Below are 72,089 nucleotides of genomic sequence, written 5' to 3' on the forward strand. Positions count from 1 at the left end.
GTTGCCTGATGGGAGGGGGAGGGAGTGGGAGGGATCGGGAGCTTGGGCTTATCAGTCACAATGTAGAATAGATTTACAAGGAGATCCCGCTGAATAGCATTGAGAACTATGTCTAGATACTCATGTTGCAACAGAAGAAATGGTGGGGGAAAAACTGTAATTGTAATGTATACATGTAAGGATAACCTGACCCCCTTGCTGTACAGTGGGAAAATAAAATTAAAAAAAAAAAAAAAAAAAAAAACCTACAAAATAGATGCGTACATAGTAACAGGGTGCAAACAGGTATAAATGCACTAATATCAATCTTAGGAATAGTCCTACAGGAGGAAAGAATGAGAGAGGAATATAGGAGAACAAGAGATTTTACTGTGTGTGAAGTATTTTGAAAAAAGGAAAGAAAGATTGAAGGAAAGAGGAGAAAGGGAAAGAGAAAGAAAAGAAAGAATTAAAAAAGAAATTGTGATAAAAATGTTAAGATCTGTTAAAACTAGAAAGTTGAGAGTTAAGTTTTATTTGAGATGAAATTAGAATTTAAGCCTGGGAGACCTGAGGAGGTGAGGGGGGAAGCTAGGATGTATGAGTTTTTTCTACAATGGGGAGTTAGTAGGAAACAAAAGATTTACAGATAGCCAGGTTTACAGAAAACCATTTCTATGGGAGGATTTGGGCTTACTGGAATCACTCCTTTGATATGCTTCCCTGAGTTCCCTCAGGGCTCATTGGCCCACCCCGGGAGTGGCTGTTCTCACAGGTGACCATAATGTCTTTTGTTTTGCCCACTAACTACAGCCCAGGAGGCATTATTTCAGAGCTATTGGGTAGCTCTAAAATACTGCCTCAAAGAGGAAAGGGGTACTATCAAGATCTAAGTCATAAAGGAGAAGGGGGAGGTACATGCAGCCATGCACACATTTTACAGAAGTTTTCTCCTGGTCTCATGAAGGTTACTACTAGTCACAAACATGTCATCACTGATGGATTTTAGTGTTTTTCTAAATATGAGAAGATGCAAGAATTGGGCTTATAAAATCTTCTCCTGAAAATATCCAACTATCTGAAGGCGCGTTCTTCCGGTTTTCCCAGAGCAGAGTATGTCACTCCTGGTCTCCACCCTGAGCTCCATTCGGGGTGCTGAAGGTTGGCAGTTGCAATGGCTCATGTTCTACTCCATGTAGAGGCTGATGGCAAGTGCCAAACTTTAGTTCACAATACACGCTTGCACGCACACACTCGTACATTGTCCTATTATATGTATGTATTCAGACAAATGTCAAATATATATGTATATTATCTTATACACATGTATGCCATTCTCTTATTTTATAACTTTACTATATATGTGAAATACTTTATTGCAAAAAAACAATGGAGATGAAAAACCAGAGACAACATGTGTAGACAGTATCTCACACCTGGGACCCAGCGTGACCAGAGATGATAAGGGAGACCAGAGATGATAAGGGAGACACAGCATTAAAGGAGCAAGACGAATGTGTCAAAAAGGAGGGGATTCATGCTCTGTAGATAATCAGTTTCTGGGAAAATATCTACCCCTCTGGTCATGACGAAACTGACACACTAACAGCCTGAACCTAGCCAGAACACAGACTCGGACTTGAACCTGCGTGTAGGCACTCGAACCCAGTCTAAACACAGACTGGGACTTAAACCCATGGTTTTAAATTAGAATCACTCATCTGGTGTCTGGACTCACTGAGGTTCAGGTTCTTCATGCCTCTGCGCAGAAGGAACTCCGAAAGAGACAAAGTGATAGGCAAGAAACAGATTTATTAAGATAGGACACTGGTGACAGATGCAAGCAGGCAGGGAAGGAGGCTCTGCCTTGAGGATTAGGTGGGCTACAGTTTTATCATCCAAGGGGAGTGGGGGTCCGAAAATACCGCCCCTTTCTGGGAGTAGTAGTGAAAGGATGAAAATGCAACCTGACTCTCCCAGAACCCAGGAAGTTAATAAGAAGCTCTAAATGCCCTCGAATTCCAGACCCTGTTCCCTATAGGTAAAAGATCATACTTTTTGCTGTTTTAGGGCTTGCTTTCTGCTCTGTACAAAACTTTGTGGAAGGGGAAAAACAGGCCCCTGAGTATGTGCCTCTATGCTTGAAACTTCTTGAAACTGCTCCTAACTGCTTGTTTGGCTTCTGTAAACCTGCTTGCATAAGATAAAAAGAGGAGAAGTCAATTGCCTAACGGACCCCAGTAAGATCGGGCGTGCCACAAAATGTTGAAAATCCTGATAAATATATCTTGGTGACAATATGTCTCCCCCACCCAGAGACAGGCACAAACATGTAACTCCAGAACAACTTAAAATTAATTGGTCCACAAAGCGCGGGCTCTCGAAGTTTTGAATTGACTGGTTTGCGATATTTTAAAAATGATTAGTTTGTAAAAGCGCGGGCTTTGTTGTGAACCCCATAAAAGCTGTCCCGACTCCACACTCGGGGCCGCAGTCCTCTACCCCTGCGTGGCGTACGACTGTGGGCCCCAGCGCGCTCGGAATAAAAATCCTCTTGCTGTTTGCATCAAGACCGCTTCTCGTGAGTGATTTGGGGTGTCGCCTCTTCCGAGTCAGGACGAGAGGGATTTTAACTCGACTGGCCTTTCAGTTTGGTGCATTGGCCGGGAAACCCGCGACTACCCCTCACACCCGAGAACCGACTTGGAGGTAAAGGGATCCCCTTTGGAACGTGTGAGTGTGTGTGTCGGCTGGCGTCTCTGTTCTGAGTGTCTGTTTCGGTGATGCGCGCTTTCGGTTTGCAGCTGTCCTCTCAGACCGTAAGGACTGGGGGACTGTGATCAGCAGACGTGCTAGGAGGATCACAGGCTGCCACCCTGGGGGACGCCCCGGGAGGTGGGGAGAGCCAGGGACGCCTGGTGGTCTCCTTCTGTCGGTCAGAGGACCGAGTTCTGTTGTTGAAGCGAAAGCTTCCCCCTCCGCGGCCGTCCGACTCTTTTGCCTGCTTGTGGAAGACGCGGACGGGTCGCGTGTGTCTGGATCTGTTGGTTTCTGTTTTGTGTGTCTTTGTCTTGTGCGTCCTTGTCTACAGTTTTAATATGGGACAGACGGTGACGACCCCTCTTAGTTTGACTCTCGACCATTGGACTGAAGTTAAATCCAGGGCTCATAATTTGTCAGTTCAGGTTAAGAAGGGACCTTGGCAGACTTTCTGTGTCTCTGAATGGCCGACATTCGATGTTGGATGGCCATCAGAGGGGACCTTTAATTCTGAGATTATCCTGGCTGTTAAAGCAATTATTTTTCAGACTGGACCCGGCTCTCATCCCGATCAGGAGCCCTATATCCTTACGTGGCAAGATTTGGCAGAGGATCCTCCGCCATGGGTTAAACCTTGGCTGAATAAGCCAAGAAAGCCAGGTCCCCGAATTCTGGCTCTTGGAGAGAAAAACAAACACTCGGCTGAAAAAGTCAAGCCCTCTCCTCATATCTACCCCGAGATTGAGGAGCCGCCGGCTTGGCCGGAACCCCAATCTGTTCCCCCACCCCCTTATCCGGCACAGGGTGCTGCGAGGGGACCCTCTGCCCCTCCTGGAGCTCCGGCGGTGGAGGGACCTGCTGCAGGGACTCGGAGCCGGAGGGGCGCCACCCCGGAGCGGACAGACGAGATCGCGACATTACCGCTGCGCACGTACGGCCCTCCCATACCGGGGGGCCAATTGCAGCCCCTCCAGTATTGGCCCTTTTCTTCTGCAGATCTCTATAATTGGAAAACTAACCATCCCCCTTTCTCGGAGGATCCCCAACGCCTCACGGGGTTGGTGGAGTCCCTTATGTTCTCTCACCAGCCTACTTGGGATGATTGTCAACAGCTGCTGCAGACACTCTTCACAACCGAGGAGCGAGAGAGAATTCTGTTAGAGGCTAGAAAAAATGTTCCTGGGGCCGACGGGCGACCCACGCAGTTGCAAAATGAGATTGACATGGGATTTCCCTTGACTCGCCCCGGTTGGGACTACAACACGGCTGAAGGTAGGGAGAGCTTGAAAATCTATCGCCAGGCTCTGGTGGCGGGTCTCCGGGGCGCCTCAAGACGGCCCACTAACTTGGCTAAGGTAAGAGAGGTGATGCAGGGACCGAATGAACCTCCCTCAGTTTTTCTTGAGAGGCTCATGGAAGCCTTCAGGCGGTTCACCCCTTTTGATCCTACCTCGGAGGCTCAGAAAGCCTCAGTGGCTCTGGCCTTCATAGGACAGTCAGCCCTGGATATCAGAAAGAAGCTTCAGAGACTGGAAGGGTTACAGGAGGCTGAGTTACGTGATCTAGTGAAGGAGGCAGAGAAAGTGTATTACAAAAGGGAGACAGAAGAAGAAAGGGAACAAAGAAAAGAGAGAGAAAGAGAGGAAAGGGAGGAAAGACGTAATAAACGGCAAGAGAAGAATTTGACTAAGATCTTGGCTGCAGTGGTTGAAGGGAAAAGCAATAGGGAAAGAGAGAGAGATTTTAGGAAAATTAGGTCAGGCCCTAGACAGTCAGGGAACCTGGGCAATAGGACCCCACTCGACAAGGACCAATGTGCATATTGTAAAGAAAAAGGACACTGGGCAAGGGACTGCCCCAAGAAGGGAAACAAAGGACTGAAGGTCTTAGCTCTGGAAGAAGATAAAGACTAGGGAAGACGGGGTTCGGACCCCCTCCCCGAGCCCAGGGTAACTTTAAAGGTGGAGGGGCAACCAGTTGAGTTTCTGGTTGATACCGGAGCGAAACATTCAGTGCTACTACAGCCATTAGGAAAACTAAAAGATAAAAAATCCTGGGTGATGGGTGCCACAGGGCAACAACAATATCCATGGACTACCCGAAGAACAGTTGACTTGGGAGTGGGACGGGTAACCCACTCGTTCTGGTCATACCTGAGTGCCCAGCACCCCTCTTAGGTAGAGACTTACTGACCAAGATGGGAGCACAAATTTCTTTTGAACAAGGGAAACCAGAAGTGTCTGCAAATAACAAACCTATCACTGTGTTGACCCTCCAATTAGATGACGAATATCGACTATATTCTCCCTAGTAAAGCCTGATCAAAATATACAATTCTGGTTGGAACAGTTTCCCCAAGCCTGGGCAGAAACCGCAGGGATGGGTTTGGCAAAGCAAGTTCCCCCACAGGTTATTCAACTGAAAGCCAGTGCTGCACCAGTGTCAGTCAGACAGTACCCCTTGAGTAAAGAAGCTCGAGAAGGAATTCGGCCGCATGTTCAAAGATTAATCCAACAGGGCATCCTAGTTCCTGTCCAATCTCCCTGGAATACTCCCCTGCTACCGGTTAGAAAGCCTGGGACTAATGACTATCGACCAGTACAGGACTTGAGAGAGGTCAATAAACGGGTGCAGGATATACACCCAACAGTCCCGAACCCTTATAACCTCTTGTGTGCTCTCCCACCCCAACGGAGCTGGTATACAGTATTGGACTTAAAGGATGCCTTCTTCTGCCTGAGACTACATCCCACTAGCCAACCACTTTTTGCCTTCGAATGGAGAGATCCAGGTGCGGGAAGAACCGGGCAGCTCACTTGGACTCGACTGCCCCAAGGGTTCAAAAACTCCCCGACCATCTTTGACGAAGCCCTACACAGAGACCTGGCCAACTTCAGGATCCAACACCCCCAGGTGACCCTCCTCCAGTACGTGGATGACCTGCTTCTGGCGGGAGCCACCAAACAGGACTGCTTAGAAGGTACGAAGGCACTACTGCTGGAATTGTCTGACCTAGGCTACAGAGCCTCCGCTAAGAAGGCCCAGATTTGCAGGAGAGAGGTAACATACTTGGGGTACAGTTTGCGGGGCGGGCAGCGATGGCTGACGGAGGCACGGAAGAGAACTGTAGTCCAGATACCGGCCCCAACCACAGCCAAACAAGTGAGAGAGTTTTGGGGACAGCTGGATTTTGCAGACTGTGGATCCCGGGGTTTGCGACCTTAGCAGCCCCACTCTACCCACTAACCAAAGAAAAAGGGGAATTCTCCTGGGCTCCTGAGCACCAGAAGGCATTTGATGCTATCAAAAATGCCCTGCTGAGCGCACCTGCTCTGGCCCTCCCTGACGTGACTAAACCCTTTACCCTTTATGTGGATGAGCGTAAGGGAGTAGCCCGGGGAGTTTTAACCCAAACTCTAGGACCATGGAGGAGACCTGTTGCCTACCTGTCAAAGAAGCTCGATCCTGTAGCCAGTGGTTGGCCCGTATGCCTGAAGGCTATCGCAGCTGTGGCCATACTGGTCAAGGACGCTGACAAATTGACTTTGGGACAGAATATAACTGTAATAGCCCCCCATGCGTTGGAGAACATCGTTCGGCAGCCCCCAGACCGATGGATGACCAACGCCCGCATGACCCACTATCAAAGCCTGCTTCTCACAGAGAGGGTCACGTTCGCTCCACCAGCCGCTCTCAACCCTGCCACTCTTCTGCCTGAAGAGACTGATGAACCAGTGACTCATGATTGCCATCAACTATTGATTGAGGAGACTGGGGTCCGCAAGGACCTTACAGACATACCGCTGACTGGAGAAGTGTTAACCTGGTTCACTGACGGAAGCAGCTATGTGGTGGAAGGTAAGAGGATGGCTGGGGCGGCGGTGGTGGACGGGACCCGCACGATCTGGGCCAGCAGCCTGCCGGAAGGAACTTCAGCACAAAAGGCTGAGCTCATGGCCCTCACGCAAGCTTTGCGGCTGGCCGAAGGGAAATCCATAAACATTTATACAGACAGCAGGTATGCCTTTGCGACTGCACACGTACACGGGGCCATCTATAAGCAAAGGGGGTTGCTTACCTCAGCAGGGAGGGAAATAAAGAACAAAGAGGAAATTCTAAGCCTATTAGAAGCCTTACATTTGCCAAAAAGGCTAGCTATTATACACTGTCCTGGACATCAGAAAGCCAAAGATCCCATATCCAGAGGGAACCAGATGGCTGACCGGGTTGCCAAGCAGGCAGCCCAGGGTGTTAACCTTCTGCCTATGATAGAAACACCCAAAGCCCCAGAACCCGGATGACAGTACACCCTAGAAGACTGGCAAGAAATAAAAAAGATAGACCAGTTCTCTGAAACTCCGGAGGGGACCTGCTATACCTCAGATGGGAAGGAAATCCTGCCCTTTGTGCTTTTTAGGGTGAGGAACACCCCTGGACAGTTTGGGCTGACCCCCTATGAATTGCTCTACGGGGGACCCCCCCCGTTGGCAGAAATTGCCTTTGCACATAGTGCTGATGTGCTGCTTTCCCAGCCTTTGTTCTCTAGGCTCAAGGCGCTCGAGTGGGTGAGGCAGCGAGCGTGGAAGCAGCTCCGGGAGGCCTACTCAGGAGGAGACTTGCAAGTTCCACATCGCTTCCAAGTTGGAGATTCAGTCTATGTTAGACGCCACCGTGCAGGAAACCTCGAGACTCGGTGGAAGGGACCTTATCTCGTACTTTTGACCACACCAACGGCTGTGAAAGTCGAAGGAATCCCCACCTGGATCCATGCATCCCACGTTAAGCCGGCGCCACCTCCCGATTCGGGGTGGAAAGCCGAAAAGACTGAAAATCCCCTTAAGCTTCGCCTCCATCGCGTGGTTCCTTACTCTGTCAATAACTCCTCAAGTTAATGGTAAACGCCTTGTGGACAGCCCGAACTCCCATAAACCCTTATCTCTCACCTGGTTACTTACTGACTCCGGTACAGGTATTAATATTAACAGCACTCAAGGGGAGGCTCCCTTGGGGACCTGGTGGCCTGAATTATATGTCTGCCTTCGATCAGTAATCCCTGGTCTCAATGACCAGGCCACACCCCCCGATGTACTCCGTGCTTACGGGTTTTACGTTTGCCCAGGACCCCCAAATAATGAAGAATATTGTGGAAATCCTCAGGATTTCTTTTGCAAGCAATGGAGCTGCGTAACTTCTAATGATGGGAATTGGAAATGGCCAGTCTCTCAGCAAGACAGAGTAAGTTACTCTTTTGTTAACAATCCTACCAGTTATAATCAATTTAATTATGGCCATGGGAGATGGAAAGATTGGCAACAGCGGGTACAAAAAGATGTACGAAATAAGCAAATAAGCTGTCATTCGTTAGACCTAGATTACTTAAAAATAAGTTTCACTGAAAAAGGAAAACAAGAAAATATTCAAAAGTGGGTAAATGGTATGTCTTGGGGAATAGTGTACTATGGAGGCTCTGGGAGAAAGAAAGGATCTGTTCTGACTATTCGCCTCAGAATAGAAACTCAGATGGAACCTCCGGTTGCTATAGGACCAAATAAGGGTTTGGCCGAACAAGGACCTCCAATCCAAGAACAGAGGCCATCTCCTAACCCCTCTGATTACAATACAACCTCTGGATCAGTCCCACTGAGCCTAACATCACTATTAAAACAGGGGCGAAACTTTTTAACCTCATCCAGGGAGCTTTTCAAGCTCTTAACTCCACGACTCCAGAGGCTACCTCTTCTTGTTGGCTTTGCTTAGCTTCGGGCCCACCTTACTATGAGGGAATGGCTAGAGGAGGGAAATTCAATGTGACAAAGGAACATAGAGACCAATGTACATGGGGATCCCAAAATAAGCTTACCCTTACTGAGGTTTCTGGAAAAGGCACCTGCATAGGGATGGTTCCCCCATCCCACCAACACCTTTGTAACCACACTGAAGCCTTTAATCGAACCTCTGAGAGTCAGTATCTGGTACCTGGTTATGACAGGTGGTGGGCATGTAATACTGGATTAACCCCTTGTGTTTCCACCTTGGTTTTCAACCAAACTAAAGACTTTTGCGTTATGGTCCAAATTGTCCCCCGGGTGTACTACTATCCCGAAAAAGCAGTCCTTGATGAATATGACTATAGATATAATCGGCCAAAAGAGAGCCCATATCCCTGACACTAGCTGTAATGCTCGGATTGGGAGTGGCTGCAGGCGTGGGAACAGGAACGGCTGCCCTAATCACAGGACCGCAACAGCTGGAGAAAGGACTTAGTAACCTACATCGAATTGTAACGGAAGATCTCCAAGCCCTAGAAAAATCTGTCAGTAACCTGGAGGAATCCCTAACCTCCTTATCTGAAGTGGTTCTACAGAACAGAAGGGGGTTAGATCTGTTATTTCTAAAAGAAGGAGGGTTATGTGTAGCCTTAAAAGAGGAATGCTGCTTTTATGTGGATCATTCAGGAGCTATCAGGGACTCCATGAGCAAGCTCAGAGAAAGGTTAGAAAAACGTCACAAAGAAAAGAGGCTGGCCAAGGATGGTTTGAGGGATGGTTCAACAAGTCCCCATGGGTGACCACCCTGCTTTCTGCTCTAACAGGACCCCTAGTAATACTGCTCCTGTTGCTTACAGTTGGGCCTTGCTTAATTAATCGGTTTGTTGCCTTTGTTAGAGAACAAGTGAGTGCAGTTCGGATCATGGTACTTAGACAGCAGTACCAAGGCCTTCCAAGCTAAGGAGAAACTGACCTTTAGCCTTCCTAGTTCTAAGATTAGAACTATTAACAAGAGAAGAAGTGGGGAATGAAAGGATGAAAATGCAACCTGACTCTCCCAGAACCCAGGAAGTTAATAAGAAGCTCTAAATGCCCTCGAATTCCAGACCCTGTTCCCTATAGGTAAAAGATCATACTTTTTGCTGTTTTAGGGCTTGCTTTCTGCTCTGTACAAAACTTTGTGGAAGGGGAAAAACAGGCCCCTGAGTATGTGCCTCTATGCTTGAAACTTCTTGAAACTGCTCCTAACTGCTTGTTTGGCTTCTGTAAACCTGCTTGCATAAGATAAAAGAGGAGAAGTCAATTGCCTAACGGACCCCAGTAAGATCGGGCGTGCCACAAAATGTTGAAAATCCTGATAAATATATCTTGGTGACAATATGTCTCCCCCACCCAGAGACAGGCACAAACATGTAACTCCAGAACAACTTAAAATTAATTGGTCCACAAAGCGCGGGCTCTCGAAGTTTTGAATTGACTGGTTTGCGATATTTTAAAAATGATTAGTTTGTAAAAGCGCGGGCTTTGTTGTGAACCCCATAAAAGCTGTCCCGACTCCACACTCGGGGCCGCAGTCCTCTACCCCTGCGTGGCGTACGACTGTGGGCCCCAGCGCGCTCGGAATAAAAATCCTCTTGCTGTTTGCATCAAGACCGCTTCTCGTGAGTGATTTGGGGTGTCGCCTCTTCCGAGTCAGGACGAGAGGGATTTTAACTCGACTGGCCTTTCAGTAGCTCCTTCTTGGTGTATGGTAAAGTGTGTATTCAAATCAGCCAAAGGCTGTCCTCAACTGCATCCCACACCCAACGACCTGAGGCAATTCTTGCACCTCCGCTAGTCAAGCTAGTCAAGCAAGCCTGCCTTGTTCTGATGGCTTTCTTGAGCAATTATTAACTTTCAGTGATCTCTCCAAATCCCCTAAGTTTCCTTCTTTATCTATGGTCCCTTATTAGGACTTCTACACCTTCCTGTGCCTACTTAGTCCCTATCAATGAGGTATGTAGACTGTAAGAATAAAATGTGGTCTGCTCCATGAGCAAGTGTCATTTTAAGGGGCTGACTGTTTTTCAGGTGAAGCAAAGATGTAGAGCATGCACTTACAGAAGATACTAAAGATACGGGATAAGTAACATGCAGGTGATTAAAATACTTTCTGAAAATTTAGCCATTGTCATCACTCAAGACAAATTTTCACAAAATACAACATTTGGCAGGAAAAACTGCCTGAGAAGATGGATGAAAGGTAAAGTGATGCAAATCAGCATGCAAAATACACACACAATTGGGACAGTTATTTTGAACAATAATTTTGAATCTTAGAGTTAAAATAAAGGATAGGGGAGTTCCCGTCATGGTGCAGTGGTTAACGAATCCGACTAGGAAGCATGAGGTTGTGGGTTCAGTCCCTGCCCTTGCTCATTGGGTTAATGATCCGGTGTTGCTGGTGAGCTGTGGTATAGGTTGCATATGCGGCTCGGATCTGGCATTGCTGTGGCTCTGGCGTAGGCTGGCAGCTGCAGCTCCGATTAGACCCCTGGCCTGGGAACCTCCATATGCCGCAGGAGCAGCCCAAGAAATAGCAAAAAAGACAAAATAATAATAATGATAAAATAAAATAAAATAAAATAAAGGATAGGGAATGTTCTTAGAAAATTCGTAGAAATGGTCAGTAGACAGCAGGATCAGCTATCTTTAGCACATTTCTGGTCACTTTTAAAAGACCATTCGGTGTGATCCTCACTATCTTTGCCCTCCTTTCCCCTATTCAATAAGTTACACACACCAGGTAAAGTTCAATATAAGTAAAAGCTGGAACAACCTACATGAATGTCAAATATGGAACACTTTTCCGTGACTAAACTTTGAATGTAAAATAAATAATATGGCTGATAGTCTGTGGGTATTATGCCATTAAAAGTAGTCTGTTTGATTGAAGTATTTTCATAGGATTTTATATTTTGGTAGCCTTTTGATCAAGCTATTTGATCACAATACTTTCAACTGAGTCTTTAGGAAGTTACTCTCGATATATTCATAAGCAGATAATAATGGAAATCTATTTGTTCTGGAGAACCCCTGGCCTCAAAGATCTTCCAAGGTACTCATAACTGAAATTATTATAATTACTCCATGAATTAAGTGAAAATAATGGTAACATATTACTAGTATAATATATTGAATCCTGTACTAAACGTATTGCCCACATTCCTTTATTGAATTCTTATAAATTTACCTGTTACATACAATTTTTCCAATTCACAAAGGAGGCAAAAAATAGGTATGAGCACATTGCAAAGATGGCACAGCTAGTAAGACTCCACATTGGGAATTAAATCCCTGTCTTTCTAATGCTAAAAACAAACCTGATGCTATTCTATACTCCCTTTTTAGTCTCTGAAGTCTCTGAGTAAAGGAACACTATTTAACTTTCTATATAGATAATTAGGTACTTACTGGGAACTGTTTCCACTGACCATTGCAACAATCAGAGGTAAAGTTATAGATGCTGTTAGGTATGTTGATGAAATTATACGATAGCTCTGTAAGGAAAATGAGAATATATAATCTTTTTTTAAAATTTTTTTTTTTTTGCCTTTTAGTGCTGCACCCACAGCATATGGAGGTTCCCAGGCTAAGGGTTCCATCGGAGCTATAGCTGCCAGCCTACGCCACAGCCACAGAAACATGGGATCCAAGCCAAGTCTGCAACCTACACCACAGCTCACAGCAACGCCAGATCCTTAACTCACTGAGCAAGACCAGGGATTGAACCCACATCCTCATGGATACTAGTCGAGTTTGTTACCACTGTGCCACAACAGGAACTCTGAGAATACATAATCTTAAATGGAAGCACTATCCCTGGCTCTACTTTCTTCTTTACAATTGATTTTGACATTGTTTTATAAGAATCCCTTGTTCTGTAAGTACTGCAGCAATCATTGGCCCAAAGTAATACAATTCTGATTGGACCTCTGATAAGAAAATGATAATATTCCCACTCTTAAGGGAACTTTTTCCAGGTATACCACCTGGCTATCTCCCACTGTACATAGTTCAGGGCCAGTTCTCTCGGATAATTAAAAACAGTAAGCAAAATTTTAAAACAATGAATTTTCTCAGTGTCTCTGAATATGAATTAGAAGTTGAGCAAATGATTATTTTGTTCTAATTTCTGTAATTTGATAATGCAGGCATAATCATGGTATCACTAAAAGAAATCTGATGGCACACATACTTAGCTCCCCTACAGAACTACTGCAGGGCTTTCTTGGGCTTAGTTTTTACATAAAACTGTTTAACATGTGATGTACACTCTTTATTTAGGTCCTGGCCAGTAGAGTCTGTGTTGAGAAGGCAGAAGAGTTAAAAGCAAGACAGAAGGTGTGAGTAGCTAAATTCAGATTCATATCTCAGACTGAAACTCCCCAGAATACTCAAACAAAACACTCACTTAGCAATGAAAGAACATTATAACTACACCCAGATATTTCACTTATGAGAACCTGGAGAAAGACAATTTTGTTCAAAGTAACAGTGCCTGCAAAATAAGATCAAGAGCTGAGCTACTGATAACAAACCTCTCTTAAGTAGATTCCAGATGTCAGTCACTGTAATTCAGTCATGGCTGAAGGCAATTAATCTCTTAAAAAGAGTGAGTAGCGAACAGTTCCTGATACCTGAAAACAGACACATGATATATCCTTTATAACAGCAGTAGCAGTTAGAGTGGTCATAGCATTAGTAGTAATAATGACATTCACCCAAGATGCTTTTAAGTGGAAAGTGAAAGTGTCAGGTCCAAAAATATTATCTTTAATAACTGTAATCTTCTGGGATTTGACAGGAATACTCAAGAATGCATGACTCTACAACCTAGGGATTTACTATTGATTATGCTTTTTAATCTTCTGTGGCCTGTTTTCTTTGGAGTATTCTATCTGTGCCTAACACTTTAGGCCCCCAAGTGCTGTAAAAGTTGTGAACAGAGTACTTTATTTGATTTGGGAAAATGGAAACCATTGCTCTTCTTATGATTTGTAAGCATTAATTTTTACTGCTTAGTTGGGAGAATGATTCAGTTTGGGGTTTGATATATCTATTTTATGGGCTGCTACAATGAGGACATGCTTTTTGGTTAGAGATGTCTGTATAGTGAGATAACCTTCTTCTAAAATGTATTCTGAGATTCTATTCTGATCTTGAACTAATATCTGGGTCCATAAATTGGCTCAATGAGATAACAATAAAGGGAGAGGAATGAAATGACAAAACTATGACCAAAACCTTGCCTAAATAAAAGTAATGTTTTAGCATAAACTTTAAAATTGATGAGCAGTTGTACAGTTTTTTCCTGATGATTTATTTCCCCAGTGCATGAATGTTCTGTTAAGGACAATGTTTGTGTCTCCCCTAAAATCCATATGTTGAAGTCCTAACTCTCAAAATGATGGGATTTGAAGATGGAGCCTGTGAGAGATAATATAATTACATGAGGTCATGAGGATGGAGCTCTCAGGATAGGATTAGGGCCCTTCTATTGTTTATCCCTGCCGTCTGTAAGTCAGGAAGAAATCTCTAAAGAGAAGCCAACCACGCTGGCACACTGGTCACAGAATTACAGCCTCCAGAATTATGAAAAACTAAGTTTCTGTTTTTTAAGCCAGGTGGTCTTAAAAATAGTTAACTAATAAATTGTATATTTGAATATGTAGCCAGCAGATCATCTCAATTGAGTTTACCTGCTGGTAGATCCTCAGAGTTACCTGTAGCTTCCAAACCTTTATCCTCCCCTTACCCTGACCATTTCCCCGTTCCATGACTGAAGTGTCTGGTTTCTGAAAAGCTTTGTTTCAGGTCTCAGAGATTTAAGCATATACTACACTCATAAATTTAAATAATCTTCATATTTAGGTACTTAAAATGTGCTTTCTTAGATTCAATATTAAACAGTTATGCAATCAGAGGAACTATTCTCATTGTAGCCACCATAAAACTATCTGCCATGCCTAGTAATTATAGAATATATCTGAGTGTTGAATACTCACCCTGAAAATCTGAACTCTAAATGTATGCCGAGTACTTTGAAATATATCTCTGAGCCTCTGCTAATGGATTCTGAAAAGCACTCTTCAGTGAAATAAAGGATAACATCATAGTACAGATGAAGAAGAAATCTTAGCTACTGGATGAATCCAATAGTGTGTCTTTAAGAAGAAAAATATAAGATCCTATTGCGAAAGTTAAAATGATGGCCATTTAAGTAGCACAATGTGGGTAGAAAAATCTATAGGAATAAGGATGAAAATTAGGAATGGTTGCCTTTAACACATTAAGAAAGAAGAACTGTTTCTGAATGCGTGTCTGATGTAAATGTATCCTTACTAAGAACATTTCGAGGAGCAGTCATACTGAGGTACCTTGCCTGAGCCTCAGTCACTTCCTGATAGTGGAATTTGTAGACATTTGGATTAAAATAATAATGTATTTGGGTTGGACTCAAAGTAAAGTATCAAAAAGTAATTATGTGCTAGCAAATATAAACTCGTTTCTATCAAGACCTACAGAACAACTTAATGTTAGAATGTTAATGGGTATTGAAAAACATGTTTATGATAATGAGAAGGTCGAATAGTACACTTACTGGAACCAAATTGATTTGAAACATTAATTTCACTCTACCCTAATCAATGGTCAGAGAGTAGACAAAATAATTTTGTTTAAACAAAGACAAGTTGATCTAAGGTATAGTCAATAATGTTGAAATTGTGAACAGTAATAGAACATGTTGAAAAGTAACACTTGGATCCTGTCACAAAGCAATAATTTTAATAAAATATATTAAACCAATAGTGTTATCAGTGGTATTATAAATAGTAATTTTTAGATGTTAAATTATTTTATTTTTACTAAATTTCATCTTATAAAGAATAGAAGAAGGTGTTTCCTATGGAGTTTTTATTTAAATAGAATCAATTTCTTATGACATTATGGGGAGCTGAATCGCTTTTTGAAATAATAGTATTAACAAATGAATGAATCATTTAATAATCATTTATTGCTTATTTATAAAACATTAAACACTCAAATTAACTTTAGACTGCTTCTTTACAAATAAAGGTGACATTAAAATTGATGAATGGTTTCAATAGGATATGTTTACTTTTTTATGAAATCTTATAAAGGCCAAGAAGAGTATGATGTATATTTGGAGTTATTATGGTGATTATACAGTGAAAGTGGACAGAATATCAAAAGAATAGACCAGTGTTTTAGCAGTGCAGTATGACAGCCAGTTCCTTGTGATTTCCCCTAGAAGTAGGTGATCTATGCATGATGAGTATAAATGGATAATAATTGTTACTAGCTGCATGAATATTCATCAAGAGAGTGATCAATTCTTATAGTTATGGTTTTACAAACATCTGCATACTAGACTCAGTAATACAAAGGCTACAGAGGAAAGAAACCTGTTAGGTTGATTTTAGTATGTTTCCTTAAACTTGGTTGTTTTGGGATTTTTTTTTTTTTTCTCAAACTGAAAAAGAGTCAGTTATAATTGTGTCTGACCCAGCTGCATCTAGGAATGTCTCTGAACAATCAAACAAAAGAAACATGATAAAACTGTCCTATTGAAGAAACCAAGAGTGTCTGCCAGCCCCAAGGCTTCTGGGGGTGAGGCTGAGAGCAGCCCATTCCTGAGGCTGGTTCTGTCTCCCACACAAGTTTCTAATCCCACAAGGAGGGCTAGGGACAGGTGAGGGACCTATCCCATCCTCCTAGCATGCTGGATCTCTTAGAAAGCCACTAGAGGGGTGCACCCTTCCTCCTACCCATTCCTTTCCTAAGGTAAATGGAGACCCTCTGGGCATCATCCCCAAAGCCAGGGAACAAGGTGAGGCAGCCCAAGTGCCATTTTGAACTCTCAAGGAGAGCTCTCTTGCAGTCTACTTGGTTAGTTCCTGATGGCCTCTATGGGGATTAAAGTTAAGGTCTAGTCCAAGTATATTTTATGTAACTCACACAACAAGTGTGTCATTTCTTAATTAAGGCAATTTACTTGATGTCATAAATTTCAAGTATAGTAATTCCTTCAAGGTGATGCTGTATCTACTAAATCAGTAGTGCTCTGCTATGAAAGAGGAAAAAAGTAAAAGTACTTTTTGGGGAATTAAGATTACATTGGTAAATTAAAAAAAAATAATAATGTAAAGGTTAAAGAAAATATGGCTCAGAAATAGCCCAAATTATTTTTTACAAATTGAAGGAATTTCCTCTTCCAACCGTAAAGGAATAATAGGAATAGATTTGATACTGAGCAAGAAAAACCAGAGACATGGAAGTCGAATGATTCCCCCCCCCATTCACACAGGATAATGAGGCATTAAATTCTAACCAGTCCATTGATCACTCAGAGCATCCTAGCAGAGGTCCAAGAAGGGCTGCTCCTTAGTAGCAGGGCTCAACTATGCTATGCTAGATACTTTATAAGGAAAACTAGATCTGACTAGCAAAACTTAAAAATAACCTCTAAAGGATAAATTGAACTGCAAGTGTTATGGACTGAATATCTGTATTTCCTCAAAATTCATATGTTGAAATCTAATCCCCAGTGTGATGGCATGTGGATGTAGAGCCTTTTGGAGGTACTTAGATCATGAGCATGAAACCCTTATTAATGAAACCCTTATGAATAAGGGCACCTTATACTGGTGCCCTTATTAGAGAAAAGATGAGAGAGTTAGCTGGCTTTCTTTCCACCAAGTGAATACACAGCAAGAAAATAGCCATCTGCAACCAGGAAGAGAGATCTCCACATCACCAAATCAACTAGCACCTTGGTTGTGGTCTTCCTAGCTTTCAGAATTATGAGAAATGAATGTCTTCTCTTGATAAGCCACCTGGTTTATAGTATTTTGTTTTAGCAGCCTGAACTTATTAAGACAAAAAGTAATTTAACTTATTACCAAAAAAAGAGCTCAATCTTCTTCAAAGAAATACAGCACCTAATAACAAAATTCGCAGTGTCCAACATCTAGTAAAACCAGTTCCAAAAATGATTGTTTGATAGAATAGACAGGCTCTTGAAACAGCTGTTGCTACCATGTTCACATATTTAAAGGAAAAGATGAATAAATAATGAAATAAAAGATTAAAAATAGATTAAAAATGAATGAAATATTATTTAAAAATTAACTGGATGGGATTGGACATAGCAATATTAATTAGACAAAGAGAAGAAAACTTTAAAAAAAAATGAAAGGTACTTGTGAGCCAATGTAAAACATTTCAACATACCTGTAATTGGAGTCACAAAAGGTGAAGAGTTAGGAAAAATATGTATATAAAAATAAGACAGTGTTTTCCGAACTTTGATGAAAATAATAAACAGACAAATCTAAGAAGCCAAGTAGACAAACAAACCAAAACGAACAAACAAACAAAAAAACCACAAGACAGTTTCTAATTAAATCCCTCATAACAAATGAGGAAAATATAGTGAAGACACAATAAAATCCAAAAAATACAGGAAAAAAGAACACGAAATAATAAATGGAAAGTTATTGATTGGTATGAACAGAAATTCTGGCATTTTTTTAACTTGTACCTTTCCCAGGAGTTAGCTGGGGTTTGGGTAGCAGAGCTTCTGTTCTTGAGGGATCTGAAATACAGCAATGATTGATGTAAAGCTTTGGGGTTCAAAATAAAGTGTGAGATTCTTAGTGCTAGGGCACTTCTCAGCATGAGAAAAATTCAGTAATAAATAACTTAGAAGGGATGAACCACAAAGGGTTCCAAAGCTTAGTGTAAATAAGCATACATGATCTTTGATACTTATTCTAACTTATTTTTTTTGGAAATTTCCCAAGAACAGTCTCTTTTTGGAGATTACTAGCATTTACCAACTGAGTAATGGTGAGAAAAATCTTGAGACTATGATTGCCATGTGACCTTCTTTGCTGTTAGCCTAAATTGTCATCACCACAGAGTTTTCCAGAGTATTCTCAGTTCACAGTAACTCAGGTTTCAAGTTTGTCCAGATTCTGAAAATAATTTGAGTCTTCTTTAGAAATTTATTTTTCATTAATATATGTCTTAAACTTTTCTTTTACTGTGACTGCTTTCTCAGTAGGAACTGTTCTGTCACACATCCAACAAAATCATTTTTTAATCACATTTGTAATGCCTTTCTGTAGTTGGGGAATAGCAGAACCGATTGACTTCAAGGCGAAGAGGAAAACCAAGGCTCTACTTTCCTTATAGCAACCATGGTGTACATTCCTTCCATAATGGTACTTTCAGATTTTCTGCACTTGTAAATAATACTGGTTCACACCAGGCATATGTTCTAGGGAGTCTTCCTCCAGCCAGTGAAGCTCATTCTTCTCCACATGGCATTCAGCAATCCAGCATCTTAATTATTTATTTCTGCTGGTAAACTCTAACTCAGACTTAACACTGTCTGTAAATTAAAAAAACAAACAAGCAAACAAAAAGACTAGGGCTTCAGTTAGTTCCTTTGCAAAGGACCTCTTTGGTAGTGTAAATAGAGTGTAACATACTTGTGTTAGATGCATGATATAGACAATAGTTTAAGGAAAGAACTCATTTTGTGTGTTAGCTTAAATTAAGAAATATGGTAATGAGAGATAGATGATAGATAGATAGATAGACAGATAGATAGATAGAATATAGAGAATAAAATTTAACTGGCAAGCTTTGACTCTGAACTTTAACATGCAATGAAAGACTTGAATTCAGTAAAAGCAAACAAAAAATTTAACTCTTGTTAAAAAATCACTGTTATCCTTAACACTGAGACTTTACTGATATTACTGTATTTTGATATCTTATGAAAGAGAACTAATGATTTTAGAAGGCTGACCCTTCCCTGCTCATGATGAGAAAGGGAGGGGTTGAGAAGGCAGTTCAGGTCAAAGGAGGAAGATGAGAGGTTCAGGAAAGATTGACCCTTAAGACATCTGGAACCTCAGAGGGGAGACAAACTCTAAAGTCTATGGCATGGAAAGCAAATTATATTCATGGTTTTTATTATTTTTTCACAAGTTTCTGATATTAAAAACTCCGAAGAATTTTAAGTTTCATAAGTGAGCAGTTACTTGAAGTTTACAAGGCAAAGAGGGGAGTACTGTGTAACTCATATATCCACTGTTGGATACTAGAATAATTATACCTAATTTCAGAAAAAAAAAAAAAAAAGGACTAAGTGTTAATTAAGATCCAGACTTCAGTTTTATAAAAACTATTTATTTGTTTGACAGATTGTTCTTATCATAAGCTATTAGTCTCCATTTGAAAGTCAGTAATAGACCTTATAATTATATCATTGTGGCATTTAATATTTATTATTCCTGTAATTTCAGCATTAACCTTTTCATAGATACGTAGTTTTGGAAGCAGAAAATAATATAAAGTTGTACTATTGAGTATACATAAATAAGGATTTGCAAACTAATGACCCACTGTGAAGACTATGTAATAAGTAATTAATAACTTCTATATCTATGCTGATACTGCAAGCTGCTTGGGAGTAGTAATCACATTTTACAATTGTTCATTGTTTCTATGACACACTACATAGTGCCAGTTGAAAAGCAAGAATTTACAAAATTTATATTGTATTTTTATTAGCATGAATATCGAGTATTACAAAATATTGATAAAGAACAAAACTTTGATATGTATTTTTTGTTGAAGTATTCCTCAAAAATACAGTTCTGATCTTAAAATCTAAATTATACTTACACATCCAAATGAGATGGAATAACAGGGCATAGATTTGCTTCCCTGCCTAATGCAAAAGAAAAAAGACAAAATTATGAAACAATGGTCTTAGAAACAACATTTCTTCAAAATATAAATTTATTTAGAGAGGTTAAAAAGTAGGTCATTGCCTACGTTTTGGCAGTGTAATGAGTGTGAGAAGGTGGTATTGAAAAATATGGGGTGACTTTTGATGATTTTGGGGGTTGGTTTCCAGGACACATGCATATGTCAAAACTTATCAAATTCTGTTTTATAAATATGTACACTTCATTGTATTCCAATAATATATCAATAAAGCTGTAAAAAAATACAGTTCTGTTAACCTACATTTATGAATGAGGAAATTCCAAAGGTTTATAATTCTAGACATACATTGGAGTACTACACGTTTTTTTAATTAAGAAATTATAAGATAACTAATAAAGAGGAATACAGACAGAACTGATGCTTCTGGTATTAATACTTTTTAAAAACTGCTGTTTTTAGAATAAATGGTATAACTGCCCTGTGTCCTTTTGTACTTAATAAATAATGCATGGGGGGAAACAAAATGCATTACCTTATCTTCTTTCAATGTTTTTGAACTCCTTATGATCAGAGTTTATTCAGGATTAATTTAATGACTTTCAATGTGGGCCAAACAGGTACTGTCCTTTGTCTTATAGGATAGAGGCTGTCATATAGGCATATAAGAAATGATAGACCAAATGATAAGTGATAGTTCCTAACCTCTCTGTAGGACTGACTTAGTAGTGGCAAAAAAAAAAAAAAAGGCATAAACTGATCATACCATAATGCAGAATGAAATACTTACTAATAGATGTACCTTTTGATTTTTAAAATGTGCTAAGGCAGTACAGATACAAGACCCATGAATTCTGAAATGAAGCAGGGAATGGGGGCAGGGAGGTTTTAGAGACAAGATGTGAGGGATCTTAGTTACAAACAGTGATGGGCTCTGATGTATTTACACAGAAAGGACTCAAGTAGATTCTTGCCCCCTTGTGATACTCTTGGAGCTGCCTCCTCTCCTAGGCAGCTATCAATCTCTTTTGCTTTTTAGGGCCACACCTGCAGCAAATGGAAGTTCCCAGGCAAGGGGTCGAATTGGAGCTATAGCAGCCGGCCTATGCCACAACCATGGCAACACGGGATCTGAACCGCATCTGTGACCTACACCACGGCTCACGGCAATACTGGATCCTTAACCCACTGAGCGAGGCCGGGGATTAAACCTGCATTCTCATGGATATTAGTTGGTTCATTAACCACTGAGCCACAAAGGGAACTCATCTCTATTTGTTCTTCCTTGGGCACTTCTACAGAGTTGCTGAGTAGAAAAGGCTAATGCTTAAGTTAAAACTGGGTGTTATTAGCTGGACTTTGGAATAAGAGACAGCAAAAGAGCTGAAGTCATCTACTTCAAGCCAGCTCCTTAAATCATGTGGGCACAAAATATTCCAAAGATCACAGCAGTTCAAACTACACATAGCAGTAACTCGCCGAGTCAGGGTTTTAATTACCTCAGAAACTTGAATCAACATCGAATGCTATCAAAAGCAAAATGAATGTACATTAATCACCGAATATTTTAGTCACATGACATCTTTCATCCCAGAAAAGTTCACAACCCCTGGATCTGTTTCTCATCACACTTAACCTGAGGAAACAGGATAGCAAGTAGCTTTGAAGAGATTGAATGGGAGAAGGTTGAGTGTTTAATTTAGACAGAGTTATACAATAGTTGCAGAAAGCAAGCACTTTCTCTTATTGGATTTCATTTCTAGAGGTGCCGTATTATTTTCTCCCCCCGATGAAAAAATGGGCAATAGCTCATTTATATATTCATTAATATCCTGGGCTACTCACTTTTGGAAAATGTGATAGTATTTATACTAAAAAATTATGAATATGTTTATTATTACTAAATAACTGGTTTATTAATATCCTTGGAAAATATAGTTATGGAAAAGCAAGCACATAGAACTATGATTCACCTTTGGTATTGATGTTTTAGACTAAACAGATCAAAACCTTTTCCTTCTCTTTGAACCAAGATATTGGTAAAATATCCTTTTCCTCTTTCCTCCCTTTGGAAAAGTGGCCTAAAGAAAGAACTGAAGCCATAACAGAAAAATGGTAATTTCCTGAAGCATCAATTTTCTGTCAATAACCATTATAACTTCTTATATGAAAATAGCAGTTTTCAGACTGTGCTCCCTGGACCCTTGCACTCTTGAAACTTTGTTCCAAACCTTCTGCAGATAATGAAGTATTTTCTATCAAAGAATCAGATTCCCTAAGGGGTTTCTGAAATACTTTTGTCACTTTTCCATGTTGAGAGTTACTTTTAAGATTTCATTATAAAAAAAAGTTATCTGCTAAATAAGTTTTAAGACTATTCTATTAAAAGAAAGATGAGTGTGACCTTGGAGAAAAGAAGGGATAAGTTAAGTTGACATTTATAGATAAAATGAGATTTAAAATAAATTTGTTCTTAATTATTTCCAAGATAATTAGCCTACTCTTCTTTACCTTTTATCATTCTGAGTGAGACTTGGTTTGAACACATAGTTTCTTATCTAAAAGCAGGGTTGAAACTATGATTCTATAGTCGATTCAGAAATAAAACAATATTTATTCATTAATTCTGAAATAGTTAATGGACTGTAACTCTGTTCCAGGTCCCATACTATGCCAGGATTGGCTCCGTATCTGGTTTCTAGTGGATCTCAGGCCGTGGAGAGAGATGTAAATGTAAGTAAATGCAGCTGTGACATTCTCTGGCCAATCATGTAGTCATGATGCAGTCTTTTTGATTTTAAGTCAAATTTGATTTAAATTTTATTTCAGATCCTTGCTCCCCTGCGGAAGCGGTATCATTGTAGTGCTTATTTGTCCCACTCCACCAATGGCAGCTTTACCCGGGCTTCTGTCTTGCTTTGGTAACTCTTATTCTGCTGCAATATTGAGGAGAGTGCAGGTCCAGCAGTTACCCTACATTTCATCCAACCCAAAATGTAGTTAAGAAAACATATATTCCTTCTAGTATGAGAATTTTTCCACGTAGGTTTTATTAAATTATCCCTTTCTGCTGTTCTCCAGGGCTCACTTAACAAAGAAGCTTTCTCTGCTTGCTGGGTTTGTTCAGAGTTCAGTTGATGATACTCAAAAACCAGAAAGAGACCTGCTGTTAATTGGGGATAAATTGGGAAGGGACAGGAGATAAAGAAAGTAACAGGTGAAGTAAGTAGCAATCGCTAATTATTTGAAACATATTTCCCCAATTCAAGTTGCAGTTGAGTGAGGTCATAGCTAAAAACCGAAACAGTCAGCACAGAGTGGCACACACAAAGAATATCAGTATTCATGGGGTCAGAGGAGGAAAGCAGTTCTCAGAGAAGTCTTCCTAGAGGCACAAATAAATGTCCACTTACGTCTACGTATTCCGTGACTTCTTATCTGGCTTTATTCCTCTTGGTTTGATGTCCCTGCCTCATATATCCTTGCCCCAAACTTTTCAACAGAGAAGTTCATCCTTAAGAGAAAGTTTTACAGGGCTTCTTAGCCTGTCCAATATACAAAATCTGAAATATTATCATATCTTTTTGAAAAATGTTCTCATGGATTATTCTATTGATGTGGCAATGTGTAGCCAGGAGAACATGAGCTTGAGAGTCAGATATGTACTGTGAATTGTTATTTAGTGACTGGAGAATCTAATATGAGCTAATTAATTTCTCTGAGATCTAACTTTTTCACCTATAAAATTTGGATAAGATAAAACAATCGTAGGTTGGTTGTTAGGACTCAATATGAAAAACTTAATACATTACCTATTATAGTAATAAAAATGGTAGTTTATTATTATGGATAGTAATAATGAAATGAAAAATAACCCCCTCCCTAATCAGAAGATACTCCTTGAATGTGGACTATTTTGGGTATTTTGAATTTTTAATGAAACCACAATCGATCACATGATTTTATGTTCTCATAAAACCGGGGAGGATCCAAATGTCTCACCATTAGTAGTAATTCTAATAATTAAAAGGCTTTTCTTCCCATACCTCAGAGTAATTCAAAATTTTAAGTGCAGAATGAATTAGCTATTTTTCACTTTGAGAAAGTTGACATTTAGCCTTTTAGCTGAATGATAAGTAAGAATGTAATTATGTTGAATTTAGAGGAAAAAAACAGATTTCCCTTTTCTAGATGATGCATAGTTCAGCAGTTCTATTCAGAACTTTTAAATCATATAGAAAGTAGGTATTTAGTAACAAAATATAAAATTAATTTGTCACTATTCTATATTAAATTCTTCTTGCTCTACTCTCTGTATAGACTAATTTATGAAACAGGCAAAAATGCCAATTTTTTTACCTTATGTATATCAAATTCAATAATTCTCTTGATCAGGTACTAGTGTAAAACTTAAACCCATAACGTCATCACAGATGGCTGTAATTTATATCAAATTAAGTACTTCATAATGGACAAGGCCATAGAACAACACCTTGGAAGAAGATGAGAATAATCTAAAGGCCTTCAAATTATTCACATTATAGGTAAAAAAATTCTTAGAAATCTTATAGTTTGATTCTATTTTTTTTTTTTTCCAAAATGTATCCCAGCCATTGATGACTTAAAAAACTGGGTCCAGGAGTTCCTGTTGTGGCTCAGTGGTAATGAACCCGACTAGTATCCATGAGGATGCGGGTTTCAACCCCTGGCTTTGCTCAATGGGTTAAGGATCCAGCATTGCCATGAGCTGTGGTGTGGGTACAGACATGGCTCGGATCCTGTGTTGCTGTGACTGTGGTGTAGGCCTGCAGCTGAAGCTCCAATTCGACCCCTACCTTGGGAAATTCCATATGCCATGGGTATGTAAAAAGCAAAACAAATACATACATAAATAAATAAAATATAAAACTGGGTCCTAACACCAGAAGTAGCAGATGTAAATAAATGAGATAAAATAATAATTAAAAAGTAAAGGATTATAAAGAAATTCAATTTAAAACTCTATACTCAAGATAGAAGATAGTCATATACTTCATTCTCTAATCATAGTCTTGTTATAGGAAAACTATTTTTTTGTGCGTGTGTTTTATTTTATTGATGAGCTTGTGTTTCTCCTGGCAACATTACCAATGTTAATTCTGCAGGGAGGAAAGCAGGATGAAAGCTTACTAGAAGAGGTGAATAACTACAATGTATGGAAATTTTTTTTCCAGTTCGAAGATATTATGTAAAGCTTGGCCTTTAGTCCCCGTGGACTATGGGAAGGAAAAGTGATACAGGTTAAGGAAGCAACATGAATGCATTTGTTTAGTTTTCACTTTGGGCTCAAACTTAAGCGTGTATGTGCAGATACATTATTCATCAGGAAAATGAAAATCTAAATCATAATGAGATATTATCCTACCCCTGTTAGAATGGCTGTTTTCAAAAAGACAAAAAATAATGTGTTGGTAAAAATGCGGATAAAAGGAAACTGTTATACACCGTTGGTGGGAGTGTAAATTGGTGCAGCCACTGTGGAAAACAGTATGAACACTAACTTGAAAAGATAGATGTACTTCACGCTTCTTGCAGCATTATTTACAGTAGCCAAAATGTGAAAACAACCTAAGTGTCAACCTGTGGCTATATCGATAAAGAAAATGTGATACATATCTGTATATATATATGTGCGTGTGTGTGTGTATACATGTACAATAGAACATTATTCAACTAAAAAAAAGAAGGAAATCTTGTCATTTGCAACAACATGAATGGATCTTGATGGTATTATTCTGAGGCGAATCAGTCAGACAGATAAAGACAAATATCAGATGGTCTCACTTACATGTGGAATCTTAAAAAAAACAAGCCCCTAGAAACAAAGAACTGATTGGTGGTTGCCAGAGGTAGGGGGCTGGGTGTGGGAAGACTGGGTGAAAGGAATCAAAAGGTACAACTATCCAGTTATAAAATAAATAATTCATGGGAATGAAATGTTCAGCCTGGTGACTATATTGTAACTTTATTGTGTATTTGAAAATTGCTAGGAGAGTAATCTTTAAAGTCCTCATCACAGGAGAAAAAAAGATTTCGTAACTATGTATGGTGATGGATGTTAATTGAACTTACGGTGGTGATCATTTCGCAGTATATGCAAATATTAAAATATTGTGTTGTGGCTCTAATATATGACTATCATATTATCTGTTAATTATACCTCATTAGAAAAAAAGAGGAGTGTATGGATTAGATACGTCAGGCACAAATCATGGGAGAGTTTGATCTGACTTCTAACTCTGAATAGAATTCTGCTTTACAGAAGACTCTGTAGCAATGTGGGGGCACTGAAAGTGCAGGGCATGGTTGAGAAAAAAGATAGCCTGAAATAGCTCTTCTTGTGCAGTCTTGATTCCCATGTGGCATGAAAGGAGATCAAAGGAACCACATTTCCTGCCGGGAAAGTATAAAATAACTGATTCAATCGAGGGGGTTGCCAGAAGGAGTGTTCACGTATATACCAAGTGAGTATTTGCCCTTGAGCCATAGAATGAGCCATCAAGTCATGAAGCTTAACAAGAATCACAGTCAGACCTTGGGGTAGTACAGTGTCAAAGACAGCTGAGGTAAATCAGTCAACCAGAGGAGATGGTCAGCTTCCTAGGTCATTTGCTATGCTGAGAGAGAACACAGACCATGAGTTGAATCCTACCAGGAGCTAATATGTAGATTCCATCAAAGAACCCGAGAGAGACCCTCGACAGTACACATGAGGATCATAATCATCAAGAGTCCCGCTGAAGAGTTGCCTGGTTCACTGATGGACCAATAGCACATCCAGACACCACCTCCATCCTTTGCACTCTGCTCTCCAAAGCCTTGACAACCACATGCTTTCTTTTGTAGTAAAAATTCGTCTTGGGAAAGAAAATGTAAAGACGGAAACAGCCCCACTAGGGATCTTGTGTTCGAAGTGATTAAATATTTATTCAAATGATACTGTGCAAATTAGAAAAGACTGATACTGTTAATTGACCATTTTAAACAACATTCCCTCCTATCCCCTCCCACAAGTCGGAAGATTAAATTACTGGAGATAAAGATTCCATGTTTTACTCATCTGAGTTTTGTGAATAAATTTGCTATTCTGTTACATTTTAAATGTTTATTTTCCAATTTAAATGTAGGATTTGTGAGGACAGACAATACGTCTTTTTGAATTGCATTTATACAGACCTGTACCACAGTAGTATTTTGGCCATTTCCCTATATGTTTCTTTATTTATCCAATAAATATTGAATTGAAAATAATATTTTTTAATTAAGATACCTATTGACTGTGCAAATGCCTAAAGCATTTTAATGTTTAGCAGAAAATAAGAAAGTACATATGAAAATATAAATAAAGTAAATAAAGTAAAAAACAACAACAAGGAAAAACTGGATAAAATCAGCAAGAGCAGAAAATACGGACTCCACAATTTTTTCACTTAATAAAAACATTCTGAAAATTTCTTTAAAGATAATCTTATATTATTGTTTTGAAAATAGATTACTTGAGTTATCAACGTTGAGAAAATAAAAATAGACACATTTACTTTTTTCTTTTTTTCTGCGCTTTGAGGAGTTCACAGAACAATTAATTCATTACATTATCTAATAGTTTTGGGTATATACTGTGACCCAAGAAGGTTATTGGGTGAATCAGTAATACCAAATAACAAGGTTGAGCAGAATTCAAATCTATAATATGAAGAATTGGCACTCTGAAGGGGTAAAAGGCCATGTTAGCAAATTATTAAAGCAATATAGTAAGATAATACAAAGACCCATACAGAGAAACTCAATAGAACAGACAAGCCAAAAAGCTTTTGACTAGCAATGTTGGGGAAAATTTTAGAAAGGAGAAATATGAGTTTGAATTTCAAAGGCAAATCAAATCCCTCATGCCCCAACATCAGAGCATCTAAATATACAAAGCACATATTAACATATCTGAAGAGAGAGACAGCGATACAATAATAGTAGGGGACTTTAGTACCTTATTTTTAACAATTAGTAGATCATCCAGACAGAAAATCAATAGGGAAACATTAGACTTAAACTTGTTATTTGTAACTGATGGACCTAACAGACGTATACAAAATTTTCCATCCAACAGCAGCATAATACAAACTCTTTTCTCATACACATGGAATATTCTTCAGAATAAAGAACATATTAGGTCAAAAAACAATTCTTAATACATTTAAGAAGATTGGAGTTCCTGTCATGGCTCAGTGGTTAATGAATTCAACTGGGAACCATGGAGTTGTGGGTTCGATCCCTGGCCTCGCTCAGTGGGTTAAGGATCTGGCGTTGCTGTGAGCTGTGGTGTAGGTTGCAGACGCGGCTCAGATCCCACATTGCTGTGGCTCTGGCATAGGTCGGCAGCTACAGCTCCGATTCAACCCCTAGCCTGGGAACCGCCATATGCCATGGGTGTGGCCCTAGAAAAAGACAAAAATTAAAAAATAAATAAATAAATAAAGTAAATTTAAGAAGATTGAAGTCATATCAAGCTTTTCTGACACAGTGATTGGGAACTAGTAATCAATTACAAGAGGAAAACTGACAGATTTACAAATAATGTGCAGGTTAAACAATATGCTCCTTAACAACTGATGGGTCAAGGAAGACTTCAGAAGAGAAATCGAAAATACCTTGAGACAAATTAAAGTGGAAACACAACATAACAAGGTTATGGGATGCAGTGAAAGTAGCTATACTAGGGAAGTATAACAGTAAAGACCTACAGAAAGAAAAAACAAAGAGCTCAGATAATTAACAGCATTACACCTAAAGTAACCAGGAAGAGAAGGACACGCTCAGCCCAAAGTTAATTGAAAGAAAGAAATATCAAAGATCAAAGAAGAAATAAATGAAATAGAAGAAAGACAGTAGAAAATATCAATGAAACCAAGAGTTAGCCTTTTGAAAAAGTAAACAATATTCACAATCTTTTAGCTAGACTGAAATAAAAGAGATAAGTAAATAAAATTAGAAATAAAAGAGGAGACATTACAGCTGATAACAGAGTATCAGAATCATAGAGCTATTGGGAACAATTATATGCAAGCAAATTAGATAATCAAGGTGACATGGATAATTTAAAAAATTTTCATAAATCATGAAGAAATAGAAAATCTGAACAGACTAAGTGATAATGAGGAATTTGAATCACTAATGAAAAACCTCCCAAAAAACAAAAGCCCAGGACTTAATGGCTTCACAGGTAAATTCTAGCAAACATTTAATGAAGAATTAATACCTATACTTCTTAAATCATTCTAAAAATTAAAAGAAGGGACAATACTTTTAAACTCATTTTGCAGTGAGCATTACCTGATACCAGAACCAGACAAAGACACTACAAGAAAAGAAAATTACAGGCCAGTATCCCTGAAGAATATTGATGCAGAAATCCTCAACAAAATATTAGCAGACCAAATTCAACCTTACCTTTGAAGGGTTGTTGGAGTTCTCTTGTGGCATAGCAAGAAGGTTAAGGATCTGGCATTTTCACCGCAGTGAAAGTCTGCTGGGCATTCTGCTGTGTGAAATAAGCCAGGCAGAAAAAGACATTTCTAGAATTACAGCATGATATTACTTATATAAAAAAGCAAAACTCATAGAAACTGAGAGTAGAAGGGTGGTTGCTAGGACCTGGGGTTTAGAGTATAGGAGGAGAGGCTGGTTGAAGACAACAAAGTTTGAATTACATGATGGTGAATAAGGTTTGATGATCTAATTTGTAACATGGTAACTATAGTTGATAGCACTGTATTGTAGAATTGAAATTTGCTATGAAAGTAGGACTTGTATTCTCTCACATATGCAAAACAAATGAAATGTGAAGTGGTGAATTGTTAACTCAGTTGTGGCAATCCTTTCACAATATGTAGGTATATCTAATCATCATGTTGTGTACGTTAAATGGATTACAATTTTGTCAATTGTACCTCAATAAAACTGAAAAAAGTTACTTGTGAAAATTACAGTGTTGCCATGATCTGTACTATAGGTCTCAGACGCCGCTTGGGTCCCGTGTCTTGTGGCTGTGGTGTAGGCCTGCAGCTACAGCTCCAATTTAACCCCTAGCTTGGGAACCTACATATGCCATGAGTGCGGCCCTAAAAAGACAAAAAGGGACCAAAAAAAAAAAAAATATATATATGGTAGAAAAGCCCAGGAAGAAGGTCTAGTTTAAAAAAAGAGGTAGATAAATTTTAAGAATATTTTAAAATTTCTGTTGGACTTGGCCATGAAAGAAATCACTTACAATTCTAAGTAATTTTAAATGAAAAAGTTATCTTTCTATTCTAACCATAAGAAACATCCTGTAGGACCCTTCTAAACTGCACTTTTGAAGACAGCAAAGATGCTATTGAGACTGAAAGTTACTGTTCTTACAGCTCATCTTCTAAATGATCCAGTTATTCATAAGGTATAATTGTTTTCCAGAGCATTCTTAAATTATACTTTCAGCTTTGTGTTTTCTCTTTTCATGACTGATAAATTGAATTTGGCATTTCTCAAATCAATTACAATTTTGTAGGGTTACTTTTCTTGGTCAAATGACATTATAAGCTATTTAGTATTATGATCAATTTTCTGTTTGATGAAAACTTAAAAAATACAAACTTTTTTTTTTCAGTAGTAAAGGCCTATATTTTCAGTGAGATTATGCTATTTACCATGGTTTTTCAGTTATATTTTGGATAGTCTACTAATGTTTCATCCTTTAGTTTTTTTGATATCTGCTATAGTCAGATTTTCTTCCCACCAAACTCCCTAAAGTCACCTTTTTTTTTGGTATTTTTAGGGCTGCACCCATGGCATATGGAGGTTCCCAGTCTAGGGGTTGAATCAGAGCTGTAGCTGCCAGCCTACACCAGAGCCACAGCAACACGGGATCCGAGTCACATCTGCAACCTACACCATAGCTCATGGCAATGCTGAACCCTTAACCCACTGAGCAAGGTCAGAGATTGAACCCACATCCTCATAGATGCCAGTCTGGTTCGTTAACCACAAAGCCATGACGAGAACTCCAAAAGTCACCTTTATTAATATTTGTGATGTCTCCATGTTCCAAGTTCAGTGACTCAGTGACCAAATCTCAGTCATGATTATTTGAGATTTTTCTGGCAGTTGATCATTCCATCTTTCTTTAAATACTTTTTTTTTTTTTAATTTGATTTTTAGGTTACTACACTCTTAACTCTCTTCCTATCTCACTGACCACTCTGGATAAGTCTTTGCAGGAATCCTCCTTCTTTTCACAATCTTTAAATGTTGTAGTACATCAGAGCTTAGAACTTGAACATTTTTTTTTTTTTTTTTTGTCTTTTTGTCCTTTTTAGGGATGCACCCAAGGCACATGGAAGTTCCCAGCCTAGGGGTCTAATCGGAGCTACAGCTGCTGGCATATGCCACAGCCACAGCAATGCCAGATCCGAGCTGCGTCTGCAACCTATACCACAGCTCATGGCAACGCCGGATCCTTAACCCACTGAGGGAGGCCAGGGATTGAACCTGCAAACCTCATGGTTCCTAGTCGGATTCCTTTCCGCTGCACCACGACGGGAACTCCCTTGAACATTTTTTGTACCTTTATTTTCAGTTTCCCTGGGATGTGTAGCTTTAAAAACATCAAAAACTTCTATATTTTAATCTCCTCCTTGGACTTACATATTCCACATTCACCTACTTGACACAACTACTTAAATTTAGCAGGCATCTTAATCTTAATATGGATTTAGCCTAACATTCGATATTTGCACTCGTACCTGATATTCCTAAGTATTTTCAATTTTAGAAAATGACAGTGCATTAAAATGTATCCCAAATCTATTTTTATCACTTTCACTACTACTACCCCAACCAAACCACCATCTCTTGCCTTAATTATGCAAGTTTCCTAGTTTGTCTCACTTCTATCATTTTTGTACCTATCCATAGTATATTCTTTCATGCGGTAGTCAGTGTCACTATTTTAAAGTAAAAATCCTGTTTCTAAATCTCTTAAATTACTTCGGTTCCTTTCAGTGAACTACTCTCCCCTATTTTATCTGGTTCCTGCTCCACTCAAATATCAAATATCATCTCTTTTTTTTTTTTTCTTAAACTTTGCTTATTATAGTTAAACCACTCGGCCTTTTTGTTTGTTTGTTTTTTTCCTGTTTCTCAAACATGCTAAGCATGTTTCCCACTCTTCTTGCAAATCTCTTTCCCTAGAAAAAAGGGCCTCACCCTCTTCCATCTTGCATGCCTTTGCTGAAATAACTTCTTCCCTTATCCACGTGATCTGAAATACTCCTAGTCTCCATTCACATAAGCATACTACTTATCTATCAATACTTACATTACCTTATTTATGTACTTGTTTTTTATCTTCTTGCTAAAATATAAGGCCCAAGAAGACGAAAAAAAAACCCTCAAAAAACTACATACTCTTAGAAAAATAATGACTGAGTGACAGAATACGTGAATAAACGAATGTATAATATTTGTATCTCTCTCTCTCTTTTTTGTCTTTTTCTTTTTCTTGAGCCACTCCCTGCGGCATATGGAGGTTCCCAGGCTAGGGGTCGAATTGGAGCTGTAGCCACCGGCCTATGCCAGAGCCACAGCAATGTGGGATCCAAGCTGCGTCTGCAACCCACACCACAGCTCATGGCAACGCCAGATCCTTAACCCACCGAGCAAGGCCAAGGAACAAACCCTCAACCTCATGGTTTCTAGTCAGATTCGTTAACCACTGCACCACAACAGGAACTCCAATATTTGTCTCTCTTGAGTTCTTTCTTCATTTTACTAGTTTCCTTTATGTAACTGCATCTTTTGAAGCATTGTCCTAATGAGTCTAATCTTATACCCTGAGAGTCAGGTAACTTAAAAGAAAGATGGGGACAACCATTTATGTTACCTTTAGCTTTTGAGTGACTTATCATAAATAGTACTGCTGATGCTATATAAACAATCTAGATAACATGTTTTTCGAATGACTATTTATTGTCCATTTTAACAAGAGAGATTACTTGAAAATGTATTGCCTCAGGATAAGATATCACTTGTAAAGAAAAACTTAATTTAACAAGGTATACGAATAGAAGCTTTGAGATTTTTAAGATTCAAAAAGAATTGAGTCAGAGTTCCTGTTGTGGCTCAGTGGGTTAAGAACCCATCTAGTATCCATGAAGATGTGGGTTTGATCCCTGGCCTTGCTCAGTAGGTTAAGAATCTGACCTTAACACAAGCTGCAGCATAGTTCACAGATGTGGATCACATTCCACGTTGCTGTGGCTGTGGTGTAGGCTGGCAGCTACAGCTCCAATTTGACTCCTCGCCTGGGAACTTCTATATGCCATGGGCCTTTAAAAAAAAAAAAAAAAAAAAAAAGGAGTTACTATTTTTCCAAAACACTGAGAAGTGTTTTATATGTTAGCTTTTGTGCAGAATCTGAAGAAAACAGTTTCCACATTTGGGTAGCTTACAAGTACTATTGTGTCCTAAATGCACTGCCGTAGAGTATGTTTATCATGTTACTAATATAGGAATCTTCAATATTACCTTGGAAAAATTACTCAAAATTAAATATCTAATGGATATTAAATCTCATGTAAATAGAATTTACCTGGAGAAATATGATAATATCTGGTTAGCACTGTCTGTGAAATTAACATTAGAGAGATTAACAAGATACTTTCTAGACATCATTATCAATAAGAATGAGGAATTAGACAAATTAAATGAAATCCCTTCTGTTTTAAAGTTCCAGGAAGCAGAAACAAACACAAAGATTTCTTGTACAATCTTACTTAAATGTACAATGATCATCAGATTTCTTTTACTGTAATTTTCTAAGATTATCTGCAACTTTCATCCATTCTGCAAAAGTTAGCACTGTTGATTCTTTATAAATGGTACTGTTAAACTCTGGACTTTAAATTTCTTTTATTCACCTCTAGTCGTAGGGTCACAGCTCTTATCATGAAAAGTCCTTGAAAAAGTTATTATGCATTTTGATCCCTTGACTTCATATATTAAAATGCAAGAAGACTAACATATTTCAAAATTTATATGTGCATCTGAAGCCTTCTTTATCACCATTCATCTTTTCTTCTGTCTAATAACAAAAGCTTATTATATTCACAAAGACAAAGGCTTCGAGTAAACTAGCCCATCAAGGTGGTTTTGAAATTCTGTATTATGGCCACAGCAAGTTAACTGAATAAATCTTCTGAAAAAACTTTCCTCTTTCTTTCACATATGTGTCATCTTTCCTAGATGACTCAAGACTAAATAGTCTGTTCTTTATTTAATCTAAATGAATATAGTGTGGAGTAAACTAGGCCTAATTCTTGGATGCTCAATTAAGAAAGAAATTCCATTTCTAAAATATACAACTGTCTTAGAGAAATACTGATTTTGCATAGGACTGACAATGGAATCCTCTGACCACCTTCTGCTAAGTGATATAAAATATGGAAATCCTAGTGTCTACATGTTAGAGAGGACCTTAGGGATACTCTGGGCTGAAACCATGGAGTTCTATGCAGAAGTATATGCCTCTTGTATATCTGCCTTTTATTGGTAGTGGCTGATAAACTATATGCTTATATTTAATTTTAGATGTTTCCAAGTTTTTAAAAATAAAATATTCTAAATGTAGTATGCAATTATAAATGTATTCAGATATAAGACATTTTCACTTTCATTTAATGAAGAATTCATTTCTCAGTGAGCTGATGTGCCTTTCATTTGTGGAAGCTCATCAAGGGACTGTTCCTTTCCTTGTATAATGCAGTTTACTTTGCACAACCAGACAGCTTTCACCGGCTGATTACACTAATTTCTTTTTCCTAGCTAGCCTTGGAAATCTTTGATATTGTAGAACCACACTGACTGGTGCCATGAGGGAAACTTTTGTGAATTTCTGATATAAAATGTTCTGCTTTGAATGAAAAGAATTCCCCAGAAGTGGATTTTAAATCCCTTTTGCACATATTTTGCTGGCTGTTAACTCTACATTCACCATTTTGTCTGTGAGTCTTTTATGTGATATATTTCAATAAAGGTTTTATGAGTTATTTTTAATACCTGTACCTTCATAAATTAACACACTTTCCTGATTGTTAGGGTCTGCTTTTTACTGGTTAATTTGTTAGTGTCTTATATTCATTTGTACTGATTCACTTAAATTCTTGCCCTGGTGTACTTTTTTTAACAATTATGCGTTGTAAGCTGTTATGCAAACCATACCATATTTGTTGTTGGGCACCTAATAATGGATAAAGTACATACGACTCTTCTATAGATGAGACTAAACACAAAAAAAGCAAATTTAATTGATTATGTAGACACAACTATTATAAAATGATAAATGGGTAATTCCATTTGATAAGTTCTTTTGCAAATAATGGCATGTGTTGCCTGTCATGGTTGAAGAAGACTACTGTACCTCACTGAGCAGAATAGAGTAAATATTACTGCTCTCCTTAAAAAATGGTCATTTTAGGATAGAGTTTTGCTTAAAGTATGTGAGCTGGCCTCAGGCAAATAACAATAATATCTATACTATGCTAAATAAGAAATGGAGATTTTGTGCAGTGATTTTTCACTTTGTGGATCAATTAAAGGTAACAATAAATTGTAATGCTTAGCTGCTGAAGAATGAAACCACATCAAAATAGTTAACATAGATTCTAAAATTATTGGCTACTGGCTTTAGATGAAAGTTGCTTCAACTTTAGTTCACATTAAACTAATTTCACTTTGTCAGTTTTTGTTTGTTTACTTTTCATCATTTTGGATGTTTTTATTTTCTCCAATGTGACAGTAACATCTGTCAGCATTCATATGAATACTGGATGCTCCTCTAATTTATTCTTTACTGTAAATGACATCTGAAAAAGCCACATTCTCTGCTACTATCAAAAAGTTCAATCAATGAAGAAGTTGTATTAATCTTTAATAACAGAATATTTAGTCCTTGAAACTAAAAGATATACCTAGTTGCTTTGACAGAAAACAAACTGTAAAATGTAAAAAGAAAAATAGTCTCTTTACATGACATATGCCATTTAAAAAATCCTTATTCAATTTGAACCTGTATAAACACAACTTAAAATAAATCTTTTTAACAAAATTTTTCTTTAAGAAGTTAAAATGTGCCAATTTTGCCACACAAATGAGTAAGTAGAGTGAAACCAGTAGATACCAGGTAACCCCCCTGTTTCCCAACTTGCTGTGCTATTATGTATATACATGGTAGATACCTAGTTTCAGTCGTTGTGGTTGTAATGCTTTCTTTTGCTAAATATTCTTCATTCAAACTTGCTGGGGCTACAGTAGATAAAGAATAATTTGCCATCCTTTTTTTGTTTCATGCTTTTAAGCCTTGAACTAGAACAATAATTGTAGTAGCTCAACTGATTTATGAAAATGAGTTTTATTAAAATGAGAACTGCTTCATTTAATAATAAAAAGGGTAGAGGTAAGACACAAGTGAATTTCATATGTAAATGACTTTAACCAGCTGAATTGAAATATGTTTAAATTATCTTTCACTTATAATTATTGTGTTACCAATAAATTGGACTCATAAACTTGAATACAGTATGAGACTTTACAAGAAATAATGCCTCATAAGCATGAGCGTTGTATTATTATTTATATAATTTTAAGCATACGTCACCATCACTACTACACCTTAAATTGTAGAGAACCAAATTCGGCAGAATTGTATAAATAAACACACAATTTTGTGTCCATTATTATTTAGGCAATTTTTTTAGGATAATAGATTTTAGAAGAGGGTGTGAGATGTCTACTTTCTGTGAACTCTGGCAAGTTACTAAATCACAATAAGCCTCAAGTTCATGTCTGTAGATCGGGATAGTAAAATGGTCCCTGCAGTTTCCTTAAGGATTAAGTGAAACAATATACAAATGACAGTATATAAGATGCGTCACCTTCAATGAGTGTTCAATAAATAGGTATTAATGGTTCAAAATCACATGAAAAAATTGCTTATATGAAGAATGACTATATTAGACAATGATAGATATGCCAGGTAGTCCATGATTTCATAATTCCTTAATGTTTTCATTTTTAAAGCTTGAATATTTCATTATACATCAGGATTGAAGCAATAGGAAGCCAACGACAAGAGGTATAACTATAGTGCATATATAACTGTTTATGAATAATTAGGAAAAAAAAGAAACATTAAAAATTAAGTGTTGGAGTTCCCGTCATGGCGCAGTGGTTAACGAATCTGACTAGGAACCATGAGGTTACAGTTTGATCCCTGGCCTCGCTCAGTGGGTTAAGGACCCGGCGTTGCTGTGAGCTGTGGTATAGGTTGCAGACACAGCTCTGATCCCATGTTGCTCTACAGCTCCGCTTAGACCCCTACCTGGGAATCTCTATACGCTGTGGGTGCAGCCCTAGAAAAGACACAAAGACAAAAAAAAAAAAAAAAAAAAAAAAAAATAAATGTTGATTTCTCTTCCTGGTAATACAATAGCTATTCTATCTATATAGACAGATATAGACAGCCTAAGACATAGATGACATTAAAAAGAAAAACAAAACAACTCTTCCCATGCACATTTTGATCTACTGAGGAGGCAAGAGGAATAAAGCCCATAAGGTTGTAAGAAACAAAGCACAGGACACAGATGAGGCTGTCCAAGATTATCTTCCAATCTCTGATAGAATAGATCTTGTTTTTAATGAGTTAACCATGGAATGAGAGAAGAAGGCTTGGATCTGAGCAAGATGAAATTCAAGATTGTAACCTTTTTTGTTTTTTTTCATAAAGCTGGAAACTCTAAAAACCTCTTACTACAGTAGATACTCTAGGAAAAAATGCCTTTGAGAATTATGTCAACTGAGAATTACTATCACAGACTTATAATGATGGAACTTTGGAACCTTTATTCATATTACTTTTAGGGCTCAAGGACATCTAAGCAAAATGTCTTATTGAAGGTGCTCCTGTATGTTAATGCCAAGGGATACTTAGCAGAATATACACTTTGTGGGCCATGGTTTAGACACAGATATTGAAAAGCCTATATGCATAAAGTTCTGAAAAATATGAGCTCACAAAGAGAAATCAGAAAACATACAAAGTAACAAGCCATAGGGAGCCAGAGTAAGCAGAAACAAGCAACAGGATCGGACCTGCATACAGATATTTGAATGACCAAAAACAATATTAAATGATTTTGTTTAATAGGCTTAAAGAAAAATTTAAAAATCATATTGGAGTTACTGCTGTGACACAGTGGGTTAAGGACCCAACATTGTTTCTGCAAAAGCTTGGATCATTGCTGAGGTATAGGTTCAGTCCTCTGCCTGGCACAGTGAATTATGAATCTGGTATTGCTGTAGCTGTGGCCGAAGGTAACAGCTGTGGCTCAGCTTCAATCCCTGGCCTGGGAATTTCCATATGCTACAAGTGAGGCCAAAAATAAAAATAAACAAAATAAAATAAAATAAAAATCATCTTACATGTGTAGTGAATACACTGTTGCTATGAGCTAAATTATGACACTTTAAAATTCATACCTGATGCCCTAGCCTCAGTACCTCCGAATGTGACTCTATTTGGAAAAGGGCCTTGAAAGAGGTAATTAAGTTAAAATGTGGCCAATAGATTGGGTCCTGATCCAGTGGGGATGTGTCCTTGTAAGGAGAGGAAATTTGGACACAAAGAGACAACAGAGATGCATGTACACAGAGAAAATACCATATGAGAACACTGCAAATAGGCAGCCATTCACTTTTGTCCCTCTCATCCACATCATCATCTTACACAGCTCTCTTCTTCCCACATTTTATTCATCATCTTTTTCCTCAGCATCCGAAGAGTCACTCTCTGCCTCCTGCTCTTCCAGCGGCTTGTCCAAGACATGGATGTGAAAGCTGTAGATGTCGCCATACTGATCTTGTTTCAGTCTCTCCAGCCATTTCTTGTCCATGACATTGTCCAGCTGAGCAGCTCTTAATGCCTTTTCCTCTCTGCTTTTTTTCCCCTTCCCACTCCACCTTCTTACTCAAAGGAACAAGTTTCCTCTGTCACTTTAGTGTAAGTTTTCGAATTCGAGTTAGATATTGGGTGACCTTGGTGAATCTCTGCTTACATTTGTGTTGAGTGAAATGGGGCCAGTAAGTTAGGTTTTTATCTGTTTGCTCCAGTGCTTTTTCATAATTTTTATGAAGCCAAACCTGCTCTCAAAAGTGCCTAGGGAAAGCTGCTCCTTCTATAACTTTTATATACAAGTAGCACTGCCCTTTCTCTTTTTTGATAGTGGTATATTGACTATTTGCCAGAGGATAGGATGACCAATTACATAGCCCAGTCAGGCTATATTTATTTCTGCAAATACTCTGAATCTTGGTTCTTATTTTGAAGGAACAAACTTGGTTGTTTCCTAGTGTATTCCAGATAACATCATCTGACTGTATGGTGTCAGCGGTTCAGGGGACAGAGCCTGGCTAGGTCAGGGGAGCACCCATACTTCCTCTGGAGAATCACTTATATTGCATTTTTTGAAAAGTAAATCGAGCACAGACATTAAGAAGAACATTGAAGCACCTTGGTAGGAAAACAATGTAAAATATAGTATAAAATGTCATGGGGCATTCATACTAAAAATATGCTTGTATTATGAATATAGTAAGGCTTTATTATGTCTAGTACTTGAAGACATTAGTACTTACAGACATTATTTCTCAGAGTGTTATATTTCCTCATTAGATTCATCTGAAGCTCTTAGGAAACCTGAATGTTCTCTCCTTTACATAAGCAATTAAAAATATAAAATGTATTGGGTTAATAAAACATTATTTTTTAAGTATTCAATTATAAATCTGAGTACATGTATAAGAGCAATGTTTCTGAATGAATACTCAGCTGGAACTAATTTACTTCTTCAAAGATCCCCTGAGATCTGAGCAATGGACTAAACCCTTTTGAACTACCTTTGAATGCTGTAATTATATTGAACTTTGTCTGAAAGTAACAAATACCTAGAAAAAAACCCAAAGTTCCAGAACACACAGAGTGAGTGAATTTGTTAACTCTACAGATTGAATTTGAATTCTGTCCATTCTTCCAAAATTCACAAAGTATAGAAACTCTGATATCAAACTGGGATAACTTATAGGAACATATTAAAATTCTCTAAACAAAATTAAGTACTTGGAAACCAAACTCTGAAGTTGCTAGTGCAGATTGACCAACAAGTTCTGTAAATGAGGAATTTACAAAATATATATTCCTTTATAGGATGTGATTCCTTCTTTAGTAGAGAAGGTTACGGGGAAACCAAGAAATTTGCCAGTTTCAAAACTGATAATTTCTGTAGAGTCTTAATGTGGCAAAGATTTAAACTATGGAAGCAAGGGCCTGGGAACATTTTGTATGGAAATTGGCTTGTTATAAGTTGATCTTCTAAATGTAACCAGCTCATCACACTTACCCCTCTTTCCGTTATTTCCTTATATATCAGATACCTTTTTTGAAAAACAGTATACCAACTACATTAAAAATGACTTTATAAATAAAAAATAAAATAATCTATAATATTATTATTCAATAAGATTATTTTTATTTATAGTTTTTCTTATATCAGTGGAAAAATATACTTTAGTCAATATTACTGAAAATATGATTTTATGTGCTAAAAATTATAATGCTATAACTTTCACATAATTCCTAGTAATGTTTGTTGCCACATCTTATTTTTTCACATGTTATTGTATTATGACATATTTTGGTATGTATACATAAGATACAATAATGTATAACAATGAAAAAATAATTATAAAAGAAAAATATTCCCTCATTTTTAGATATTTAACATGTAATTATTTGTTTTTCTAGTTTAGGTTCTGGCATAGTAAATATATTTTTTGAAGAAATATTTTCTTCTATCACATTTTTCCCTTGGGATTTTTAGTGTAAATATCACTTTTGGGGTACTTCGTATATTTTTTTCCCCAAAGAAATACGCCAAAATTATAAACTTCTGGAAAAATAAAACAACATCTGTCATTAATTGAGCACATAATAATGTACCCACCACTGTGCAAGGGTCAACATTCACCAATTCAGATGAGGTTCTTGCTCTTATGTTGTTTACATTCCAGTGTTGGAGACAGACCATAAACTATAAGTTTTTCCAGATAAGCAAAAGACCTATGAAGGCAATTAAATAAACTAATGAAACAAAGTATGTTTGAAAGGGGGTAAGAACAGCAAATTTAGTTGGAGAAAACTATGGAGGGACTTTCTGAGTGAGATGTGGATAACGGGGAGGAGACAGCAGGTCCCAGGAAGAACATTCCAAGGAGAGAGAAGAGTGAGAACAAAGACACCCCAGAGACAGATCTCTCTCATTTGAGGAATAGAAAGACCAGGGGTGGTGAAATCAGGTAAGAGATTAGAGATATCATAAAGGGCCAGAACATGGAAGGCATTGCTAGTCATGTAGTTGTCATTAGAGGATTTAATAGGGAAGTGACATGACCATAATTTATATTCTATAAAGTTCATTCTGGCTATTGTCTGGGCAATAGGTATTTGCAGATATGAAAAACAAACAAATAAAACAAACAAACAAAAACAACCAGGGAGCCCAGATCAGAGTCATCAAAGTATTCATGTGAGAGAGAAGGGTGACTTGAACTGGGACATGGAGAGCAGAGAGAGAGAGAAGTGAGTGGAGTGGGGTTACACTTGCAGATAAAGTCGACTGGGCCCAGTGATAAACTAGAGTTGATGTATGAAAGAGAAAATGCTAAAGTAATTAGGAATCCACTTGGTCACTCTCAAGAACTCAAAGGTATTTCACCAATCAGTAAGAAATTATATTAATTAAAAGAGAAAGAAAGAAAAAGCCCAAAACTCCAAAGCAAAGATTATCCATATTCTGTACTTATTTTAAAAGTTAAAGAAAGAAGCAAAACATGTATTTTTCAAAATCATCTACTGCCTTGAAGCAGCAGTAAAGAACAACTTTATTCTGCGGTACGATATAAAGGGACATTGAAACCTGACTAAATCCTCTTTAGTATCCATTAAAGACTTATTGATTGTGATTCAGACTTACCCAAGGTGATAGAGCAATGCCTCTCAATACCTCTTCTACCCTCTGTCAACAATTTGAAATGTTGTCAGCCAGTTAGAAAGGTAAGAGTTTAGAACTTTTATTAGGCTCCCTCAGGAAAAGATATACTTAACACTGTGTGTCTGTGTACAAGCACATGTACACATGTGTTTGCATAAACATATGCATAGGTATATGTATATACATAACGTGAACCTTTTCAACTGTAATTGCTATTTAAAGTTCACTCCATCACTTGGAGATTAAGTATTACGGAGAATGGAGCTATGACTGTAAGAAATGAGAATTTATTGTCAAACATTTCCAGAGGAAATTCATTAAAATGGGTTGTTTAATTACATTGAGTTTATTATCTAGGAGTTTTAGTGCCCAATAGCTATTGTCCATCAAGCCAAACTAGGTTCCAAAGAAGAAATGCAAGAGATGAGGTCATGGAAATACAGATATTCTTTATTAGCTTAGTGGATTTTGTCTAAAAAGTGCAGCTTCATCTTTTATTGAACTAAACTAGGTTATTTTTTAAAATTTATTTATTTTTTTAATTTTTTATTACTCAAATGAATTTATCACATCTGTGGTTGTATAATGATCATAACAATCTGATTTCACAGGATTTCCATCCCACAACTCAAGCACATCCCCCCACCCCACAAACTGTCTCCTCTGGAGACCATAAGTTTTTCAATGTCTGTGAGTCAGCATCTGTTCTGCAAAGTTCAGTCTGTCTTTTTTTCAGATTCCACATGTCAGTGAAAGCATTTGATGTTGGTGTCTCATTGTATGGCTGACTTCACTTAGCATGGTAATTTCTAGGTCCATCTATGTTGCTAAAAATGCTGGTATTTCGTTTAAACCAGGTTATTTGATAATATAAAGGATCTTCTTCTTTCATTATGGATATGTCTATATACTATGTGAAAAGCAGTCTTAGTATTTTTCTCTAAAGCCTGTACTCTAATCTTGGACCTTTGCCTCTAGTTTGCCTATCTACACTGAAGAAATTACTCATACTTCTCCTGATAACATTATTAAAGCATGAGCTATCAGAGACATTCAGGTGTCTTTTTTTCTCTTTCAGAAGAAAACAAATAGTAGAAACCACTGCAGTTATCTTACTTCATTAACATCAGTGTTAGAGCAATGAGCAGGCTAATGGCAAAAAAAAAAAAAAAGCAAACTTTCTTTATTATCAAGAGGAGAATCCAAATCTTTATAACATCATAAATCAATAATTGAAACTACTCATTTCCAAATATGTTATACCTAAAATACAGGCCTTTTATTTATAAAGATCATCTCCTTTGTCAAAAAAATGTGATGCTGTTTTATCTGCCCACCCTTCCCCTGGAAGGAACAATAATTTGATGCTTATGTTACTGTTCAAATTACTTATTCAGTTTTTATGGAATGCTTTGATGTTCCAAATAAAGCTCATCATTCTGTAGATCAAAGAGGACGATGCCTTTCACCAAAGAAGTACAATGCACCAATTAGCATTTCATCTATGAGAATTAAATATATATATTTTTTTCCTTCAGTAAGTCTGTTGGTGCCTATGATATACCCAGAATATGTGAAGGGCTAAGTAGGCATGTTTCTCGTGACAGGTGAATAGACCTGAGAAAGGTAAAACGTGCTGAGAACAAAAGTGCTAAAATTTTATCATTATAATAAAAATGCTTTGTATCATAAATAATACTAGTAGCTATTATTAAACAGCTGTTTTATTCCATAGTTTCTTCATCTTGAAAATATAGACCAAGTTAAGATGTTAAAATGGTTAAGCAAATTATAGAGGGAGCTCTTCTGTTTCTTCCATAACTGGAACTGGAAATCTAAGTCTAAAAGATTAGATTCCAGCTTGGAAAAGGAGCACAGCTGCTATTCATGACTTGAATTTGTCTAGAAAGAATGTCAGCAGGATGCTCTGAAGTGCTTCAGCAACATTTCCTAAGTAGGAAGATTCTGGCTGTGTTTGCTTGCAGGAACTGTATGCACAATCCACAAAGCTGAGTTTCCCTCCCCAGACACTTGGAGTCAGCTGAAGCCTCCCACTATCTTTGACTGAGTTCTGATGGAAATTTCCTTCTCGTGGATTTATGATCTGCCTTGTTGTTCAAGTCATGATCTGAGTCTTAACCTCAGTTCTACTGTCCACTGGGGAACGTCATCCCTTTGGGATACAAGAATGTCTAATACTTACTATGGCCCATGTTCTCCCATGTTGTCTTTAAAAGGTGCTACACTGCTTACCCCCCCACCCAGACCACCACTACCCAAATAATTGTCACATGGCACACACCCCTAGTTCCTTTCTTGGATCTATCACACCCTTTAATGCTACGTGAAAATGTCTTCTGGATTCATGAAGACTTATTTGTTGTGTGACATAGATCTCAAAAGGATTTTAGTTTGATTCCTTCATACTTTAAAAAGAGGAAGAGGACTTAGGTGAAATTTCTGTGATCATATTTTAGAGTGGCAGTATATTAGTTAACTATTGCTACAAAACAAATGACTGCAGCACTCAGTTGCTTAAAATAATAAATACTTATTGTGTCACATTTTCTATGCATCCGAAATTCCACGGTTGATTTGTTGGATGATTTTGGCTCAGGTTCTCTCATAATGTTGCAGAAAACTTCTTGGGCTAGGCTGCTGTCGTCTGAAGACTTGACTGAGACTTCATGATTTGATTTCAGAATGGTCCAGTGGTTGGCAAGAAGCCTCAGTTCCTTGCTGGCTGTTGGCAAGAAGGCTCAGTTCTTTATCATATGGATCTCTCCTTAAGGCTGCTGGAGGGTCCTCATGACCAGATCATCCAGAGCAAGTGATCTAAGAAAGAGAACAGGAAAAGGCAATGTCTTCATGATCTCATATCAGAAGTCTTACACACAGTCACCTCTGCCATGTTCTCTCGTCATTAGAAACAAGTCATCAAGGTAAAGGGCATCAAGCTGCACCTTTAGAAGAGAGGTGTGTTAAATAATGTGTGGACCTATTTCAAAAGCTCTACATGATAGGAAGAACTAGCTCTCCTTCAGAACTGGCTGTGTAATATGCTTGCAACCTAGAGGAGCTCCTTCTCTCTCTAAGTATTCAAAGTGGAATGTTTACACATCATGACAGAAAATTTAAATGCATGAGGTTTATAAATATTTGAATTTAATAGAATCAGTGCACAAGATTCTATACAGAAATAGTCAAGCACATTATAGTTTATTGTGTACTATTTCCAACACCAATGATATGTAGTTCAAAAGGCACTTAACTTAGTGTCAAAGGCAGAAATTTAAATATATGCAGTCTTTTTCATAGTTGGGAGACCTTAGGCAAGTTACATAATCACTTTGCATGTCAGTTGCTTCATTTACTTAAATGAATTCTCACAATAACTCTGTGAGGTGTGTATTATTAGCCCCATTTTATAGAAGACAATATTGAAGCTCAGCAGTATTGCAGCTAGAAAGTGGCAGAGTCAATATTATGACGCCAGTTTTGTTGATTGATGCCCACACTGCTTTGCTCTCTTCTGTATCTTCTGGGGAAGAGAGAAAAAAATGTATAAATTAGTCAATGATGTTGGAGGTATGAAAGTGTTTAGTATTTTATTTTTAATAAAGTTAGCATCCATACAAAAAACAGTCTCATAAATTCAAGTAATTCCTATTGAAAAACTAATTATATGCTTATATTAATCAACAGAATTTTAAATATCAGCAATTTCCAAAGTTGTTCTTTAACTTAAAACTGAGTTAGGGTAAGCAATCAAATAGACTATTTTCTGACCCACAGTATCACCTTGCTCTGTAATTTCTTATCAGTGGCTGAGATAGTATTGAGAGTACTGATTTATGGCTTAATTCTAGTGACACTCCCAAGCAAATGTCAGATCAGTGGTGCTCTTGGATAGTTTAGGTATTCCTTCTTTCTTCAAAATCCAGGCTCATGAACCATCTTGATTATGCTATAGATAGAAAAGGGGATATAGGAAAGGTCACCTTTATATATAGATTCCTACATTTGTTCATTGTATACTGCTCTAGATCAGGTGTTGAATATTATAGTTGAATTGCCTTAAATGAAGCTATTCAAATCAAGACATATTCTAAAAGCTTAGATGGATGCTTGATAATTTAAAAAATATTAATTCTGCTTTGAACACTGTAGGTTTATGGAAAAAAAAGTTGAATTTATTGAATATTTAAGCTACTAAATTTTCTTAAACTCTTATGCATCCAGATTGGAAGTGTCAGTTGTAGAATTAAATGCTATTCCTAGAAGGGGCATTGACCAGATAAAGCACAAAGATGGATGCCGTTACCATGAATGCTGGCCTGTTTCCTACAGGCTGCATCTAGCTTCTGTTGGAGTTTAGCAAGTTACAAAACTATTGAGTATGTAATCTGATGGTAATTTATCACATGATAACATACTGAGGCTGAAAAAGTGATCAATTTTTAAGTTCTCTGTTAATATGTAAGAAGGAGGTTGTACACTGGGTAAGTATGAATCAAAAGGTAATAAATGTCCCAGAAGATTTTAACAAATGTAAATTGCTGTATAAATATTAAATAAATTACACAATATTTTTAGGCTCTGAAACATCGAATCACTTTGCAAAGGACTAAATGTCAAATAAATAATGCATGTTTATACATATTTCTTCTATGGACCATTATTACAACTCTGGCAACACTGTTTGCTTTAAAATTTTTATATCCAGCATATATTCAATTTTGGCACTTAACACATATGGCCTGATTTTGTTTCAAGGGCTAACCTTCATTTCTCCAGGGAACAATTTGAAGCTTGAAGCTTGTAAAAATTGGTCACCTTCCCTGTGCGGAGGTTGCTAAAAGAAGTTGAGGAATGGGGAAGACTGTATTAGAGGATAAGGGTCTTGGGAAAATAGCTCCCCTTAAAAATTGTGTGTAGAAGGAATTTTGTTGAAGTGAATCTCAAAGGCAGCTCCTTTGATGGAGTTCCCTTGTGTCTCAGTGGATTAAGTATCTGGCATTGTCACTGTAGCAGCTCAATTGCTGATGTGGTGTGGGTTTGAACCCTAGCCCAGGAACTTCCACATGCCACAGATGTGGCCAAAAAAAAAAAAAAAGGTAGCCTTCAAAATTAAAAATTCATATATTGACAGTCTATGCTCTGAGGGAGATATGTGGAAGCTAAAAGACTGGGTGAGACTGATAACAATACAAGGATTATACCAGTAATAGTTATTATTATTATTGTCACTGATTTTTTTTGTGTGTACTTAGATTGTGGCAGGTCCTTAGAATAAATTATTTCATTTTTAAACATCACTTCTAGTGAGGTAGATTTCTACCCTCCTGTTTATGGATGAGGAGTTTGTCACTCCTCATCCTCCTGTTTATGGATGAGGAGTTTGATCTCACACTGTGAGATCACTGACTGACTACAATTACATAGCAATTGAATACCAGTGGCTTTACGTAAACCCAGGATAGTCCTATACTAAAGACAGCACACAGACATACCACCCTCTCGCTGTCTGCATCTGTGCCATGCCCTTTGAGACAACCTGAATCCTTTTCAGTATCAGGTCTTGAATGTCTTCCCCTAGTGCACCCACTGGAATACACAAGAAGGTAATCTCACCTGCAGCGTCCCTGATGGGCCCAGCATGGCTATTGGTCATTCAGATATGTTGGGATTCCTTCTTCTCTAGCAACATACTGTTCGCTCAGCCAGAAAGTGTTGCAAGGCTGGGATTGAGTGGAGTGTTTGTTTCAGTTGCTTCTTGCTAGTGTTTAGAATGAACAGACCTCAGAGAGCAGGGGGCTTCAGAATGAGAAAGGTCTTGAGAGAAGGACATATTATCAGGAATGTGATTTTCAGTAGGCAAGAGGAAAGAATTCAGATTGGAAGGTAAAATGAATTTCATGAGGGGGGATTGTCTGCACATTTTTAAAATTTGTCAAAGGAAATCATTAAGGATGTTCATGGGGATGCACTGCGTTTCTGACCGGGATCTGTGCTAGAATTCCAGAGCATTATCTCAGCACCTAAAAGCACTAGCAAGGCGAGACAGATCAGAGGAGGAGACTAAGTCAAAGAGTGCTTTATTATTAAAGCTTTGGTCCACAGAGGAAATTTCTTATGAGAAGAAATTATGTGAAGAGTTCAGTAAGGAATAATTGAAGAGGTCAGTTTCTAGATTTAGAGTATAGAGTCAGAAAAATTGACTTGATCCCAGCTGTCCATCTGCTGCCTCTGGCTGACTTTTATAGAATTGACAAGGGGAAGCTCTTCATCCACAGCTGGAGACTAGAAGGGAACCAAGTGATTTAGCTTTAGTGTTACAGGCATCAGAGCAAGGCAGTTATGCCATTAAACTTCGTATGATAAATGAACTCAATTTCTTGTTTTGGCATTCAATAATCTGCAGATGCAAGCTCTTTGTCAATAATATATCTGAAATTTATGAACATTGTTTACAATTTTTATTCCTAAGTGGTAAATGTTTAGATATCTGAATTTAAAAACCTATTTGTAAATCTCACATGTAAAATCTAAAATAAAATGATTATTTCTATCACATATCCTTTATTGTCAGGTTTTTGTCTTTGATTTTAAACCATAATGTCTGTTTCTGTTTTGTCTTTGCCTACTATATTCCCTTGATTACATAATTAATGGGAATTAGTAAAAGCTGATATGTGAATGTTAATAAAGTGACAATAGCTGTCGTTTGAGGATTTGATGAGACTAAGTGTGATGAAAAGTACCTCGTATGAATTACCCTCCTTTAGTCCCACAACCACCTATCTGGATAGTTGGCTTTCTTAGTCCCTAGAGAGATTCAGTTAACTTGTTGTCTTTGGTTATAAGTAAGAAGAAAGCATACTGAGGTGCAGACTGAGGCTTTCTAACACAAAAGGGTCATTCTTAACTGCTTGCAATATTATAAAATGTAAATACACACCCTACCAATGTAAAGTTCCTCACTGCCTTCCATTTCATTATGATTGCAAACGTCAAATTTTCCCTGCAGAGAGAGGGAAGATCGTTTGATTGCCAAGCTGTCTTGTCCTACGTACTCGTTAAGAAAGTCTAAAGTATAGCTAAAATATTCCATTGTCTCAAGGAAAAAAGAGATAATTCGTGGGTTTCAAATTCACTATTTTTTATTTTGACATTTTGGATAAAAGTGTCTTACATTTTTACAATTTCAATTTGTTTGTTCTTTTTTTACTTTTAAAAAACATACCAGAAATATTCGAAGATTTGAAAAATTTACTACAAGGTAGCTACAAGGAAGAACAAGATAGCTGAAAAATTTTCTCTATCTAGAGAAGGAAATCTTAGAACGTCAGCCTAAAAAGAAAGTAACTAAACAGGAAGATAAGCCTACCATATATATATAGTCCTATTTTTTCCCAAGTTTTCTCTCAAAAAGAGAATGAGAACATCATTAAATTCATCTGAGGTTCTTTGGGGTTCTCTTTCCTACCCTTACCTAAAGATTTACATTTCCATATTAGTTTACTATTAACCGTTGCTGCTGTAATAACTTACTGCCAATAAAGTGACACTAAACAATTATGCATTTATCCTCCCATAGTTCTGGCTTGCAGAAGTTCATCAACTTCAAGGGCATTGGCAGTTCTAGTTCCCCTTGGAGCCTCTAGGAGAAAATACATCCCTTGCCCTTTCTAGCTGCCTACAGCTCTTAGCTTGTGTCTTTCCCCTACGTCACTCCAACCTCTTGCTTCCCTTCCTTTTGTCACATCTTCTACTACTACTCTTATCCCCCTGCCTCTTTTAAGAGACCTCACAATTACTTTGAATCTACCATAAGATAATCTCTCATCTCAAGATCCATAAATTAGTTTCTGTAAAGTTTCTTTGCAATAACATATTCACAGGTTCTGGGGATTAGGATGTGTTCATCTTGCAGTGGGATGGGGAGGTGAGCATTATTCAGCCTATCCTAATCTTCTGTGAACTTGATGCTCAATCTTATTCTAGCTATGCTTCATGGATTTCACAATATTGATGTTTAAAGTTTGTTCATTTTCCTACTGTAGTCCCCTTTGGACCTCCAGATACAACACTGCTGTGAATGAGTGAGAGGAATTGTTGTGACAAGAATCCTTTGGTAAAAGGTCAACACTAATTCTATAAACCAATGTGTTATCTCAGTTCTTTTTTAACAATCAAAATATGCCCATAAAATAAGACATAGGCCTGCATGCATTCTCTCATTAGAAGTTGATTGTTTCTGTAGCTTGCTAACTCCTCTACATTTTCCAAATTCATACAAACATGTATGCTAACTAAACCAGGTAGCAAATAAGCAGATAAAAGTGAGAATTAACCTTAATTAAAAACCTAAGGACAGACATTGAATTCTGTAACCAAATATTTTTGCATGCATATGTCATGTACTGATTTTATTTCTAAAGAGGCATCAGTGCCATTTGTTTTTCACTGTTTTCTATGCTTTTCATTTACCGTATTCATATATATATGAATATATATATATATATATATATATAGTCTATGAGAAGTATGGATGTTTATACTCTTTTTTGTGTATTGGTTGTTTAAAACATATTTTAACACAGGAAACATTTGTTGATTACTTGTAGAGCTATGCTTTCTTGAAACAATATGAAATAATATATATCTGAGTACATTCTGAGGGAAGTTGTTACAGACTGCCTGTATGCATAAGGCTGTACAGAAGACATTGGGAGAAGAGAGTCTTCAAAAATAAGTGGAAGCTTGTCACATACACCCCTAAAACTAAGTGCCTCAAGGTACTTAGACAAGATCATGAATCAAGAGTGAAAGAATAAGAAATGGGGGGGAGGAGATAAGAGGATGGAGCAAAATTGGGATTGGATGACTCTGTTCTGAAGTAGATCATTGCAATAACATTAAAACTTTTAGAGCTCACCTCTAAGCACATATTAACAATAGAGATTGCTCCTCCCCTGGGGACACCATTGTTGAATAGCAGGAAAGTCAAAAAGAGTCCTTAAACCTCATCCAACAAGCACTATTTGATGGTTGGCTATCCTTTGCCTAAAAAGTTATCATTCAGTGTGAATTATTTTCAATGCACTAAAAGCCAAAGGAGGAATAAATGCAGAGTGGTAAACCATGTTTTATCAAAAAAATGAGTCATAGTTTTAAGTCAAAGAAAGGAATATCAAAATTCAGATAAAGTCATCACTGATACTGTATTGGGGATAGTTTTTCCTATTAAAGAAGTTCACACAATTCTCAAGTTTAAGAGTCAGGAATCTATACAGGAAGAAGAGCAGAAAGAGGTAGGGATGATGGGAAGTCCTGTAACCCCAGTTGACTGGGAGAACTAAATTCCATCACTTCCATCCTCTGTTTTAAAGTAATATGTATTGCCATCACTATGTAAGCTAAGCAATACCACATGTCAATCTGTAACAAACACCACAATATGATGTGTGTATTGTCCAATCTAGCCATGCTTTAGTCCATTATCTTGCTACATTGAGACATGAGCTACTTGAAATGGGTAACTACTGCAATTCTAACACAACTCATAAGGAAAGCTCCTCTTAAGAAACCCTTTCCCAACAAAGGTTTATTTTATGCTTGAGTTGACTGCCTACATGTAAGCTGACTAAACAATTTGGGTCTTCCAGGAAATTTATAATTTCCTGCAAGATTTTATTCAACAATTCACAAGATTAATGGCCTGAATTTACATGCTAGGCTCTACCAAGTTGAATACACCATTTTCCTTACATGGTAAGCCTGTATTCTTGTTGGCAGAATAAATTTTGGGGGGAGGGGAAAAATAATTTTTTTTTTTTTGGCTGTGTTAGCAGCATGCGCGAGTTCCTGGGCCAACGGGGATCTGACCTGCACCACATTAAGGTCCGAACAACAGCAGTGACAACACTGGATCTTTAACCCACTGAGCCACTAGGGATCTCCGGAGTAAATATTTTTTAAAATATTGATTTGCTAATTGTGTAATTAGCAATGGTTTAATTTTTTAAAATTGCAAACCTCTTATAAATATTTCACATAGAATAAATTTTGTTCAAACAACCATATGCCCCAATTTTTGTTAAAAAAAAAATAACTTTACTATACTACCCTTAAAATGAGTACTTACTTTTTGGGAGATATAATCAGTGCACGTAGTGTTTTTTCTTCATTCCCCAACATAAATTTGTTTTTTTTTTTCTTCAAACCAATGTGACTGACTTTTGAATACTCCCATGGTCCCTCTAGTGTCATTAACACCTTTCCTAGTTCCAGATTCTAATCAAATAGAGGGAATAATAAAAAAAAAAATTAAGCCCAAATTATACAGTGGACTTTGGAAAAGGATATGTAATAATTGAATTACAGATAATTGTCCAAAAAAAAATCTGATGTTTCATTCTGTCTGAGTTGATTCAGCTTCAAAGCCTGGAAAGTAACCACATTTTGGTCCAGTCCAAATAAAGTTTTGCCAGACTCTTACCAGTTTGGAAAGCCAGGCTTCCACATTTGTTTTTCTTGGGTCTTGTATAAATGTTTTCAAATTATGTTATTACTCATTGCTAATGAGCTAATTTTTCATTAGTATAGCTCCCCTTTCTTAATCTAACACTTATTCAGATATTATCCTCCTGGAGTTTGTTTTCCAATGGCAGTTACTAACACATCAGGTAATGAAATAGATCCCAGTTTAATATTTTAATAGGTTTACATGTACAGCCTTTTAACTTCTGGGTTCTTGACTACTTCTAGGGGATTTAGCAGAAAGTTAGGAGTTGACCAGTACAGTCATTTTCATGTCTGAGACATAAAGAGACTCTTTTGGAAATGGCTTAAGATTTTGTTGAGATTTTGGCAGAAGGTGATTCATGGAATCATATATGACTTCAGTAGTTCCTTCCCAAATTATAAGAACATTTCTCCCTTCATCACAGTCTCTTACCTTAAATTCAACTTGATTTTTCATGTTATTTGTTTTGCCTCTTTCTCTCTTTATCTCTCTCTCTCTTCCCCCCTCTCTTTCTATCTCTATCAGAAACATAGTATTTTAGATAAGAGTTATTTTACAGATTTTGAGACAGCTACAGAGTTTTAACCAATTGCCTTTAAAACAGTTTCTTAGGAAAGAATATTGAAAACATGTATTTCTTGAAGTGAAAATTTTCAATTACCCCCAGCTTTCACTTGAATTGTGATGATACCTGAATGTTACAGAAATATTCAGTTCACCAACCAACATTATGAAAGTCTTTTAAACTCCTAAAGAAATCATAAAACGCTGTAGATTAAAAATACAATGTAAGTGTAAAGTATCCAAAATTAATTCAAAAATGTATTCTCTATTTTGGGGGCCTGCTATATAATAGTATCTGATCAACAATTGCTTTATGAAAGGAGAATGAATGAGAGAACCATTGAATACAAAAACTAAAGATGTTGGTATTAACTACCACTCACATTGAGAATGTGAAAGCACCTTCTCTCCTTTTGCCTGCATATCCCCACTTTTCTGCTTAAAAAGAACCTGTACCCATTAGATCATTTCTCTCCATGTCTGCAAAGAGGAAGAGGACAAGGTTTTCAAGAGAGATTACTACTATTACTTGTTCTGCCATATGGAAAATAGAGTCTTCTGTGATAGTCACCTTCACTCCATCAAATTCATAGCTTTGTTTTCCTTTAAATACTTGATGGAGTAGGGATATAGAGGAGCTTCACACCTGGGGAAGAGTAGACCAGTGAGTGGTTTCTCACAACATGTAGCAGACAGAGCCTCTCTCTCATTCCTTCAGGATATCTGTTCCTTAGTAAAATGTTTCTCAGCATAGGAGACGGAGATAACAGGAAAAAAAAAGAAAAAGAAAAAAAAAAGTTCTACTCACAGAAGTGGTTGAAAGGAGGTAGACAGGAAAAGAGGATTCTATGGGATTGGCCATGACTCAAGTTTGTTATCAGTTAAAGGAAGTGAAAATATACAATATAACCAGGAAAACAAGAGAACAATGTTTCCAGTGCTAAAAATGCTTCCCCACAAAGGCCAGATAGGGCCCGGGATTCATTTCTATCATATGGGCTACTATGTTTTGTTGTCAGAAATTTTCTTCTTTTATTTATTTATCATAATTATCATTATCATTGTCCTAGGAGCTATAATTTATTAAACTTCTATAGGATGGGCACTGTACTTGATTAATTTAATATATTCTTATATCCCATCTTCAAAATAACTCTCTACAGTATAATATTATCCAAATACTGCACTTACATATACAAATAATATACATAAGTATTTTAAAAATGACTTGTTTATGTAAGTACTGCCCAAATTTCATCCTAGGTCTATTCAAATCTATCCAAGTCTTGTCTCTACTAACAAAAAATTGAGGGTAAACTGAATCTTCCATTGGAACCTTATGTTATATCAATAATTCCAAGTTATATTTCCTTAAAACTTTTTTCCAAATACTATCTGTAATGAAAACAAAAAAGACACAAAAATGATTATTCAGGCAAATAAGCTTAGAAAAACCTGAATAAAAATACTTCTTTTGAAGATTTATAATGAATATTTATATATTAATGGTCATGAGAACTTTTTCAGTAAGCAAATTAGTTTCACATTCTTCAATCCCTTTGTTGTGGTTATATGGTCTTCCAACCTCTTGTGCCAAGTTTGGTAGTAAGCAAACTTTTTAAGTTGACTTCAGTGTCTTTGTTAAGATTATATAGCCTCTAAACCTCTTGTGTCAGGTAACATCACAGAGAAACTTCTTGGGAAACCCTTTAGGAATTTTACAGTAGTACCTAGCACAGTTCTCAGACAGAGTAGTTTTCAAAACAGTTTTTGACTCAGTGAATGAATGAATGGATGTGAGTTCAGTTTTAGGAAATAATGGAAAAGAAATATCTTTCCATGAGAGAGCAAAAATAAGTGTCTCTCTTTTTCTCGTGCTTATGTTCTCCTCCATATTTTTTACAGCTCCCCTCTGATTTGGTCCTTTTATACAAATTTGTTGTTGACTGTCCAAGCCACACTTTTCGATCCTCATTGTTACTGCTATAAGAATGGACTCCACACCGAGATTTTAACTTGACACTCAGTAGAATAGGTAATGAAGAAGAGGTAAAGCCTAATAATAAATTTGAGGTTATTCTAGCAAAATAAATCAAATGAGTATAGAGTAGCCTCCTTTCCTTGATGTGCCATGTGGAGGGGAGAACCTCATTGTCACCTAAGTGCATTGTCAGGGCACAGGAGCTGGCTCTGGGCCATTCCACCATAAACTACTTACAAATGGTGTAATTAAAATTCATGAACAAAATGTTTCACTGCCTCCATATCCTGAAGCAGTCAAAACTAAAATTTACTTTCTTATCACGCCTCTAGCAAAGCTGATTTTAAGGAAACATTCCATTGAGAATTATAAAGAGTGACTATTAAAGAGATGGACTTGAGTTAATTTATGTAAGAGTCACTTTTTTCTGTTTTTTTTTATTAAAATATTTATGTTGATAATATAAATGTCTTCTATAGAAATTTATGAATTAAGACAGTCACAACTTTAAGACACACAGCTAAAAGCTTTCTGTAGATCACAGACTTAGAGACTTAAATGGTGGATTTTGATTTTTTAAGTATACTTGGTTTAGGGAAAAAAATTACAAAAGGTAGAAGAAAGAAAAAAATCAAGCCAATAGAAAATAGAAAACATGTCTGCATTTATTTTTTGAGGCTATCATAACAAATTGTCAAAAATTTAGTGGTTCTGGAGTTCCCTGGTGGCTTAGCAGGTTAGGGGTCCAATGTTGTCACTGTTGTGGCTTGGGTCACTCCTGTGGTATGGGTTCAATCCCTGACCCAGGTACTTCTGTATGCCACAAGTGTAGCCAAAAAACCCAAAATTTCATGTTTTAAAACCAAGGAAATTTATTCTTTCACAGTGCCAGAGGCCAGAAATCCAATATCCAGCTGGCCCATGCTCCTAGCAGGGCCTCTAGGAGAGAATCTGTCCCTTGCTTCTCTTAGCTTCTGGTGGCCACCAACAGCCTTCAGTGTGATGGTTAATTTTATGTCACCTTGCCTGGGCTATGATGCTCAGATGTGGTTAAACATTATTCTGGATGTTTCAGTGAGTGTGTTTTTTGGACGAGATTTACACTTAAATCAATAGACTTTGAGTAAAGCAATCTTGCTCTCCATAAGGTGAAAGGGCCTCATCCAGTCAAGTTGAAGGCTTTAATAGAACCTCCCTTGAGTGAGAGGAAATTCTTCCTAAGGACTTAATGATATAGGTTCTTCCTGGTTCTCCAGTCTGCCAGCTTCCCCATAAGGTTTTGGATGTGCCAAAATTCCACAATCACAAGAGCCAATTCCCTCCAATAAATTTCCCTGTACACACACACACACACACACACACACACACACACACACCCTATTGGTTCTGCTTCTCCAGAGAACTCCAATACACTGGCTTGTGGCTTCACCCCTACATCCTGGCTCCATCTTCATAATACTTTCTCCTCTGGGTCTAGTCTCCCTCTGCCTTCTCTTATAAAGATATTCCTGATGGCCTTTAGGGTCCACCCAGATATTCTGGGGTAACCTTTCATCTCAATAGTCTTAAATTAATTATACCTGCAAAAACCTTTGTTCTAAATAAGTCAATATTTACAAATTCATGGGATTAGGGCTTGATATCTTTGGATGACTACTATTCAATGTACTGCAACATTTAAGTATCCACAGCCTATTCTGTAAAAAAGTTTAAAGGCAAGGTTTAAGCTACAGACTACTGTTTGTCACCAGAGCTAACTACAGTTTTGGACTTAACTTTGTCAGATTCTTTTTATATTTTTTCCCCAGAGACTTACTGTTTCCTAGAAATGGTGTATTTTGTTATTTTTCCTCAGAGCAAGTAAAGCAATACTAGAAGAATCATGCTTTTTGGCTTGTACCACAACATATTTCACTCAAATGGCAGGACATATTTCATTCGGATTGGGTGGGTAAACAGAGACTTGGATTCTAGGCTGATTCTATACTAACTAGCCATGTGTCTTTGGGTAAGTCACTTCTTGACCTCATTTTCCTTGTATCAGTTTGGTTATATAGTCTTTGTGATACTTTGTCATTTTAAAATTTTTTGAACTTGTATCTATAAACCTCTCTCTTTTATGATAATATCTCTTGATGGCAGAATAGCTGATCAGCTGTTTCTTATTATCCATCTTACCTACAACCCAGGTTGTCTGAGTAAATTACTGGAATCTTCTAAAAATGACTCTACAATTTGACATTTTAAAGGGGGGCCAAATCATTTTGAAATACAACCAACATATGTTAAGCAATGTTAACCCATTTAACATAACAATTTGTGTCAAACTGAAATAGAATATATCTTAGATCAGTATTAAAGTACCAAATCACAGACTATAAATTCTTCACATTGGATGTATCATAAATCACAAATAAAACAATCAGTGTATTAATAATATAACAAAAGTTTAGTTTCTTATTAGCCCATGTACACAAGAGTAAATTTTCAAAAGTATATACATAAATATCATGAATCTTTACAGAATTTGAAAGATAACCGTATCTATTTTCTAATAATACTAGACTTCTAAATTTTCTAACAGAAATTCCTCTTTATTTTATGCAAGTGTCAGTTGCAAAAGACCAGTCATTAAGTGATATTGATGATAATAATAATGATGATGAAAAAACTAGGAAGTTAACATTATTTTGTAATGATGTTAAACCTATCCAGATTTTAATAGTCTTAATGACATCTCTGAAATCGTAGTGGTCCTTTGATAAAGGATAATCCCTTAGAGCTATTTTTTTCAAGTGTTTGTATTTGAGGCAACCCAATATTAATTCAGAAAACTTGACTACTTGTAGATTTCATGAGCAGTTATTTCAAGAAGTGATTCCAAGGTCACTTAAATTAAGAATAGGATATAACTTCATCTCATTCAAATATCCTCTGAATGTTTCTTTAGTATACACTATTATTTTCATACAGGTGGTGGTTAAGTTATGAAGAATTGAGTTTAAAAATCAGTTATGAGAAAATAATTTTTTTTGGGGGGAAAACATTTCAAATGTATTCCACAACTTACACTTTTAAGTTTTTGTCTTACTTTGGATACTGATGACCTGCAAATGTGTCTGCTGTTCATGCTTCTTAAGGAATGGTAAACTCTACCAAAATACATGAAATGTGGTTGTATCATGAGGTATCTCTTTGTAGATATTTTAAATGGGTGTATTGGCAGTATAATCAAACCAGCTCATGAAGATCTAGAACATGGGAATGGCAAAAATGTGTAAGTGAAGGAAGACGATCAAGTTGTCAAAATAGCCTATAAAGTAAGAGAAGTCTATTTTTTCTTTGACTCCACTTAGAAAGTCAGTGAAGTGTGATATTTTTAAATGGAAGTGAATTGCCTGGACTTGGCCACCCGGTGCATCACTGACTAGCGGTGTAACACTGGGCAAATTACTACACATCTCTGTGCCTCCAATCCTGAAGCTCTAAAATGGAGATAATAACTCTGTCTATTCCCACGGCTTTGGAATGAGGCTTAAGTGAGTACTAGCACTGAGTAAGTGATTAATAAATATAAGTTATTGATATTATTGATGCTTATAGAGAATTACTCTTTTCCATAAATATAAAGCATATTTCATTTTCTAAAGGTATTTCATTTTCTAAATGTGCTTACCCAGGAAGGTAAGAAAGGTGCTAGGATTTAAAACTACAGATGCCAAATTCCCAAACTTCAGCTCTATCCTGCTGATTCAAGTACAGTCGCCCATTAGTTTTCCTATCTTTATTTAAACCTCATCATTACCTAGGCCTGGGGAGACTTATACATTACCTGCTATATTAGTAGAGTTCCCCACAGAAACAGAAACAATGGGATAGAGAGATTTTTAAGAGAACTATTACAGGAATTGGCTTACACAATTATAGTCCTTATGGATGTCATCATCTCCTGATACTATCCTGTCTAAATCCATTCAAGCTACTGTAACAAAGTGCCGCGATAGGATGACTTGCAAAATCAGGAAGTTATTTCTCACAATTCTGGAAGCTGGAAGTCCAAGATCAATGTGTCAGCATGGTTGGGTGAGCACCCTATTCCTGGTCCATAGCCTGCACCTGCTCACTGTTCTCACATGCTAGAAGGGGCTTCTGGTCTCTCCGGAGGTCTCTCTCTCTCTGTTTTATACAGCACTGATTCCATTCATGAGTCCTCCACCCTCATGACTTAAGCATCTCCCAAACACCCCACCTGCTAATGTCATCACCTTTCAGGGTTAGGATTCCAACGCATGAATTTTGGAGGACACAAGCATTCAGACCATAGCATAATCATCTTATAAATGCTCTCCAGCAAGGCCAAAGAGCTTGCAGGATTGAGCCACCTTAAGCCCCTGAGTTACCTCATGGCTCACTCTTCTCCTTATAATTCACCCTGTCTCTATTTTATTCTAACCAATGTCTACCCCTTGGATTTTTTCACCTCTGGCACTTAAATTCAGATGTCTTCTACTAGACCTTGCACACATCACATTAAAGCACATCACATATTATATTACCACCTGTTCTAGGATGAGTTACATTTCTCTCCCCATTATTCTGTTGTGTGTTCCTGAAGGCTAGGATCTTTGTTTTAACTTCTCTGTGTTCTCGGTACTGTCTCTGGAACACAGCAAGTTTCATTAAAAGTTTTTTAAATGAATAAATGCTTAATTCTCCAAAATTAAATTTAATGCTGAAGAGCAAATTGAGTTTGTCTTTCTCATAAATGATTCACTTACTCAAGTTCCCTATAGAGTGGAACAATTATAAAAGAAACACTTGACGACACCCTTTATAACACAGAACTATATTAACTCATATACTCAGAGGCAGTAATTTATAATCTGTTTTCTTTTCCTAGCAACAGTGCTTAGAAAATGAAAGATGGTGAAAGTAACCTTCTAAAGCAAAATAATGTCAAACATTTGGTTTTGGAATGAAACATGTATAAGGGAAATTGACTAGCTGGAAAAAGTGGTATTTCATTGATTGTGCTATCAAAATAAGTGGCTTTTTTGAGGGGACTAGGAGGGAAGGGAAATCACTTTTCCTTAATGTGGTCTTGTCAGAATTTTCTGTAAGTGTTACCCATGTTTTACCAGTTTAAGGTGGCAGGGGAGTGGGGAAGGAAAGGTCAAAATCACAAAATCTGCTACAATTTGATTTGCAGCTATTTTTTTTTTAATTTTCCAACTGTTCACATTTTTCTGTGAATTTTTTTACAAAAGAAAAATACAATTTTTCACAGCTGTCATTGAATAATTTGATTTATTAGTGCCACAGAATAATAAGCAACTAGATTCACACTGAGCATTCTATTACAATTAGTATTTTAGTGAAAATGGCCTGTGTTTGGGTCCTGGACATCACACTGCCTGTTGACATGTCCATTTCAAGGTACTCACGGTTGGTTGTGATTTGCTCTTTTCCAGGGGGATTTTTTTTCAAGACTTTACTCCTTCAGAGCAGTTTTAGGTTCATAGCAGAATTTATAAGCTGGTATAGAATTTCCCATATACTTCCTGCCCCAGCACATCCACAGCCTCCCCTGTTAGCAACATTCCCCAACAGAGTGTACATTTTTTTACAATTGATGAGCCTACTTTGACACATCCTTATCATCCAAAGCCCATGGTTTACATTAGCTTTCACTCTTGGTCTTGTACATTCGATGGGTTTGCACAAAAGTATAATTATGTACATCCACTATTATGATATTATACAGAATAATTTCAGTGCCTTAAAAATTCCTTGCCCTCCACCTGTTCATCCCTCCACTACAACCCATGGTACCACGATCTTTTTACCATCTCCATAATTTCACTTTTTCAAGAATGTCATATAGTTGGAATCATACATAGACTATGTAGCCTTTTCAGATTGGCTTCTTTTACACATGGATTTAGTATGCATTTAAAGTTCATCCATGTCCTTTTATAGCTTAAAATTTCATTTATTTTTAGCACTGAATATTTCATTAGGTGTAACATAGTTTATTTATCCATTCACCTACTGAAGAACATATTGTTTGCTTCCAGATTTAGGGAATGTGGAGTAAACTTGCTATACATGTCCATTTGAAGGTTTTTGTGTGGACATAAGTTTTTAGCTCCTTTGATGTCAAAGAGCATCATTGCTAGATCCTCTAAGTTGGCTATACAATGTTGCATTCTCCCCAGCAGTGAATTAAAGTTCTTATTGCTTTGTATCTTTACCATGATTTGGTATTGTCACTGTTCTAGATCTTGGCCATTTTTATAGGTATGTAGTGATATTTTGTCACCATTTTAATTCAAATTTCCCTAATAAAGTAAAAACAAAATTGTACAGTGGCTCTAAAATTTATGATGAAAATAATATTATTGTCTGACTCTGAAATGTGTGATAGAAATAATTGCAAAAGAAAATTATATAAATATATAAATACAGTAAAAGGTAGAAATTTGAATTAATGTTTGTCAGCTTAAATGATCAGGTTGACAATACATACATTTATGAATCACCTTCATCCTCTCTTTAACCTGAGGAATCTGACACTTGAAGAAATTATTTAACTTGACCCATGATCACAGTTATTAAGATGATAAAACTGAGAATCTTTCTGACTGTAGATCTCAATTATTGAAACCTTTAACCTCTGTAGCATATGGATTTTTTGAGAAAAGTGGTCGTTTGCTTTTTTTTTTTTTTTTGGCTGAGCCTGTGGCATGCAGAGGTTCCTGGGCCAGGGACGGAACCTGTGCTGCAGTTGTGACCCAAGCCATAGCAGTGACAGTGCTGGATCCCTAACGTGCTGTACCACCAAAGAGCTCTGGAATTTTTTACTTTATACACTCAGCCTCTATTTAGAGTTTGGCATACTTATGTAGAGAAAAGTCCACTAAACTCTTTCTGAGATAAGCCACATTAAAAGAACCTAAACTCTTCATACCTATGAAAGCTTTCAGCACCAATCCGATCAACACAATAATAAATAAATAAATAAATAAATAAATAAATAAATAAGAGAGAGAAAGAAGAGGAAATGAAAATGAAATGGACTTATTTCTTTCCAGTTCTTAGGTTTATTGTTCTTATTGTTCTATCTTTCTTTATCACATATTTGAACATTTGTAAAATTTTGATTAATCCTGAAGTATAAAGTATGAATTTTTGTTTTGTGGATTGCTCTTAAGGCAATGCTTCTAATTTTCCATCTCTAATTAGTGTGTTTGCCATATATATTTGCTGGCTATCTTTTATTTGTACAAGGCAATTACCTTTAATAAATGTTTCATCAGAGTTTGTTTGTTTCAGTCATAAGTCAGTGTTAAATTGTAAAACACCTTTTGGTAGCTATTGAAATGACTCTGTAACTATTTATTTTCTCTTTTAATGTGTTAATACCATTAAGTCCATTGATGTACTACCTAACCTCTAACAAACTTTGCATCATAGGTATAGCTTCTAAGGGGAATGGGAGGAAATTCTGCTCTTGAGTTGGCAAACTCAGCTAAGTAATTGCAGAGAATCAACCTACACTCATCACCCCTTTCAAATTTTCTTTCCCCCTCCAGTCCCCTTAGAAAAACTTCAAGGGGTATGGAAGATGTGCTCACCAACACTTGGAGCCTTACCATCACTGGCATCACCAGTCTCCTTCAGGATGCAGATCCTACCATGTAAATTTTTAGTGAGATTTCAGGGCCATTTCAGCCCCTGTGGACTGTCAGGACTACATTGGCTTTCTACTCGCTCTGCTGCCTGCACACTCATGGCTTCCTCTCCTTCTATTCCTTGGGCCCAGACTCCTGATAACCTTGTGCAACATTACATTGATGTCATTTAACTGCACCATCAGGGGCTTTTCCTTCCTTGCTGCTCCTTATGGCCAGTCACAATGCCCACAGCCACCAAAGGATGCTTCCAGGTCCTCTCAAACAAGGTCTTGGCTATTTTCTGCTGTGTTTTGGTCTTTGGATAGAATTCTACCCAAGCAGTATCTTGGATTTCCAAGAATTAACGGTCTTTTACTGCTTATACACATTCCTCTTTAGGATACGTAAAACTCTCCAGGGTCTCTAGGCCGTGCGTGGGTTCAATATTTTCCTCAAAATGTCAGGTGCTATTGTTTAGTCTTATTTATGAATTGCTCCTTCTACCCTGCCTATTTGTGATTTGCTTCTGTTACCCAGCTTCACCCATGTAGGTTTATCAGGCAGATTTATAATAATAGCAAGTGCGTGTAAACTATAAGTTCTTTTCAAGGGGGTTTGCTTGTCTCTATGATTTTTTTTATATCAGTAAATGCTTCCTGGATGAGGAAAAAGAAGTGAGTTATCTAAGTTAACTTGCCAGGCATATGTGAATTCATATTCTACTCAGCTAGAATGTATTTCAGTGAGGGGTGTGTGTGTGTGTGTGTTAATTCTTTAAGTGATAAGTTCTCTACTGGGTATGATTTTACCTGTCCTTCCCCTCCCCAGGGAACATTTAGCAATTATCTGGAGGCATTTAAAAATCTGTGGCTGGAAGAGAGTGATACATCAGTAGGCAGAGGCATCTAGTAGATAGTGGCACCTAGTAGGTAGAGGTAATGGACACTGTTGAACATACTGTGAAACAGAGTATAGCCTCCTAGCTCAAAGAATTGTCCAACCCAAAATGCCAATAGCACCAAGGTTGAATAACCTTACTCTAAATGAATTGCAGACATTCTCACACATCTGTAGCGTTTTGTAATCCTGAAGTGTATATTGAACATTAATGACATATTAAAATCCGTGCATGGTTCCTACTGACAGAGCTTATTGTCTGGAATAAAACAGACCCCTAAATCACTCAGTGTATTTTGAAATAATGGGAGCTATGGTGCAGTAGGATTCAGTATTCACTGGAAAAATAAAAGAGGAAATATTCCTAAACAAGTTCTAAGGAAGAATCAAATAGAATCATTATTTTACAGCATAACCTCATTAAGCCAATGTTGTTTTATTTGAAATAGTATGATTCAAAGAAAAATTGTACTCCTTAGCCAACTAAATGTAACATTGTTAGCTAATAAATAAGTGGAATAACCCAAACCACCTCCCCACCTATTTATCCCTCTTCTCCCCTTTTACCATGCCTCCTTGCCTTTGTCCTCAAAGTTTGAAATGAGTTTTTAGTTTTAATGCAGAGAAAATAAACACATTTTGGTTTCAGGTTGGAAGATAAGCTTTTTGTAAATCTAAGTTATAGACTTTTCTATGATTCATATTTCTCCTTTATCTTCAGGGAAATTCTCATCCTCTCTCTCTCCCTCCCTCTTTCTCTCTCTCTCTCTCTAGCTCTTAAGAATGTCATTAACATCTGTTTACATTGACAATAAATAAAAGGCATCCACAGGGATGAGGACACACTGATATGTTTTCAAACTTTATGACTTTTCTCCTAGTATTTGATCTTCATAATGTGCACTTTCTGCTATGATCCAATTAATCTTAAACACGATACCAGGCATGTAGACTGTTTGGTTTTAATTTACTAGGTTATAACTAGTGGTGTTTTCTTCTTCAGTATTGCTTTGTACCCATAAATTATTTGGTAGCAATTATCTCTTAAAATGCATCCAAATGTTTTTCACTTGCTTCTTGAATTCCAAGTAAGCCTGCAGTAGAGATTATTACTAAGAACTTATTCTAATGTTCTTGTCACTTTCATGGAGAGATGTGTGGATGATTTTTTGTTGTTGTTGTTGTATCTGGCTTGCTGTGTGTGTAATTTGAAGAGTTCAAAGAAACTACCCTCACCGAAAAGAACTCCCTCTGTGTATAATTCCATACCTTGTTCCTTTGCAAATTAAAAAAAAAAAAAAAAAAAAAAAAGGATTTAAACTTCAAAACTGTTAAAGACAGAATCGCTGCATGTGTAAATAGAGGGATCCATAAAAAAGTCAATGGGACCAAATAGGAAGAAAGTTTATTATCAGTCGGTCTTGTCTTTCAGTCTTCAATGTGTCTCTTATTTTTCTTTCCTTTTTTTTTTTTTGCTTTTTGGGGACGCACTGCGGCATATGGAAGGTCCCAGGCTAGGGGTCAAATTGGAGCTGTAGCCGCTGGCCTACACCAGAGCCACAGCAATGCAGAATCCAAGCTGCATCTTCAACCTACACTACAGCTCACGGCAACAGCAGATCTCCAACCCACTGAGAGAGGACAGGGATCGAATCTGCATCCTCATGAATCCTAGTTGGGTTAGTTAACCACTGAGCCACAAGGGAACTCTTAAATATGTCTCTTATAAGCTGTATTACTTACCCCTTGCCTGCTTAATCATGAGGTTCCTTCCTTGCAAGAAAGATGATATTCTTACCTTGAAGTGTTGGTGTGTAGATGAAAAGTAAAGTAATAATGATGATGCCACAATTTTTCTGAACTTGTTTTCTGTACTATCTCATTTTATTCTCAAACCCTGTTAATGTGTACAAGAGATGAAATTACAGAAGGATTAAGTAATTTTCCTCTAGTCTGCACAGCCATTAAGAGGTAGGATTAGGAGTAAATACAAGCGCTATGGGTCAGAGCTCATGTTTACAAAAACTAATGTATAACAGACACTAAATAAATAGCATCTGCAATTGTTGAGCAAAAGCATGATATATATAATGATATATATATAAAATGCATATATATATATATATATATATATATATATATATATATATTTGAATCGTGTTTAAAATTAAGTAGGAAGATAATTCAGTGTAACGAAAAGCCTGAAATTTTGCAGTTAACTCATCCGTCTCTTTTTTCTCCATATTACTTGCAAATATACTAGAAAATTCTAGCCTGGGTTCTCCATTGCTGCAACTCTATTTAAACCATAGAGATAAACTGACAGCTAAACCTGTGTTAGAGTAGATAATTAAAGTGAGTCTTGTCCCAGTCTTTCTCTAAGCACTGGGCCTGGGCATTGGTTCCCAAACTAAATTTGCTTTCCCTATCTAAATCAATTGTGTGAATGGTGCCATAGCTTCACAGTAATAGCACAACTTTGCACTTAATTTTAATTAGCTAAGCATAAAGTAGCTGAGACAGTAATCAAACAGATGGAAAATTGATACCACACTGACCCAAATGTTTGATACTCTCACATAGAGAAAATTATTCCTCCTCCCGCCCCCGACTCTTGGAAATAAAAATATTTCTTTATGAAATGTTTAGCAGGCCTCATTGATCTACTCTTATTTTAAATAATGCATGAATAGTAGTACTTATGCAAGCTTGCAGCAGTATATGTAACACCTGTTCACAAGCTTGGTACTAGAACACACTTATCATTTGAAGTAATTTCAGAGCTGTGAGTTTTCAAATAGCTAATGAGCCTTGGAATATTTTTACAAATAGTGTCATTGGAAATTGGCAAATTAAAAAAAAAGATACCATAAAAACCATCATTGGATGATGCAGAATAAGTCTATCACACAATATTCCAAGAAGCTTAACTGGATGGAACTCATTAAGTTGATACATCTACCAGGAATCAGGTTCTGGCCCTCATATCTGCAATCTCAGTAATTTTATATTTTAGCACTGAAGTTTATGTTACAAGGGATAATTAAATTAATCAATATCACATGGATAATATGGTGATTTAATAATGTATAGTGAAAGATAATTTTTATAGGAAGCTTTATACTCTAATGCAGGAGTCAACAAATTTTTCTGTAAAGGCTTAGGTAGTCAGTAAATGTTTTAGGCTTTGCAGCCCCAATCCTAACTGCAGTAGGGATCCTACAACCCTGTAGTAGGAAAATAGCCATAAGCAAAATACAAATCAATGAACAAGGCTGTGTTCCTATAAAATGTACTCACAAATATTGAAATTTAAATTTTGTATAATTTTAACATGTTACAGAATATAATTCTTTTGTTTTAGTTTAATAACCATTTTAAAAAGTAAAAATGATTCTTAGCTCATGGACTGTACCAAAGGGAAAAAAAAAAAAAAAAAGAAGTTGGCCTTAGTCTGCTGACCTCTGCTCTAATATAAAGGTCAATGAATTCACCTACAAGTGGAATGACCACAGAATTTATTGTTTCAATCTGGACACTTTAGAGTGAAATGATGCCTTGAGCTCACTGAGGCTGCTCTTCCCCAGGCACTTTCCACACATTGTACCTTCACCCAGATGTTTGCAAGGCTGCTCTTCCCCAGGCACTTTCCACACATTGTACCTTCACCCACATGTTTGCAAGGCTCACTCTCATCTTCTTCAGACCTTGTATAACTCACCCATTCTCCATGAGCACTTCCCTAGTGAGGTTAAAATAGATTATTTCCCCAAACTACCCACTCCTTTTTCCTGCTGTATTTTTCCTCCATCAATCATGGAGATAACTCATCACCATATAGCATATTATATGTATTTTATATGCATTTTATTATTTGACTACCATCTGAAAACTTCATGAAATCAGAAAATGCTGTTTGTTTTGTTTACCATTGTATCTCTAATATCTTGAATGGTTGGTGACAAACAGTAAATCCATTATAAGTATTCTTTGAATGAATAACTTCTAGATGCCCCTCCTAAGGGGATAATATTGCTGGTAGTCAGTTGTCAAAGGCTTCTCTCTGTTAACTAGTACTTGAAGGAACACTATCAGTGTCTGCCATTTGTTTACATTCATGGACAACCAAGCCTGAAGTCCTTTTTTTTTTTTTAATTGCTGCTATCATTTACCAACTATTTTATTTGATTTCTAATCACTTACATATTTTATCAAATAATCCCAACTACTCTTATAAAAGAGTTATAATACCCATTTTACAGAAGAAAAAACTTCAGCTGATGAGACTATACTTGAAGCTACTTGGCTAGTAATGCTAGAGTCGATATATTCAGTCAAGCCATAGTCAAGCTTTATAGGAGGCATTTTAGAAATTTTAAATGATTTTACATTGAGAGCATATCAATCAAATGTTTGGTGTGCAAATGATAGCAAACTCAACTCCAACTGGCTTAAATAATTAAAGCCATTTATTGTTCCATGTAATTACAAAGTATGAGCAAGCTCCAGATAAGGGTTTATTCCTGAGGTTTATGATGTCTTTAGGACTACTACAAATATGTTTCTCTCCAACTCCTTTATCTTTGTCCTATTCTATGTCTCCTGTATCCCTAGGTGGCTTTTCTTATGGTTAAAAGATGGGCACTATCATATCCCTAACTTTAACTCTTTCTTGTTTACAGATATTTTCCCTTTTACTACTCCACTAAATTTCTTCCTTCTGATTCAAATACTTGAGAACCAATATTCTAACTCAAGGATAAAGTCAAGACTTAATTATCAAACTAGAGATGGAGTTGTTCATCCAGACAACCCAGTGGTGGCATGTGGGGTAATATGTTGCAGGCAACCACAGTGTCCAGTACTGAATATGGTTTGTTCCCCAAATGTTCTATGCTTCATTTAAAAATTGCCCTGGGAGCCATATGTATAATGACAACATGATGGAGAGAAAGTGGGAAAGACCAGTTTTATGAACATTACTATGTTAATAATTACTTGTAAACTTGATAAACAAAGACATAAAAGAGAAAACAAGTGAGAATGAAACTAGGAATGAGGAGTACTTAGCTTTTTAGAAGAGAGGTAACAGGTAAGGAGAAGGAAGCCTCAATAGAAGATGTAAAAATAGTCAAGACAAATCTTGATTTGCTTATAGATTTATTTAGATACCTTAGTGTGATTTTAGCCTCTATTTGGTGATGAAATACAGTGTAAATTATTTAACACAAAAGAAGCAGAGCATTCAAGTTTTTGTCAAAGGTAACCAAAGTAGAAATCTGTAACTACATAATATTAGAGCAACACTGTAACTGAGGCAGTATCCACAATTAACTGTTGAGCATAACGTTTTGGTTTATTCGATAAATAATCCATGCTTCAGAAACAGATTGTTTTTCAAATGAATTTAGCATCACTGAAAGGTAATTGACAGCCCCAGAGATAGAATCCCTCCATTAGTTTACAGAAAAGATATCTCATATGTATTGTTCTGACTACAATATTGTCTTAAGAAGTCGATGCAACAGTGAGCTTAGTGTTTTATATTAAATAGCAGAAAAATACTTTCCTTATTCTTGATGTTTATAATCCAGGAGGACTTTGAAATATACATACACATATTCTCATTCACCACGTGCCAGAATAAGTGAGGAAACATGGTGCGTGTGTGCGTATGTTAATTTTACATGTCAACTTGACCATTCTAAAGGATGCCCACCTAGCTGGGAAAACATTGTTTCTGGGTATGCCTGTAAGGCTGTTTTGAGAAGAGATTAGTGATTGAATGGGTGAACCGAGGAAAGCAAATGGCCGTCCATAATGTGGGTGGATATCATTCAATCTGTTGAGGACCCAAATATATCAAAAAGGCAGAGAAAGGGCCAATTCACTCTCTCTCTGCTTGAACTGAGATATTCTTTTTCTCCTGCCTTCAGACGTTGGCACTCAGTTCTCAGGCTTTCCAGCTTACATCAAAGATTTACACCATCATGCCCCTGCTTCTCCCACCTTTCAACTTGGGCTGAAACTGGCTTCCTGGCTTTCCAGCTTGCAGATGGCTGACGTTGGGACTTCTTGGCCTCCATAACTACAAGAGCCAATTCCTAGAATAAATCTCTTCTGTAGATCTATGGTTTTGTTTCTTTGGAAAAACCCTGACTGATACATACATCTGGCAAGTCTTTTTTGCCACATGGCTGTTCACATTTCACACTGACCACTTTTGCTTTAAAATTAAAGCACTAAGCAGTTGAGCAACATGGAGGCAAGGAGAGGAGCAGGGAAGTAGAGAAGGAGTGGCAAGGATCTATGGGCCAAACTGCAAACCTTCTTTATGAAATTGCTCTTCAAACTGAGTGCCCATATCCACTGAAGGGAGAAGGAAGTTGCCAGGAGGTGCCTGAGACCACAGGGTAAACAAGACCCTTTGCCCTTGAATAATAATTTAATTGCACAAGTAAATTTTTTTTTTTTTTTCTTTTTGGTCTGCTCTAGGGCTGCATCCATGACATACGGAGGTTCCCAGGCTAGGGGTCGAATCAGAGCTGTAGCCGCCGGCCTACGCCAGAGCCACAGCAACACAGGATTGAAGCCAAGTCTGAAACCTACACCACAGCTCACGGCAATGCCAGATCCTTAACCCACTGAGCAAGGCCAGGGATCGAACCTGCAACCTCATGGTTCCTAGTCGGATTCATTAACCACTGAGCCATGACGGGAACTCCAAGTGAATCATTTTGAACACATTTTAAATACTGCCTAGTCCTATGCCCCGCTGCCAGCCCAGGGTTCATCTCCCTTGCTCACTGTCATTACTATAGAGTTTACCATGATGTCAGACTCCTACTATTTCACCTTCTTCTTCCCCTGCTTCTCTTCGCTTCCTGTTCCTCTGCCTCCTCATTCTTCTTCATCTGTTTCTTCTTTTTCTTTTTTTGACTCTTAGTTTGTATAAAAATCTTTCAAGAAACTGAGAATAAGATTTCAGTCTGTATTTCTGCACTATTAAGAATATAAATCCTGGGAGTTCTCGTGGCTCAGCAGTTAAAGAACCAGAGTATTATCCATGAGGGTATGGTTTCGATCCCTGACCTCACTCAGTGTGTTAAGGATCAGGTGTTGCCATGAGCTGGACTCAGTGTGTTAAGGATCAGGTGTTGCCATGAGCTGGACCTCCCAGACTCGGTTCAGATCCCAAGTTGCTGTGGCTCTGGCATAGGCAGGTGGCTACAGCTCTGATTGGACCCCTACCCTGGGAACCCCCATAGGCCGTGGGTGCAGCCCTAAAAAGACAAAATATATATATATAAGAATGTAAATCCTTTCAAGTTCTTATTTTCAGCAACAAGCTTTATATTTATATGTATGTAAATTGTGTGTGTGTGAGAGAGAGAGAGAGAGGGAGGGAGGGAGAGAGGGGGAGAGAGAGAGGAAGAGAGAAGAAGAGAAAGATTGAAAGAGAGAGATCCTAGAGTCAAAATAGTTCAAAAGATTATAATTCCTATGTGTAAATTATCCATTTTGAGATTTCCTATGTAGGCACAATCTTTTGTTATACTTTTTTTTTTTAAAGTATTTATGATCTAATTTTAAGTAGACAGATCTAGTAATGAAAAAGAACAGTTTTGAATGTTGTTAACACATAAAAGTCAAGGTGTCAAATAGTCATTTGGGAACACTAAAGACTTAGATTTAATTTAAATCACTTTCTAAGGTGTTTGGTGTAGGCTTTATAATTTATTCAGATTTTTCTGGTTTCCCAAATTTAGCTTGAAAACATGCCGAGAGGGATGTAATTTTTCCCTATAACTTTCTGCTCCCGTTTGGAATGCAAATTATTTCAGAGCAACATCGTACACAGTATTATAACTCTTTCATTTCTGCCTACTGAACTGCTGAGAATAGGAATCCATATCACTAATGTTTGCTAACTTTTTCTAATGTTTGGGATGA

The 72,089-nt window shown here is 37.3% G+C and overlaps 2 protein-coding genes and 1 pseudogene across 2 annotated transcripts in view; 1 reads left to right on the top strand and 2 right to left on the bottom strand.

Moving 5' to 3' along the window:
• Positions 1 to 1,241, bottom strand: part of LOC100152218 (60S ribosomal protein L23a-like) — a 33,072-nt gene extending 31,831 nt beyond the window's left edge. Inside the window, 1 exon segment of the mRNA XM_003356767.3 lies at positions 1,115 to 1,241. Within this exon segment, the coding sequence (XP_003356815.2) occupies positions 1,115 to 1,241 (127 nt within the window).
• LOC102165146 lies at positions 2,763 to 7,935 on the top strand. The gene is made up of 3 exons (XM_021100080.1): positions 2,763 to 2,775; positions 2,827 to 4,094; positions 7,272 to 7,935. Exons 1-3 carry the CDS (start codon positions 2,763 to 2,765, stop codon positions 7,629 to 7,631), a joined length of 1,641 nt encoding a protein of 546 aa, XP_020955739.1. The 3' UTR covers positions 7,632 to 7,935.
• LOC100524506 lies at positions 23,555 to 49,601 on the bottom strand (annotated as a pseudogene).

Source organism: Sus scrofa, chromosome 7, assembly GCF_000003025.6.
Source record: "Sus scrofa isolate TJ Tabasco breed Duroc chromosome 7, Sscrofa11.1, whole genome shotgun sequence".
Lineage (NCBI taxonomy): Eukaryota > Metazoa > Chordata > Mammalia > Artiodactyla > Suidae > Sus > Sus scrofa.

Bases quoted from the DNA above. Each gene is read 5' to 3' on its own strand.
- LOC102165146 (XM_021100080.1), top strand. The intron at 4,095-7,271 runs GTAAGAGAGGTG...CTGCTTTCCCAG, and splicing joins GGCCCACTAACTTGGCTAAG to CCTTTGTTCTCTAGGCTCAA.